General features: G+C 36.8%; 1 protein-coding gene across 1 annotated transcript; it reads right to left on the bottom strand.

Moving 5' to 3' along the window:
• Positions 1 to 222: 222 nt before the first annotated feature.
• Positions 223 to 32816, bottom strand: LOC129242938 (LIM homeobox transcription factor 1-beta). Its single transcript, XM_054879889.1, has 4 exons — positions 32082 to 32816; positions 1572 to 1770; positions 802 to 1463; positions 223 to 731 (listed from the first exon to the last, which is right to left on the bottom strand). The coding sequence occupies exons 1-4, from the start codon at positions 32731 to 32733 to the stop codon at positions 484 to 486; spliced, it is 1761 nt and encodes a 586-aa protein (XP_054735864.1). The 5' UTR covers positions 32734 to 32816; the 3' UTR covers positions 223 to 483.
• Positions 32817 to 60948: the final 28132 nt, after the last annotated feature.

The following is a 60948-nucleotide window of genomic DNA, read 5'->3' as shown; positions in this document are numbered from 1 at the left end:
AAAACAACAAACTTAAAAACTCATACAATCATACATTCTTACCATCTGTGATTCGCCTGCGAAGCATTTATGCACTCGTATATGTATACGCATATGTATGTAAATATTAAATAACTTTCAAGTTTGTTTTTTTATTTATTTAAAACTAACAATAATAAGATCTGTTTTAGATAAAATTTAAATTTTAAATCACAAATGTTGTTACTACAGGTGTATTCAACATGCCAGAATCTGCCTAATTATTTTGGTTTGCTGGATCTTAACTTAAATATATATATGTATGTGTGTAAGTATTGTGCATATAAATAATTAATTGCCTCTTGATTCTTGGGAGGAACTGGCTCTGTCCACACTTGCTTTCTTGGGACGCAGCCCGAAGTCAGTTTGTCAAACAAAGATTTTCTCCTCCCATCAACATTCCCAATTGTATCTTAATGCTAATAAATTCGTATCCTGCGCTCTAGATCGGCCAATCCATTACAATTACTGCTCTACGTTAAAGTAAGAATTCTGCATCAAGTACAGTTTGTCAATCGGATTGACCAGGCTCGTGCTGAGATTGGCGATGATGTCGTGTGGGTTGGAATGTTGATTACCCGAAGAGCCTGTGGACTGCAGCTCCAAGTTATTCAACGACAAGGAATCAGCATCATCGTCTAATTGATCAAAATTGCTACCATCTAAAGACAGATCTGAACTGCAGAAACTGTCATTTGAATTGGGAGGGTAATCTAGGGAGATAAAAGAGAAAAATTAATATTATATTTTCAAACAAACTAAATTTTTTGTATATATATGTACCATCAGGGGAGAAAGGTATATTTGGATTCAGTGGCTGGCTTCCGAAACCACTGTCGCCTAGACTCAAGTAAGCGCTTTCCACTCCCGATATGCCGCATTCCTGTTTTATATCTTTTTCATCCTTATTTGCATCCTTTTCATCGCCGCTGCGAGAGTTCACTGTACTGCCGCCACCGCTTGTGCCACCATTTTTCGCTTTTCGCTGGATCTTCTTCATCTTGGCGCGCTGATTTTGAAACCATACTTGCACCACACGTACGGATAGGCCCGTGTCCTTCGCCAAAGCTTCTCTCACCTTCCGGCAAGGCTTTGGCGATTGGTCAAACGAAGCCTTGAATTGCTTTCGCTGCTGTGACGTCAATATTGTGCGGGGACGTTTCGGACCGCGACGTCCGTCACGGGGTCGCATTAAATCATCGTCGTCCAAGCCCACATAACCGCAATGCTGAGCTGTCGCCAAGTATATTTCCTTTTCGAGATCATGTCGACAACAGAATAGTTGACCGTCACGGAGCAGAAACTGTTCACCTTTCTGCAGAGGCAGTCGGCAGATGTAACAGATGAAACAAGGCAGGTGGAAAATAAATGATGGGATCGGTCGCATGACCATTTCGTGAGGCAGAATTGGGTGACAGCAACCTGTGCATTTGATGCTGAATAATCTAATGTACACCAATGAAAAAACAAAGTTTATAAGTTAAACTGTGGTTTATTTAAGATTATTTATAGTACAAAACCAAAACAATTGAAGAAAAATGCATTTTACTTACCGATCGTAATCGAGTTTGCAGTAAAGCTTTGAATTGCGTACGTAGCAGGTATTGAATAACTGAATGCCACAATAACAACACGACAGACAGTGTTCGTGCCAATTCGATTCGCCGACATTCATGAGATATCGGTCGTGGATCTTTCGTCCGCAACCTTCACAAATTTCGTAATTTTTCTCACACTTCACCTGACCAACATCTGTAAATATAGGAAAAGTAGCGAAAGATGAAACTTCGATTTTATCAGTATGTTGTGGATTATTAAGTTTAAAAGATTGATTTTTTTAGCTTTATGCTTCGCTTTTGCTAAAATCCAGTTAAAGTTTAAACTAAGATCAGAATCTCCCCATTCTAACTTCCTGAGCAAAGTTTATATTTACGAGGTATGGAAGGTAAATGAACAAAGTTGGCCACTTAGAAATATATTCGCTCTGAAACCAGACTGAGAAAAGAAGAGAAGTGCACTAGTTTACTGGGGTGACCGCCCTTGGTCGGGAAAAACCCGGGTCATTCCGGAAAGTACAATCGGCTGCTATGAGAATGGTCTCCTTTGCTGACGATTGTTCAATAATGGCATTATGACTTGTGTTCCAATGTGAACGCTTATCTCGCCAGCCTTTCTCACTTTTTCACGGTGATCCTTTTTACCACCCAAACTACAGCTAAGGGTGAAAGTCGATTAGGCAAAGACAAAGAAATGTTGCTGAAGACATTTAAAGCAATTGACCGTCCGGTTCTGAGTTACGCTGCGCCCGTTTGGTGGCCTGGCACCAGTGATACGCAGTGGGTAAAGGTCCAAACCTGTCAAAATACTGCAATCAGGACAGTCACAGGATGCCTCCTGATGTATTTCATGATCCCGGTCAAGGAGCATGGTCAGCCAGCAATTCCTGATTGGGTGTTACCGTAAGAATCAACCAACCAGGCATTTGATGAGCCTAAGCCCCCTCATAAGGCAGTCATTTTTGCAACTACTGGACCGGACAGTATATGGACAGACGCTAAACGACATTCATCGGGAGATTTTCACCATCCTAAACTCCCAGTACCCGAATGCCGTTAACGCAGTCCAACCACCACCTATTGCAGACAAAGAGCTTCAGCCGCCCTTTAGCTCAATTACGTTCCGGATATTACAATGGGCATACCCGACATTCTGAGGCACACCTCACGATACTAGCCACCTCTCAAACCCACCCACCTAAGACCCCTCTTCCTCTGGACCTAACCCGTCGAAACAGCACGCTTTCTGGGCCTGCCGTTAGAAGAGTTAGGCGATGATGATCGGTGATGACACCGCACTGACAGGGCTACAAAAACAACAACAAGGAAAGCAGTTGCAAGTCGTGGCACTCTTGCTTGAGGTCAGTGGAATAGACTTCCATTGAACATTGTTCAGAAGCATAGATAACAAGAGTGGTACAATAAAAGATTGCGTCTTCCCATGTGCCGTGACGCCAGCACAGAAAGTAAACAAACAAAAAGAAGGGGAAGAATATGCAAAAGTGAGTAGAAAGCAAATAAAATAGAATAAATCGCGCACACATACATTTGCGCGTGCATACATTTGTGTGGGTTTTTATTTTGTGCTCACGACACTCAATTGTCAAATCACCTAAACTAAAGTAGCGGTCTTCGAAAGGCGTCCCCTTCTGCATCCTCTAATCGTGTATAGGTAAGATAGCTTATATATCTCTTTTAAACTACTAACACCTGGGGGATTCCCATAGCCCCACAAAGTTATGTCATAAAGCAAAGCCTTACAAAATTAGCTTGTTGATAAATCAGCTCTTAAAACAATGATTACATAAGAAATTTTTTCATTACACAGCATAGAGACACAACTGTAGTAAACAGAAATCAGCTCGTACACATAGAACCCTAGTTGCCAACTTGGTGTTTTAAGCACTATATTTATTGTTAATGTTTAAAATTTAAAAGCAAAACCCACAATGCATTTTGTTATTGTCTTTGATTATGAAACATTTATTCAAAAGATTGAGGTATGTGCTCGTTCTGGCTAATTTACGACTTCCGTATCCAAAATATGTTTCGTTGTGAATTTTTTACGTGAGTTTTTGAGTAATATTTGCGCAATGCCTGGAAATTAGAACTTGGGTTGACGTCATATCCGCTAGCATTGGTAGCTACATATAGTGCCTTATTTTGTTATATAATTATATCTAATTTATAAATAAATAAATGAAATTATGATGGGTATTGTAGTCGAATGGGCTAGTGCGTGATTACCCTTCGGAAATGCGTTGGTTCGAATATCGGTGCATGAAAATCAAATAATAGAAAAGGTTTTTTCCACATAATAGCGATCGCCCCTCTGCAGAGAATGGCAAGCCTCCGAGTTTATTTCTGTGAGCTGTATGAAAAAGCACTTCATAAAAACTATCTGCCATTCGGAGGCGACTCCCTCCATTTGTGGAATAACATCAAGGCGCATGCCACAAATAGGAGGAGGAGTTTGAGCGTATAGTTCTAGGCAGATATGGCATAATAAATAGGCATAATACACGCCGAGTTCTTAAACATAATTATGATGATGATTCCGATCTAATATTTTTGACAAGCTTTTATTTCGAAACCATGGTTTTTATTTTTAGATTTATGCCTGTAAAGCGAAATACATATGACTTTATTTTGTGCTATATTGGCGGAATAGTTGAACTACTGCACTAGTTTTTACCTATAGAAATAAGTAGGTTAAGTACAGGTTTTCCCTGCAGCCATACATTCAGCAAAGATAACACAAATATCATAAAGTTATCACAAATATTTTATGTATAAACTAATGCATACAAAGATATACATATATACATCAAAACTGAGATAAACATACACCTGGAATTTACATGAGCCATAAAACCAGATCCCTAAGCGAGCTCTAAAAATCCAAATGCACACACCGCTAAAAAACACGTATGGCACTCTTATTAGTGGATTATCAACTACTCATTGGTATCCTATAAATACAGCAATAGCAAATAAATTCGTGGTGTATAAACACATAAATTATAAAAAATTACATTAATAGTAAGCATTTTGAGTTTTTGGTTAACCGGAATCCGTAATATCGTACAACAATAAGAAATACACCTAAAACAAATAAATGTTTAAATAAAAAACTAAGAACGAGAGAATATTTTCGGAGCTGCTTGTTTTAGCTCACTCCTACTTTCACCCAGCGCGCCTGGATGATATGTTCAAACTCCTCGGAACTGCGTAAAAATTATAGCAGTTCACGTACCCTCCTCAACAATAGCATTCATTGACAAGTAGAACAAGTAGGTGAGGCTACATTCGAACCGAACTTTGCATAACATTCTGGTGTTTTAATCAATCAAATTCATAGATGATTTTATCACTCTTACTAAATTTGAATGATTTTGCTTCATTTATAAGAGAAATATCACATTTGTCCGCTTTAGAAATGAATCGTTATACGGGAGGTGGACGTGGCATTGAGCGATTTCACACATTTCCAACACCAAACTGCCTTGAACAAGGAGACATTGTCTATCAAGTTTCAATAAAAAATACATATTAAGAGTTATCGTGAGCAGGGACGATCAGCAGGCATGGCTAAATCGACTCCTCTCATCATTCTGGCCATTTTGGTATATGTGGATGTGTGACGTTAATACAACGGTTATGCGAACAAAATTATAATACCCTCGTGCACAAGTGCGCGCGAGAATATAAATTAATGTATTCCATTTTTTTGTATTGCATATATAGAGATGATATGAAATAAAAAATCTTTTGTTGTTTTTGTTTAATATTTTATTGAGAAAAACTTATATCGTAACCGAATGGGTTGGTGCGTGATTACCATTCGGAAGTGCACAGGTCCGATGCCCCGGGCACATACTCCAATTGACAAAAAAGGTTTTTTCTAATAGCGACAACAGCAGACAGGGGCAAGGCTCAGAGTGTATTTCTGCCATGGAAAAGCTCTTCATAAAAACTATCTTTTATCTAGCTTTTCGGAGGATGCAACCCACAAACAGGAAGAGGAGCTCAGCCAAGGTAAGAGGGTCAGCGCGAAATACATATACTTATACACATATTTATACATATATATATACCATACATTATTATATATAAAGGGTGTTTTTTTAGAGTTTAGGTTTTCACTACTTTTTTCGTAGATGGTCTTTTTGACAGCTGTCACTTGATTTATGCTCAGTTTGGTTTGCCATTTCTTAATGAATAGACTTACACCTGAACAACGTTTGCAAATCGTGCAAATTTATTACGAAAATAATGGTTCGGTTCGCCTGACGCATCACAAGAAAATGTTGTTCAGCGATGAAGCTCACTTTTGGTTGAATGGGTATGTCAATAAGCAAAATTGTCGCATTTGGAGTGAACATAATCCACAAGCCATTGCTGGGACGCCGTTACATCCTCAAAAAGTCACTGTTTGGTGTGCTCTATGGGCAGAGGGAATCATTCGTCCATATTTCTTTAAAAATGAAGCCGGCCAAATTGTTCAGTCAATGGAGAGCGCTATAGAGCCATGATTAATGACTTTTTCGTACCTGATTTGGACGATGTTGATGTGGACGACCTTTGGTTCCAACAAGACGGCGCTACATGCCATACAGCCAACGCAACAATCGATTTATTGAAGGAAACTTTTGGTGAGCGCATTATCTCGCGCTGTGGACCTGTGGCGTGGCCTCCAAAATCGTGCGATATAACACCGCTGGACTATTTCTTGTGGGGCTATGTGAAGTCGCTTGTCTACGCAGATAAGCCCGAAACGATTGACGTCTTGGAAGAGAACATTCGGCGCGTTATTGCTGACATACGGCCCCAATTGCTGCAAAAAGTGGTCGAAAATTGGGCCTCTCGGCTGGAATTTATTCGAGCCAGCCGCGGCGGCCACTTGCCCGAAATCATTTTTAAAACATAATGGCAAACCCTTATCTTTATAATAAAGCTAAATTCTTGGCCATAACATTAAATTATATACGTTTTATTTCATCTTGAAAACCTAACCTCTAAAAAAAAACACCCTTTATTATATACTTATACATACATATATAACATATATTATTGCTTATGTAAAATAAGTCTTGTAATAGAAGTGGTTTTTGGTTTAAGGCAATAAGAACTCTCCGCGTTCCATGGCATTATTTTTATGGCGCACACCACAGCGGCTTTGTTTATTATATTTTACTCATTCAATCTTGTCACTACTCAAACATAACATAATTAAGTTAAATCGCAAAAGTATCCTAGGATGATATGATTCTTGTTGTTATCCAGTTGTTTTTCTTTTGCATGATGACAATTACAAGTACAGCAGACTATAAATCTTCAATCATCAAATAAGTCGTCATTTCTTGGTTTTTTACAGATTTGTTATTATTTGATCAGGTTTGGCACAGACAACTGTGGTCACTACGTTCGATCAAAAAAACCTTAAAAAGAGCGCTGCTGATAAGTCTATGAACAAGTGAAATTGCTTTCAGGAAGAAGTAAATAGAAGTGGAACTCTGTACATATTTTTTTGCATCAAAGTAATACGAAAATATAGGATCTATTACAAAACTTATTGCTTATTCAAAAAGGTCTGGATCTAAGCATAATTAACGGATTATAACTTCAAATATTTCAAAGCGAATCGATACAAGGAGAAGTCACTAGAGAAAAAACAACATTTGCAAGCATTTTTGTGTTTTTGCGATTTGGGAATTTCAATCAGAATGTAAAAAATAGATATATCGGCTGGATGCATTTTCGGAATGCTATTCAAAACTTAGAATGTTATATTCAAAATGTGGAAATGTAAAAACATGTGTACATATGTTTGTATAAATTTTTATATGTGTTTATAACTCTATATAACCATCGAAACGTTTGCTGTCCTTGGCTGCATGGCAAATGATGGAAATTATATCCAATATCTGCCAAAGCGCCTATTAGACACATTAGCTCTTTGATAACAGGTTATCTGTGATATTATGAATAAATAGCAAAAACAAATACTGTCGGTTGACAGCATGACAGTGAGGTACTCGAATTATGATAAATTGCTTATCTATGCATAATTTGACTGACTGGGGACGAACGATAGGCAATGAGTATCATTTCGAAACAGTCAATTCAAATGTGTGTACATATGTATTTACGCGTAAAAGTTGACTGCTGTTCATAAAAATACTTTTTATTTTTTGTTTTTTGTCTATGGTTTATGTTTGTAGTATGCAAAGAGTATAGTTTCCTATAGCCACCCACATACACGCACATACCCTTATTCATGCTAAGACTTAAAATGGCTCTAAGCGATAACTAAAGAATTTGGATTTTATAAATGCTAAAAAAGGTATTCTTCCCCTGCAAAATAGAGCAGATCTTTCGCCTACGATTTGTTGCTAATGTTTTTATCTTTTAATGGCTAACGAATAATAATGGAGTTGGGAAGAGGGCAGCTTGGGAAAGGCTATTTTGATACCGGATACTTTGGAAGTGCGAATTAAAACAATATTTACTAAAATTGCAGCAGATACTTTCCATTTCAATTCAACCGGGCTATTCGGGTCATGTTCTTCGATTTCGATGTAACTGTTGTTGCTAATTTTTTTAATTACTCATAACTTAGTCAAAAATAAGCCGATTTGAATGATTCTGGGTTCAAAATAATTGTAATTACTTACACGAGCAACTTCATGCAGAAACAATTGCAAAAAAGAAGTTGAAAAGGTTTTATTTTGCAAAAAACAAAAAGTGCGAAACAGGGTTTTTACTCAAAAATTCATTACTCAAAAACAACTCATTTTAGCTACTAGGTATTCAGCTCAATTAAAGTTTGAGATGTCCTTTTGATTTGGAAAAAGTTATAAAAAAAAAGATACACTTTTTGAAATATTGAATTTCGAAAAAATTTCAATTTTTTTTCTTTTTTGCTAAATAAAAAATTTTCAACTACTTTTTTGCAATTGTTTCTACATGAAGTCGCTCATATAAGTAATTACAATCATTTTGAACCCAGAATTATTAAAATCGGTTCATTTTTGACTAAGTTATGGGCATTTAAAAAATATTTTTTCTTATATAATTTAAAAAAATCGAGTTTGAGCCGAAAAACAAAATTGCCGATAACTCTTGAAAAAAATGTCTTTCGGGCGAACAAAAAACTACGTGTCTCATTATTTTGACCAGAGAGCAACATATTTCAGTTACATCGAAATCGAAGAACATGACCCGAATAGCCCGGTTGAATTGAAATGGAAAGCATCAGCAATGAAACTCTAAATACGGCGCCCGTAGTTTAGTGTGACATGCAGGCAGCAGATTCTGGGTTCCAGCTCCACTGCGGCCTTAAATTTTTGTTTTAATAACGACCCACTCAGCAGGCAAGGACAAATTACTTAAATTCAGATTTTTTAAGAATCTACGTTGGATTAGAAGTAATTATTTTGCTTATCTTTGAAAAAATGTTTTAAATTAAAAATTCTGCATTACGCTCGTTTACGTACATAATTATTGTTATAATTTAAGAAAGGAGTTGAAAGTAGAAGGATAAAGTAGAATAAGGCTGCGTAAAGGCGTAGGAAGCACATAATCGAACTCATACCGGGGGCTCCAATATTTCCAAAGACATATCTACCATTAAAATAAGAATGAAACAGTTTTGTATATCGTAAAGTAGCCCATTAACTACCAACATAAAATGGGAAAGTGTGGTTGGTGACGCGAATACATAGCCTATCCCTGCGAAATGTCAACCTCACCTTCACGTGGTACCGCCCGTGTAAAACGAACGAGGTTCTGGCATCCGATCATAGGCGGTATAACCTTAACACCTTGCGCAAGGGAAATGCAGAATCGGATGCGGCAGGCAATCTTAAAACAACCTGACTTCAGAAACCGCTATGACCCTTTGTTCCTTCATGGAACCATAGAAATTAATAATGAAGTAGCAGGAAAGAAATTATTTGAAAGCAGTCTTATTCAAAATTAAAAAAAAAAAAAAAACGAATTAATCAGTTATTTCAAACAAAATTATTTTAATTTAAATTTATTCAATGCCATTTTTACGATATCGTCAAAAATTTGCCGTTGCGTGGTGGTTGTGATTTCAACGTTATATGAAATCCATACAGTATTAATTACGAAAGTGCTCTGGTCAAAAATTTTAAGAAATTATATCAGCATAACTTAAAAGCGCGTGGTCCTCTTTAACGCCTTTCCAAACTGCATAATAAGCCAATAAATGATAATCAAATAGCAGAAACAAAATTATTACTAATTGTTAGAAAAGTGTAGAAGAAGAAATAAATTTTTGATAAAATGAGTGTCGCAGTCGGATTTTATTTCAATGAAATCACTAAAAGCGTCAACAACAAGAAGAGTAAAAAATACCGTGGGTCATTCTGTCTCTTGGCTGCAAATACAATGGATGAGATTATTCCACGTTTTGGATCTTTCACCTAAAAAGAGGAAAACCAATAATATACGGAAATGTGAAGCTGCTTTTAATATACCCGTACACCACCACTACACCAGTGACGAAAAAAAACATAAAAATATAATATTATGTGTTTACAATGATATATCCTTCCAGTTCTTCTAGAACACTTTAAGAATCTTTAAAACTCGAAATGATAAAAACGCATTACTTCTTTAAAATAATCAATAAATGCGCATGAATTATTTCATTAAAGTTATTGTTTCAAATAGTTTCTTAGTGCCTTAAGTCATTTATAGGACATTCAGACAACAATGGCAACTCTAGAAAAATTTCATACTTATAATAAGTTTCGGTTAATCAAAACTAATAAAATTCTAAATAAAAAGGTCGCCTTAGACCATTTTGAGGTAATCTGAAGTAGTTTTTTCATTTAATTTCGGCAGCTTCTAAAAGTGTCTGTCCAAATCTGGTACGGAGCGTTTGCGTTTAATGCAAAAGAAGGAAAACTAGCTTTTAAGTTTTTCACTGTAAATTACAATTATTTTCAATATATAACTTCATTCGTTTATGGAACATTGAATTATATTAATTACAATTGTTGTTAGTTCAAGAACTCAGTTTTGTGCGAATTCGGGAGCACGCACTTCGTTCGCCATTTGTAACGCCTTCGTTATAGTATTCCACATTCGACGTGTCTACTGCCCCAAAATGCGAACTTTCAATAATTCTTATTAAGACGCTTAAATTCCTTATATATATAATATTAAAGACATTTTTGTTTTTAGTCACAAAATTGATATTTTTGTTAACCAAAAAGACCAACGTAGTTTTGGCAAACAAAAGTACACTTAAAAGTCATTGAGACTCTAAACAATGTATTTTCCGTTTTCGTTGCTGATTGCTCGAGAGCAATATTGTGTTTAACCTATGCTTAAAATACGTTCCTGTTAATATAATACTAATCAACCATTTAAGCGCCCCGAGCATTCGAGAGAACTAAAGAACCTTAGAAATAAGTATTTCGAAAGGTTCAATCTATCGAAAGATCCAAGGTGTTATGAGTTATTCGCGGTATGTTCGAAATTTTTAATATATAATTATATTAAACCAAACCTGACAATTTTTCGGCGCTTCATAAAATCGAAAAAGGTCTTTCTAATAAATCCACATCCGGGCTTGTGCAGCGAATTCCTCACTTGACATCGGCTCCTTGGTTCTTACTGAGGGTAATAGGAATCTGAAGATGCCCCATGGACAGACATCGATGCATTTTCTGTTATTCTGTTAATGATGGACGTTAATCAAGCCATTGTTAGTAATTTTTTAACAAATCTTTAAACTCTAACCACCCCAGCGACCCGAAATGGTAATAAAAGTGAAGCTATAAATTATAGGTCCATATCAAAGCGGCTATCTGCAGTTTCAAATGAAGTATCAGGAATAAACTGTTTTTTAATCGTGAGCAATTAATTTGTATTCATCTATGTATTATAATCAACCTCTGAATTTTTTTTAATGTTTAATGATTTCATCTATACGGATTTCTCAAAAGCCTTTTACGTGATCTCTCTCATATTCTTTTGATTAAACTTTTCAGTTATGCTTGTTTTGCAGTGGATTAAATCGTACCTGTGAAGTACGGAAAGTTTTGTTGATATTGGTGATAATCTCTTCCAATGCATTTGGGCCGAACTCTGGTGTTCACCAGGCTAAACTATTATTTATTTATTTATTTGAAGAAGTCAAGAAAACATAATTTCGGGATGACTACTTGCGAGCATAATTGGTATTGACTTTATTTAAATAGAAAGGAAGAACGTTACGAAGAATTCTGGGAGGAGTAAGAAAATTGAGGCAGAAAGGGGCAGACAATGTCGCCTTTAATAACATTGAAAACAAACGAGAGAGACAGAATTGATCTTCTATTTTCCAAGGACTTCAGGTTGATCAAAAGCAAACGTGATGTGTAAGATGGGATAGGATCAGAAAATTTTACTGATCTTAGTATAAATATCAAATACGCCTTTTGTACATGTTCGATCCTGTCAATCAAAAATGTATGGTATAGCCTCCAAATAAAGGCGGCATATTCCAATCTGGAACGAACGAATACAGTAAACAATAATTTCAAGGTATAAGGGTCCGTCAAATTTCAGCTATTCCATCGCTTAAAGCCTTAGACAGAAAATGATTTTGATAAGATGAAATTAATATGGCTATTAAATGAGAAACGACTGTCAAAAATTACACCCAAATCCCTAGATTCAATGACAGATTGAAGTACGATATTGGATATGCTATAAGAAGTATGAAGGGCAATAGGGGTTTTGGAAAAATTGACATGACAGCATTTTTTGATATTTAAAGAAAGTTGAGATTTTTGACACCACATAACCAATCTGCTTGAAGCCTGCAAAGACAGTTGTGCTATTTATAATTGATAATATTTTCAAATCGTCAGCACAGAACAGAAAATTACCAAATGAGAAGCATTTGCTAATGTCGTTTATGAATAACATAAAGAGTAGCGGACCTAAAACACTTGGCTGAGACTCACCAGAGCAGGCAACGAAAGTTTCAGAGGAAATACCATCAATTGTGACTACACAACGCCTTCCGCATAAATAGGATTTCAACCATTGCAAGAAAACAGAGTGAAACACAAGTGAAGATAATTTATGTAGTAAAATATTGTGAGAGACTCTGTCGAAAGCTTGGAAAAATCCGTGTAAATGCAGTCGACTTGTTGCCCTGCTGAGAAGGCTCTAATACAATATTCTTAAACACGCCGAGATTAGACACTGTGGACCGTCCAGTGACGAATCCATGCTGATTGCACGAATTAAGCTTTTAGTGGCAAAGGACTTCTTTTCTCTGACAATGGTTTCAAAAAGTTTAGAAATTGTTGACAGTTTGGAAATTGGGTGATAATTCCAGTCAGCGACGAAAATTCCTGAGGACCATCATTTATTTAAGATTATTTTTAAAGGTGAAATAACTGCCAGACATTTCTTGCGTAATATTACAGAAAGCCCATCGATATCAGTCTGTGAGGAGGGTTTTAAGCTTAATATTCCAAGTTCGACATCATCTTCTGAAAGAAAATTCAGAGTTGAAGATTGATTTCTAGACCGATCTAAAAAGTGATAAGAATCTGAATCTCTATCATTCTGAACGAAATTAGATTGGAGAAATTCTGCGAAAGGATTCACAGTCGCTAATGGCGTGTTAGCAGATTACCACCATAATAAATAGCAGATGGAACACTACTACATGATTTCTTAGTCTTAGGGCTAGATTTAATACTGTCTTCATTACTTAGAATATAATTATTGCGAAGAAATTTTTTAAGCAATTGAATTTCATGAGGTTTTAGGACAACTGATCCTTTGATTTTTTTTTCACTTTTCAAATAGCTTATTTTATAAGTTTTTTAACTTTCTAAGTTCTTTTTGTACCACGGAAGTTTGAAAGGTTTTTCTCGAATTAAAGGAACATTTTATAAACAAATTTCGAAAACATGAGATTTAAACGCTGAAAAAGAATCCGAGAAGAAACCATCCCAGTTAGTATTTAACAGTACCTAAGTCATTCAAACAGAAAAATCACACAGAATAGTTAAATGCGATTTTATCAACTGGTTTATTGGAAGCTAATTCATAAAACTCGACCTTAAGAACTAGCGCGACAAGATGTTTATCTACAGGCGAGAATGCCGAATAGCATTGGGATACGGTACTATTGATATTTTCGTTGACAAAAATGAGATCTCGAATTCTGTTTAGCTTGTTCACAAAACAATTTAGTTGTACTAAATGAATGCTGCAAATATTATCAATAAAGTAAACTTTCAGTTCAGAGGTAACATTGTTAGGTATAAGACCATGATTCGAGAAGCTATTTGACCACATAACATTGGGAAGGTTAAAGTCACCAAAAACACATAAATGATCATCTATAAAGCCGTATGTGCAAGCGATGCAATAATATCTGTATGGTTCCATGTGTAGAAGTCCACGCAAGTGGGGAAAGTTACTGATCGCCATTCACTTGGGAGTGGCCAGGACGATTCTTCTACATATGGTTCAAGCAGCTCACAACGTCCGGGATTAGCCCACGTATCCTCTGGTTAGCTTCCGAACAGCCGTTCGGGAGTGAGCTAAAGTGAGAAGGCGAAGCATCCCAGCATAGCTGGTTGTGCGCTGGGTTTGGGACCCGCCACTTAAAAAGCCCCCCCAATGAAAACAGCAACAAAGCCTCGGATGAGAACTCCCAACACTGATGACGACCCCTGGAAACGAAATAAGGAATACGATTTGAGGGCATGCACCTGGAATGTCCGGTCCCTTAATGGGGAAGGTGCCTCTGCCCGGCTGGTTGATGTCCTCGTGAGAGTAAAGGCTGACATCACTGCCATCCAAGAGATGCGATGGACGGGGCAAGGTAAGAAAAACATAGGACCTTGCGACGTCTACTACAGCTGCCATGTAAAGGAGCGCAAATTCGGTGTCGGATTTGTTGTGGGAGAGAGACTTCGTCGCCAAGTACTGTCGTTCACTCCGGTGGACGAGCGTCTCGCAACAATCCGCATCAAATCGCGATTTTTTAACATCTCGCTAATTTGCGCCCACGCCCCGACGGAAGAGAAGGACGATGCGACCAAGGATTCTTTCTATGAGCGCTTGGAACGTTCCTATGAGCGCTGCCCCCGCCACGACATAAAAATCGTGCTTGGCGACTTCAACGCCAGGGTGGGCAAGGAGGGAATTTTTGGTCCCACAGTCGGAAAATTCAGCCTGCACAACGAAACATCCGGTAACGGACAGAGGCTGATCGACTTCGCCGGGGCCCGAAACATGGTAGTCTGTAGCACCAGATTCCAGCATAAGAAGATTCACCAAGCTACCTGGCTGTCTCCAGATCGAAAAACGCGAAACCAGATCGATCATGTTGTGATAGATGGAAGACACGCTTCTAGTGTATTAGATGTACGTACGATCCGAGGACCCAACATCGACTCGGATCATTACCTTGTTGCAGCCAAACTGCGCACACGCCTCTGCGCAGCAAAAAACGTACATCTACCTACGCAAAGAATGTTCGACATCGAAAAGCTGCAATCACAACAGACAGCCAGAAGATTCGCCACTCGACTCTCACTCCTGCTCTCGGAGAGCACTGCCCAACACACCGGCATGCGCGAGCAATGGAGCAACATTTCTCGTTCTCTACGTACCGCCGCCGAAGAAGAAATCGGATTCCGGCGAGCCCGAAAAAACAATTGGTACGACGAGGAATGTCATGCTGCCGCCGAAAGAAAAGATGCCGCCTATAGAGCCACGCTGCGATCGGGCGCAACGCGAGCCATGTGGGATCGCTACAGAGAGCTAAAAAAGGAAGAGAGACGTATTATCCGACAGAAGAAACGAGAGGCCGAAATACGTGAGTGCGAGGAGCTTGAGATGCTGGCCAATAAGAACAACGCCCGAAAATTTTACCAGAAAGTTCGGCGGCTTACAGAAGGTTTTAAGACCGGGGCGTTGTCCTGTAAGAACAAAGACGGCGATCTGGTGACTGACGTACAGAGCAATCTTAAATTATGGAGGGAACACTTCTCGAACCTGTTAAACGGTGACAGCTGCGCATGTCATAGAGAATGTGAAGATCCCGATACCCCAATCGTTGACGACGGAATTGTCGTTCCGTTACCCGACCATGACGAGGTGAGAATAGCAATATCACGGCTAAAGAACAACAAAGCCGCGGGCGCCGACGGACTGCCGGCTGAGCTATTCAAACATGGCGGCGAGGAGCTGGTAAGGTGCATGCATCAGCTCCTATGCAGAATATGGTCGGATGAAAGCATGCCTGCCGATTGGAATTTAAGTGTGCTCTGCCCAATCCATAAGAAGGGCGATCCTGCAATTTGTGCCAATTACCGCGGGATTAGTCTTCTAAATATCGCCTATAAGGTTCTAGCGAGCGTATTGTGTGAAAGGCTGAAACCCACCGTCAACCAACTGATTGGACCTTATCAGTGTGGCTTCAGACCTGGAAAGTCTACCATCGACCAAATATTCTCAATACGCCAAATCTTGGAAAAGACCCATGAAAGGAGAATCGACACACACCATCTTTTCGTCGACTTCAAAGCTGCATTCGACAGTACGGAAAGGAGTTACCTGTATGCCGCTATGTCTGAATTTGGTATCCCCGCAAAACTAATACGGCTATGTAAGATGACGTTGCTCAACACCAGCAGCGCCGTCAGAATTGGGAAGGACCTCTCCGAGCCGTTTGATACCAAACGAGGTTTCAGACAGGGTGACTCGCTGTCGTGTGACTTCTTTAACCTGATATTGGAGAGCATCGTACGAGCCGCAGAACTTAATCGCTCAGGCACAATTTTTTATAAGAGCGTACAATTGCTGGCGTATGCCGATGATATTGACATCATTGGCCTTAACAACCGCGCTGTTAGTTCTGCCTTCTCCAAACTGGATAAAGAGGCAAAGCGAATGGGTTTGGTGGTGAACGAGGACAAAACGAAGTACCTCCTGTCTTCAAACAAACAGTCGGCGCACTCGCGTATCGGCACCCACGTCACTGTTGACAGTTATAATTTTGAGGTTGTAAAAGACTTCGTGTATTTAGGAACCAGCATTAACACCGATAACAATGTCAGCCTTGAAATCCAACGTAGAATCTCTCTTGCCAACAAGTGCTACTTTGGACTAAGTAGGCAATTGAGCAGTAAAGTCCTCTCTCGACGAACAAAATTAACACTCTACAAGACTCTCATCATGCCCGTCCTAACGTATGGCGCAGAAGCTTGGACGATGACAACATCCGATGAAGCGACGCTTGGAGTGTTCGAGAGAAAGATTCTGCGTAAGATTTTTGGACCTTTGCACGTTGGCAACGGCGAATATCGCAGACGATGGAACGATGAGCTGTATGAGCTTTACGACGACATAGGCATAGCGCAGCGAATAAAGATCCAGCGGCTTCGTTGGCTGGGTCATGTCGTCCGAATGGATACAAACGCTCCGGCTTTGAAAGTATTCGATGCGGTACCAGCTGGTGGTAGCAGAGGAAGAGGAAGGCCTCCTCTGCGTTGGAAAGATCAGGTGGAGAAGGACTTGGCTTCACTTGGTGTGTCCAATTGGCGCCGGTTAGCACGAGAAAGAAACGACTGGCGCGCTTTGTTAATCTCGGCCAAAATCGCGTAAGCGGTTATCGCGCCAATTAAGAAGAAGACTTTATATAAATCAACATTACAACTAGGCGGTAATTAAGGGGCTAATATAGGGTTTTCCAAACATAGGTGTTATTTTGATATTCAAAGAAAAATGTTATTTTTTAATATAAATGATCGGATGTTTATTTCATTATAAAGAGGAAGGTATGCCGATAATAGTGGAAAATAACATCAGGCAAATGACCACCACGACCACGCTTACAGGACAACATCCTTTTCTTGAAATTTTCCATAACCGAATTGCAAAGTGGCTGCCCTATGTCCTCGATAGCCTTACGAATTCCATCTTTGAGGTCTTGAATCGACCCTGGGCTATTGGCGTATACTTCTCTTTCCCGTGGCCACAAAGAAAAAAGTCACAAAGTGTTAAATCACAAAATCTCGGTGACCAATTGTGCTCACCCCTTCGAGTGATAACACGGTCCGGAAACTTTTCCCGTAAAAGATCGTTGCTTTTGTGGCACGTAGCGCCGTCTTGTTGAAAATAAACGTTGTCCAGATCAACGCCATCCCATTCCGGTCATAAAAAATCGTTAATCATTTGTCGATAGCGCAATCAATTCACCAATAACACCTGTTATTGGAAAACCCCTTATATACCAAGAATCTGTTGAACCTTTTACGCGTTGATCATTACACAGTTGATCCAACATGGGATTAGCGTAAATGGCAATTTATTGATAAGCGCATTTTCGTATAATGTTAATAAAATTGGATTATAATTGGGGTTTATGTCCAACCCACTTTCTATGCCGATATACATAATTATATACATAGATATACAATTGGCGCGTACCCCCTTTTTGGGTGTTTAGCCGAGCTCCTCTTCCTATTTGTGGTGTGTGTCTTGATGTTGTTCCACAAATGGAGGGACCTACGGTTTCAAGCCGAATCCAAACGGCAGATATTTTTATGAGGAGCTTTTTAATGGCAGAAATACACTCGGAGGTTTGCCATTGCCTGCGGAGGGGCGACCACTATTATAAAAAATTTTAGTCTTTCACCGAGATTCGAACCTACGTTCTCCCTGAATACCGAATGGTAGTCACGCACCAATCCCTTCGGCTACGGCGGCCGCCATGGGGCCAGAATTGATGAGCGTAATTTGAGCTGCTCATAGCCTCCGATGAACTGCAATTAGGGCGCCACCATCCAAGGAGCATCCAGTTCTCAAAGAGTTACGGTCCTTGCGAAAGACATTATATAGATTTGAATCAAAATATTCATTGTCATAAAAATTTGCATTCAACCATGTCTCAACGAAAATTATTACATCAAAATCCATATGGGCGCTACGAGTATACATATACCTACATATGTATGCATCAGACTTAGTACGCATACCTCTCATGCTTTGAAAACATATCTTTAACTCATTAAAATATGGGCAGGAGCTATTTCTTGTGCGGTACGTCTTCTTTGCGGTACGTCTTATTTTTGAAAAAAAACATTAAAGGGGCGTACTTTAACGTCCGCAGGCCAGAGCACAGAATTCATAACTTGATCATAAAGAGACGGCGGGACTCCTTGTTTGAAGTTAATCCTTTTTAAAGAGTTTATATCCACATCCTTTTAACGAGTTTGAAGCAGGCATTCTGATTTTGGCGAATGTTGGATTTTTTGGCAGTGTGTGATATAATATTGCCCTTTGACTGAGTGACTGAGCTTTGGAATGAAGAGAAGTGTATCCATTTTTTCGTAGTGCCTTTTTTGGCTTTCTTACCCACAGTAGCCCACTGTGCATTAGTATGCGATTGAGCCACTGTAGGAGAAAACATAACGGCAGAGCTCTTAGTAGTTATGCTGAAAACAGTGAACACCGGACGGAATCCCTTACCGCAGTCCCTTACCGTGCACAAAAACTCACCCCCGAGAACAACTGCGTTCTTTTAATTACATATTTACACAATACATCGGTTTGTGTGTGTATGTGTTTCGTTGTATCTACACAATGATACCATTGATACTTTTGCTTACACACTTTTTCACACATCCGCGGTATCAGTTACAATTTTTCATTGTTCAATAAACCAAAGCCAAAAACCAACAAATGCAAATAGTTCATTTATCTATTATATAATTAACATTATTCATTAACAGTATTTTTAAGCTATTTTAACAAAAATTATCATTTTTCTAAGCTTATTTTGTAAATGATTTCGAAATGTACTGCTTGGCAACACTGTATAGTGAGAGAGCAATCAGCTGTGTCGGTATTACGGGATTTTTTGAAACATCGTGAAATAAAATCTACGGTACTACGATACGGAAGGAAGGAACTTTTCATTTACATGGGGTTCCCATTAGTTTGATCGGAACAGCTGAGTCGGGATTGCGTTTACGGTGTTCACTGTTTTCAGCATTACACTAGTGCGAGAGTCAGGAACAGCGCACAATGCAGGTTCCGCAGTCGGCGAATTATTGGTATCTTTGGCGACGGCAGCAGCGGCAGCAAAAGTAAGAGAGCTTTTTGCATTAACTATAGCAGCAGAAGACGTTGAGTGAATAAAGTCAGCGGTAAAAGCAGGAGCAGTAACGCTCTCCACCTGACTCTTTGCATTAGGCTGTAGATTTATGCATATACAGTTATTGTTTGTTACTGAATTTTCGCGCAAACACTTCACTTCCGCAACAAGCAGAGAAATTGCAGAGGATAGCTCATCAATGCGAAGCTTACTCTGCAGCGAGTGAATTTCTGATTGAAGAGGTTCACTTTTGCTAATTAAGGGCTCTTTATCATCACGCAGTGCATTGATCACAGCAAACATATGCGCATTATAAGTTCTAAGAGAAGCAATCTCATTTATTATGGGTCTCAACGTTGTTTGTTGTTGTTCCGCAAATCAATTTCCCGTAGGCAATTTATAATTATTAAAATCCTGGTTCACACTCTCATCTAATGTAATTGGAGGATTAGTGAGCGAATAGATTCGCGTCGAATAGACCCGATTTACACGAGGAGACATCTGGAAGGGAAACATTTTGTTCAAGGGCGAAGGACGGTCGGGGAAGAGAGAAGGGATTTTGTCTCCCGTACTCGGCGACACGCTTTGCTCTTCTTATTCGTATTTCTTATCTTAAAGCAATTTTTGACAGTTGCTTCATTCGTTTTCTTCTTTCGTGGAAGAAAGTTCTAAGTTATGTGTTGGTTTTCAATCAAAGGGAAGATAACAACGATGACAAACATCCGAACGCTGCTTGGGAAATGCACGATTATTTTTGCTAGTAAAGTAGGTATAATTTAAAATAGTTATGGGACATGTTTATGTTGATTTCTAATTTTTCCCTGCATTTCTAGATAGTCAAGTTAATTATTTACATATGAAGTATTTTTAATTTAATTTTTTTTATTCAAGTATAAGAATTTATAAATATATTTCAATAAAAAAACAACAAATTATTAGTTATTTAACCAGTTTGCATTTTTCATTCATATATTTAAGAAACTGTTGTCGAACGCTCTTTGCTTTACATGTAAGCGCGTGGCTAGAATACAACCGAACCAGACGATGCTTAAGTATTAAATGTCAAAATGTCGCGGAAACATTTTTGCCCGTGTGTACGCGAATGAAACATCAAAAGAGAATTTCCAGTGTCTCCCTTCCAGATGTCTTCTCGTGTAAATCGGGACATAGCAGCGCAAGAAGAATCTAAAAACAGTTTGTCAGAATTGAGTAAGAATTCAACATATGTAGCTCGGCAATATCAAAGCCTTTCTATATATACACGCCTTGGGCAATATGTTAACGCATTCCAAATGAAAAAAATTCTTTGCACTTAGTACATCTGCACTTTAGGATGCGATCGCTCAGCTTTTTGCCCACATACGCAGGGCATTGTGGTAATACTGATATGAAAGCTCGTTATTGTTATGAAATTACTGTAGGCACTATCTGACAAGTATTCATCTTAATCACTTTAGCAGTATAAACTGTTGGCTATTAAAAAAAAAAATCAGGAGCGATCAAAGACACGTCTGCACGCTTTAATTATAGATTTTATAAAGCCAGTATGATGACTTACATTTCTAAAACAATGCGGAAGATTTACATACTATACATTCTAAAATCCCACTTTTTTAAGTTTATCACGTTTTTTATTCGTCTATTATTCATTACAACCTTTAAAAACTTATTAATAATGGAAGTTGTAAAATACGATAGATTTTAAGCCTACGGTGGTAGATGTAATTCACCAAAAAAATGGTATAGTCCGGACATCGGTAATTTGGTATACCTTAGCTGGTTTAGGTAAGAAACTTTATCATTACAGAAATGCATTCGGAGGTTTTGCAATATGAGTAGCAGCCCCTATTAAAGCAAACATGTGCCGCCATTTGTTGTTGCTGGCTATGATGGGGTAGAGAGAAATAATAACAAAGAATAATTTATTCTATAAAATTGCGAGGAACTGTTCTTTGGTTCCATATAAATAATTCCCTTGCATGAAAATTGCTATATTTCTCCCAAATATCAAAAAGCAAACAAGGAAAGTTGAAAGTTGAAAAATATTTTTAATCCAATTCCTTGAAAATGGGAAACAATCCATATGCAATTTCTGAAATCTAAAATAGTAGACTAGTTGCCAAAACTTTCATCAACTTAAATGTTAGCAAGTCAAATGCAATAAGAGGGATATCGCTGGTATCTCAGGCTTGAGAAATGTTTGTTAGGGTAGCATACGCGGGTGGCATGTGTTTTGGTGCCAGGGAGGGGCGTCACACGCACTCAACTACAAGGTGAATTTGGCGATGGCCTGTCATGTGCATCCACACATGTCAACAGGAATATTTGTGGTTAGGCACAACGCTGCGACAAATGACATGTGCATGAGTTAATGTGTTCGTACTTGTGTACACTTATACATACTTACATAACTGTACATCTACGCTCATGCAATTCAATATGCATATACGAGTACATAAACACGTAGGTGTATTTAAATGAATAAATATATGCACGTATGCATACTAATTCTGCCAAGCCTACACTCGTATGTATGCAAGAGTATTTATTAAGCTGCAGGCGTTTCTCTAGCTCTCTGGCATTGTTGGCAAATTTTGCAAAATTCTAGGAGTTTATGGAAATGGAATTTAGTAAGAAAAATTTGTGTTTATTTCAAAAATTTAAGGTGGCATTTGATATCAACCGAAGGATGTGGGCACCTCCGATGTACTAGCACACGTATGAAGAATTTATTTGCAATGCCTGATTCTCCTACACATGCACATATATGAATTTATGCATATACTTAAGTATGTGTGTAAGTAAGTTTTTTAGTAGCTGCCCAATAGCATGGAAATATAATTGGTGTGTGTGCTTTTCAGGTTCATTGTCGGCATAATTTCGTGGTCAACTTACGTGCGTCGCATTCCACCCAGCAGCGCACACGGCCGCACATGCATACCCACACGTACACATGCACGAGTATATATATGGATGTATATGCATGTGCATTAGCGGGATGTCTTCGGATAGCTACAATTTGTGAGGTATTTAGGGTTTTGCTTTTATTTTTGCACATAAATAATAAAATAAGCGAATGTTTTTAGATTAGGCCAAATGCCGTAGGAGCCAATGGGCATTAAATATAATCGTAGACACGCGTGCACATGTCACGAATTGCTTACATCTATGTTTTATTTATACGGCTAAGTTGAAGTCACTTCAAATGATTAGGTACTATTTTCGACAGATCAACTGCTATTGGAAAAAATACTTGTTCTGTAATTTTTGCTATTATCCAATACTCCATATAAATATATGAAACAAAACACGAAACGTGCGTCAGCAGTTTAAACCAACTGTTTAAAACGATAATAGCTAAAAAAACACCCTTTATATATATTTATATATATATATATATATAAAGGGTGTTTTTTTTAGCACATTTCGCACGTTTCGTGTTTTGTTTCACTGTCAAACATCTTCAGTTTGGTCTATAATTTAACCACGAATCGTCTTACAAACGAACAACGCTTGCAAATCATTGAACTTTATTATAAAAATGCGTCTTCTGTTGAGAAAGTTTAAGATCCACTTTTTTATCGAAAAATTGTGTTCAGCGACGAAGCTCATTTTTGGATCAATGGGTACGTAAATAAGCAGAATTGTCGATTTTGGAGTGAAGATCAGCCAGAACAATTGCAATTGTATCAAGAAAAGGTCACAGTTTGGTGCGGTTTATGGGCTGGAGGTATCATTGGACCGTACTTCTTCAAAGATGCTGCGAATCGTAACGTAACTGTGAATGGTGAGCGCTACCGCGAAATGATATCCAACTTTCCCCCCCCCCAAAATACAAGAGCTTGACTTGCAAGACATGTGGTTTCAGCAAGACGGTGCCACATGCCACACAGCACGTGTAACAATGGACTTGTTGAGAGGCGAGTTCGGTGAACATTTTATTTCATTAAATTATATGGACTGTACTATCGATTTAAATAAAAATTTCATGCATTTCTCTGAATTTTATGTGTGTTTTTTTGGAAAACTTTCCCATAGCTCTTAAAAAATCACCCTTTATATGGCGGGTACACCCGTTTTATGTATCTGGCCAAGCTCCCCCTCCTATTTGTGGCGTGCGTCTTGATCTTGTTCCACATACGTCAATACCCAAGTCAAATTTAGAATTCTCTATTGAAAAATTCTATTTTCTCAAAATTATTATTGAAAAGTATTATTGTCATGTATATTGCAGAATTTATTGGAACTGTTTGGCTGAACTTCTATTCCAAATTACAAAAAAAAAATAAATCTGCTAAATCTATTTTTTGATTGTATAAATTAAAATTTATTTCATGCGATTAAAAAAAATGATAATTACCATAACTTTGCATTTGGTTTATTTCTTTAAATTGGTATAGGTATAATAAAATACATAGTGTCAAAAATAAAAAATAAAAAGTATATAAATACTTATATATACTAGTAGATCAATTAGTAGGGGGGCTCTACAGTTTTCATACTGTTTCCGAATGAAACTGATCGATGGTGATTTATGATTTGTATCCGTGGTGAAAACGAACTCAGATACTTCTATCTTTCATATTCGGCAAATATGGGCGCCAGCTAATTACTACAATAATGCCTACTCGAAATCAAATAAAAAAAGAAAACTCTCTGGAATACGTATTGAAAATGAATTTTTAAAACTGATCCATGCATATCTTTGAATATCCGATAGCTATTTTTGAATCGAATTTATATTAATAAGGTAGTCTTCACTCATCTACGAATTTCGTCTTTTTAACTTGATTATTTATTTTATTTAATCAACAAACAAGAGGCTTACTGACTATTACATAGGTAGATACAAATTAAGAGGCCCAAGAATATTCTACACAATCTTTCTTTTGAGCCCTTCAAAGGACGCCTTATCGGATATTGTCATCGTCCAAACTTCTACGCCATACGATAGAACGGGCATGATGAGAGATTTATAATATTTGCATATTTACATTGTAATATGTGTATATACATATAACTGGCGCCGACACTCTTTCTTTTTTGGGTGTTTGATTGAGGGAATGAAGGTACCTACGGTTTTACGCCGCCTCCGAACGGCAAATGGTTTTTTATGAGGAGGTTTTTCATGGCAGAAATACACTCGCCATTGTTTGCCATTGTCTGCCTGAGAGCGACTGCCATATGAAAAAACCTTTTCCAGCAATTGGTACGGCGGCCTACATTATAATACGGTGCAGATTAATATCAAGCAAAATTTCAAACGAGTAGACTCTGCGTGCGACTTCTTTGCTTATTTTTGAGCTTAAAAAGTAAGTAAATCGCTCAGGTACCACTTTTTCGTACAATTACTGGCATCAGCCCCAAATTCTCGCCACTTGTTCTTTGTTGAGGTAAAGAAGCAAAGTGGGTGCGGTTGGTGGCAAACGAGAACAAAAAAATGTATCTTCTGTCGTCGAGCAAATAAACAGGTAACACAATCACGCACCTCCATATTAGCACACAAGTCGCAGTGGACAAATGTAATTTTGAGCTATTTAAGTATTGGTGATTTCGCTCATTTGATAACCTCAATAAGAATGTCTATCTAAAATCTATTGAAGATTTATTTTTTCTAACAGTGGCTTGGTCTCGTGGCATTGGTTAGACCATGCATTCTGTCTCTGAAAATATTCAATGAAATATATTACTTGCCAGCGGTAGTAGAGAAAGAGAAAGGCCTGGATCTAAACTAGAATACCTACACAAGTTGAGAAAAAATGCCTCAGGTTAACAAAAGAAAAAAAAAGCTCGACCAAAATCACTTAGGCGGATACAGTATCAAAAAAGGAGATAAGAAATAAAAAATAGTCATGAAACGCATTATTTTCGCACAGAAAGTTGGAATTTTTGTTTATTATTTCATTTACCTAGCAAATCACCGCATCTCCCGAATAACTTATGGCATGTTAAATTAAGAGCATACATAAGCACGCACTGAGTCCCCACAGGCTATAAAGCTTAAATAAATCAATTTACAAACGAACTCCTCCCGATGCAGTGTTACAAATTTTTAAATTTCACTTGAAAAAAAAAAGCGCAAATGCAAAACGATGTGAATTCGCCAGATCTGGCTCCCAGCGACTACTGGCTGTTTGCAGACCTAAAAATTGCTCGCCGCTAAGAAATTCCGCTCGAAGGAAGAGGTTATCGCTAAAACTGGGGCCTATTTTGCGAAAAAAGATAAATCGTTCTACAAAAGTAGTATGGAAATGTTAAAGCGGCGCTGGTATGTTTGGGTTGTTCTTGATGGAAATTACGTTGATAAATAAACCAAATTTTGAACAAGAAAATGTTTATTTTGCTAGGCCCGGGCCTTTTCAGCCCATGTGTTAAAACTATAAGGTATCGATAACACAAAATGTATAACGGTTCTGTAAAAAATGTGCCCTAAACCAGTGTGCGGACTATACCACTTTTGTGTGTTAAATTGCACTTCTACCACATCCACGGCAATGAGCTTAAAATCGACCACATTCTTCAATTTCCAATATTCTCAATAAGTAGAACCTAAAATACGTATTTTTAATGTTTTTTAAATGTTCCTATAAATAGTGCGATTTACTTTTTATTCGGATGTTAGGAAATTGAGTCCCTTCTGTGTCTGAGTCATATGCATGATAAAGTCCAATACACAAGTACGGCAATATTAACTGCTTTCGATCCATCTAACACCTAGCGACAAGTGAATAACACAAAAATTTTCCTTGAGTTCACAGTATTATTTGCGTTTTTCAAAGCATCCCAAGCTTAAAGCATACAAAATATGTTACAGCATAAAAAAATCCCCACTTATGCTTGGAAGCACTGACCTGTACGTTAAGCGGCTATAAATTAAGTCGTTTCATCTTCGCTAAATCGTACTGGATTTGACAATTTTTTGCTGCGGAATTCTCTAGCGAGCAGAAAAGTAGTTACATTTACAATGTACCGTATATGAATATTAAAATACATAAAATTACAACTTAATATCAAACATTTATCAAATTATTCGAGAAGAGAAAGATTGAAGAGAAAAAAGAAATGTACAGAAAGTTAGCGAAGTGGAGCTTAGGCGCCTGCCAAGCCAATACAAACTAACTTTCACTAAGAATAGTAACGCACAAATAATGATATTTCAAAATGCAACTTCGGTAGCTCTGAGTTTAAAAATAAATTCCATCCACATCTTTTTGAAAAATCCTGATTGATATGGAAAAATTAAAAGAACTGGTCCGAATTCTATTGACTGGTCCGAATTTAGCGAAAAAATAATTATAATTAATCCCGATGGTCACGTGCGTCACTCACACAACTTCCACCTTGACTCTCTTATGACCAGGGGTTATTTTAGCTGCCGAGGCAAGACCACAATTTGTTTTATTTCGTATAAGATGAACGTAGAAAATTACATAGAGGTCTTGGATAATGTTTTATTGAATTTTGCCAAAGAATTTCAGGGTGAATCTTGGACGCATCAACAAAACTATACTCCAATCTAAAAGTTAAGCGTACAAGTAAGATTTTCACTTAAAAAAATATATGTATAACGGAAAGCATACAAGCTATTAAATACTACTTTATATTGTTTTTCTAAGAATTAATTTAATATTAGTTTTGCCCCACACATATATTTCCTTACACGTCCTTGAAAATTATTAAATATTTACAACAAAAAGCCGAAATATGCCGTTTAAAATGTTTATTACCCTTATGCCAAAAGGTAAAAAGATTTATCCTCTGATTATTTTATTCCAAAAAATATTGTTTATTCAGTGTCCCATATATAGCATTTAGATATTTCGCTTAAGGCAGACTGACACACAAAAACTGACGCTCCGATATTACTTGAATTTCAAGTGCAAAAGCTGTCTTAATCGTAGTCAATGAGTAATTTGAAAACGGCTTTTGGGAGTAAGATTTTGTGCAACATTGTAAGTTACTTGAGTTGCAAGATATCGTCAAAGGATATTGAGCTTATCTTGAAGCCTATAGGGAGATGTGGTCATACCGTTTTGTGCTATATACTATAAGTAAATATACCAGGCGATGTTATTCAGTTTTTTATTGCATTGATTATCACTGTGGCGTTCGACATCATATATACAACAACGTTGGAAGCACATAAGATTTCGCGATTAGTAGTCTAGTGCGTGTTGGTGTTAGGTGTTGACCATAAATGCCAATTGTAATATAAACTTGATTATCCCATCTTAGTATTCTGTGGAACGCCCGGGTTCTTAGTTACATAAACACTTGGCATCACAGATCTGTTCAATAAAACTTTTTCACAAACGTTGAGGTGAAAATGTTTTTTTTCTTTAAATAGCAATACATTGTGGGTTACTTGGATTTAAGATCAAACCATTATTACTTGCCTACTCGTTGACGTGGTCAAAGTCAATGTGTAAGTTATTTATGCATAGGTTCTGTAAGAATCATAGCAACCCATGATTGTAAGAATCGTAGCAAGCCATGATTTGTAAGAATCATAGTTGGCTATGTACATTTTGGTTCAGCCGTTATTCTTAGTTTTAATATGTACAGTTAGTTGAAATAAAGCAACCGAGCAGTTTAAACGTGCGTTTCCTTTGTTCCCGGATGTGTTATATAAAGGTAAAATTACCTTACAGGTTCCATGATGAAAAGGCCCACTCAAATACAATTGAAAATCATCAGCGTATATTTGCATTTTATTGCGCTTCAAACGATCTTCGGCAGATCGTTGATATCAAAACAAACAGTAACGGACCGAAAATCGCGCTTGAGGAACTCCTCTGGATATGGAAAGAAATCTAGATATTGTATTGCTTATGCTGACGGCTTGGCCATCGACCGAAATATGATATACATATAAGCTATACATATTATTTATTTATAAACCACCGATGATAAAAATTGAAATAATTAAAATTTTAGCCACGGTAGTTTGTCCTTTACGGTATCAAAAGCTTGCATATGCATGTTATTTATTTTTTTTTTTTTTCATCAGTAATAAATTCCAAAGCATTGCACTTTTAATAAACTTAAAAAAAATCTACCGCAGTATTTTGGAATCCCCAACAATTTTTAAGGCTTACGTAGCAAAAAATTTTTACAGTCTGCACACTGCTCTGTACATTTAAAATGTACAAGTAATATAACAAATTATTTTCAAAAATTTCTTAGAAACAATTGAAATGAATAAGGAAATATATTTGAATATATTAAGGCACCATTAGTTATAAACTATATCAGGATAATAACCCAAAGTATGAAACTCATATTGTATGAAAATAGTAGCTCTATAATTGAACAAAAAATATTGCCACTCTCCCCAATCACCCGATCTCAGTTCTATAGAAAACTTATGAGACGAGTTGGAGCGGCGTAATCGACAGAGACTAGTTTCTTCTCCCAGCGAACTAAAATAAAGGTTATAGGAAGAATGGACGAAAATCGGCTCAGATTATACGCAAAAAATAATTAAAAACATGCCAAAACGTTTATCCGATGTTGTCAGAAAAAATGGATTTAGTACTTAATATTAATTCTATTAATTTTAAGCATTTTTGTATAATTATTTTGCTACCGTATTGAAAACAGAATATTAATGTTGCATGAATTGTTGACGATTTTGTGTTTCCTTAACTTCTTTTGTTTATGCCGACTATTGCCAATATATTGAATTTATAATATGCCAAACTCCTATTTAATAAAAAAATGATTTTTTTTTTCAAATTTTATTTAAGAATAATTAAAATTTCGGAAAAAAGCGTAAATCTCGCAAGCGGATAATGGGTGCTAATAAAGTGTGTCAAAAGCTTGGTAAGCAGAGTTACTGAGAAGGAGAGGCGAAGAGGATCCCAACTCATTGTCTTTCAAAAAGCTGAAGCAATAGGGGCTGGAACTTATTTGAGTCTCATGGCAGCAATTTCTGTCCAGTAACCGGTTAAGCCCCAACCAATGTTTTCTTATTTATCCGATAGACGATGTGTGGAAGTGATTGAGGGTGAATGTTCGGAACCTTTCATTGCATCTTCAGGTGTGCCAGAAGACAGAATTTTTGGATCTCTACTCTTCGTCGCGGCCGCCGTAGCCGAATGAGAATTGGTGCGTGACTACCATTCGAGAGTGAGTAGGTTCGAATCTCCGTGAAACACCAAAAAGGAGAAAAAAGTTTTTTCTAATAGCGGTCGCCCCTCGACAGGCAATGGCAAACTTCCGAGTGTATTTCTATCATGAAAAATCTCCTCATAAAAGGACTTGAAGGAAGAAAAGGAAAAACTGTAGACCCCTTCATTTGTGGAACAACATCAGCAAACAAATAGGAGGAGGAGCTCGGGCAAACAAGTACCAGAAGTGTAAACACCTCTTCTTTATTCTATTTATTTTACTCTTCGTTGTGTGTACTAATGATATTAGTAACTGATTTGCGTTTGCCAATTTTTCTCTATATGATGACGATTTGAAAATATTTTTTGCAATTAAAAATATTGAGGGTGTTCGTATGTTGAAATCGGAGATTAATGCGCTCGTTCGCAGGTGTAGTAGCTCTGGCATATCTCTTGTTTTAATGTTTTCATGCTACATTCGCCAAAACTTAAAATGTTTTTCAATCATCTTATATTTAGTATTGCTAATAGATACTTTACTTCATTCTGTTCGTGAATTAAAGGATCTAGGTGCGATCTTTGACTCCGATTTTTCATTCAATGGTCACACTATTTTTATTGCATCCACATCTTACTCAATCTTAGGTTTTATACGGCGTAATAGCTCAAAGTTATCGGACCTCTACACTCTCAAATTACGTTTTACCTCTTTTATTAGCTCTAGATTGGAATATGCAATTTAACTGGAGATCTTGCCACCAATTTGCAATTGAGAGAACTGACCGTGTACGGAAGGTTTTCCTTAAAAGCTTTTCGTCGAAATTCTCAAATATCGTTTCCTATAGTTCCCGTTTGATTTTAATTCACTTAAAGTCTCTAGAGAGTTGAAGGTCTATACTCCCACTGTATTTTTTAGTGTAATTAAAGGGGAAATTAATTGTTCATCCCCTTTACGGAGTAACACCTTCATATCCCTAATAGAACTCATATTAAATTGCTTAACACGCATTATACGTGCACTGCTGCAATTAAGAGAATTCAATGAGTTCCATTCCGCTCGACTTTTGCGTGTCAAGGAATGAATTTTAAGAATTTTTAAACTCTTTTTTTTTTAATTATTTATTTAACTATAGGTAGTAATTTAAGCTCATATCAGCTATTAGCTCAAATTAGCTAGTGGTCTGTAAAAACTAGAATTATGTTTTAGACTTGAAATAAACGAAATATCGAGAGAGTGGCTCGAGAAGCTCCTTTTGCAGCCTTCAAAAACCCCATGACCAGAAGAACTGTGACACATTACATGGTGTTAGTTTAGCAGGCCGTCGGTTCTCAAAGAAACTACCACAGTCTCTTTAGTATGAGCAATCAGTTTGATGGTACCCTTTTCGCCGTCTGTTTAGAGAATATAAGAATGTATGACGACCTCTTTAAAAGGTTTAACACTACTGAATAGCAAATGGATCGCGACTACCCTGCTGTAAATATGTTGCAGTGGGCAGAAACCCTTTGAGACGAGAGTACAGTTAAACTTTTCTTTCCAACTGAGTGTTTTAAAAAACTACTGTGCAAGGTACTCGCTGACAATACTAGCTGCCAATGAACATTTTTGCCATATATGTACAAATAAGTCTCTTTCCTGTTATAACTTTAAGAATGGATCCATTTAATAGACTTCGTTAGCTCCTGTTAAATAATTTCGAAATATACATCCCCACTGGGGGCTGAAATGCTTTAAGGGCCATAAATGCGTCCAGCTATACCTCACTTTTTATTGGATATCAGGATGATAAAAATCGCATAACTTCCGTAAATCAAAGCATTGATACACCTTGCGCCAGCTGATTTTTGAGGTTTTTTAAACTCGAAGCAAAAAAAATTAGAAATTGTAATACAAATATTTTTTTCCTCTGTGTATTTAGGCGTTAACTAAACAAACAGATGGAGAAGATGAGAACACAATGCAGTTGCTTTGAGAAAAATGTATTGCTCGGCTACATCCTTCTAATTTAACTAATAAACGCATATTTATTGTTTTCATTGAAATAATTTTCTTTCTCTTACAACTTTTCCAAAGGTGCGAATTTTTACGCGGATTCTTGAAAATATGCATAGGTAAGACGATAAGTTTGAACGTTGCCTTGAATGTTAAGAAATACTCTTTCGGAAACTTGTTGTTGTTATTCTAAAATATTCATAAGTTTTTTGATAAAGAAAAGTACGCCTTATTGTGTGTACCTGTTCGACCGTTACATCCAGAAGACAGCTCAGTCGCCGTCGTCATTGCCGTCGGTGTTAACGATGCCGGTGTTGGGGCTAAAACTGACGCTGACACAGTCATTAAGGATGACGACGACGAAGGTGATGACGAACACGATGTAGATATGGATGTGGGTATCATTAAAATATGTGCGGAGGAGAGTGTGGAGGGACACGCGGGTACGGATGTTGCAAGTGTTGCACTGGAATTGACTTCAGGGGCTACCACCGTTGGTTTTTCGCTTGTGGCTACGGTGAAAACCGTTACAGATTCGGTCGGTGACGCGGATGCCGATGCCGATGCCAACGCCGATACGGATACCGTTGTGGATGTAGACGTTGTCGTGGAAGTAGCTGCGGTTGTGGGTGTGCTGCTGTTGCTTCTATTAATTGGAGCGCATGTTGCATGCGTCGGAGAGGCAGTCAATTGTTTTTGTTGATGTTGATGCTGATGCTGGAACTGGAGTTGCTGCTGTCCACAATTGCTACTATTTAATCCAGGTGCGTTAATTGCTGTCCCGACCGAATTGGGAGCATTATTAAATGTACGCGTGCCTCCATGATTCTGATGGTGAGGATAAAAGCCAGCGCCACGACTTAAATTTGTGGGCATTGGATAGAATTCAAGCATTGTCTTTAAAGAGTTACAACTGTTTCTATTTTCGATTGAGACAACGGGTTGTCTTCTTTGTTGGTTGTTTACGAATCACTTAATCACTTATTGACTGCATTTGCTTTGGGTTTGGTTTAAAAAGTACGCCTTAAAACTCATTTAAACATATTTTACACTTTCAATTCTGACACATCATGGGTTATCGCGTGCGGCTTTCACTTCATCGACACTTAATTCTTTTTTTATATATTTTTGTTGTAATTTGAATATGAATTATACTACATCTATTACTTATGTTTTGTATATGTATGTATGTTAGTATTTCGGTATTTCACTCCATTCACTCTTTTTACATGCACAACCGTCAACGTCCGCTGTCAGTTCACATGTGATTTGGCAGACGATAAAATCATAACATTTCACTGCCAACACCAATGACTCTCTTTCGCCGCCCGTTGGCATTGTCAGCGCTGAGAATTCCGCACCATGCAGCATGCGAATAATGTCAGTGGATCAACCCTTCGAGTGCGTTCCGAATGTTTACAAAGCAACTGCCTGCACTCGCGCAAGCACCAACTATGATTCCACAATAATAACACGTGAACACTGATAAACACTGGAACAACCACCGAATTCTCAAACAGGGTTTCCGCAATTTCTCCACATGAAATTTCATGCACTACCCGTTAAATAAAAACATTAGTGTTTAAAAACACATACACATCCACGGGTTTTTTTATTGCCTCGATTGTGAAGCCTTTGAGATAAAAACTCTTTTTTATAAAATTCAAAGATTGTAAGTTTTGGCTGATCCTTAATATCCTATTCGCAGCTTTTAAATTTAAAACAAAAAATTATTATTGCAAGGCTGATCTACATATGTTATGCACATATACACGTATACAACCCTTTGATAGGCAAAGCATCTTCTCCAATTCTGGTGTGCTTTTTGATGTGGACTTACAAATACATAGAAGGTCCGAACGGCTATTATCACTTGATGTTTCATGTCCACAATGAGGTTCGAATACGAACCAACCGAAGTGTAGCCACGCACAAACGCTACTCGACGCTGGCGGTCGCAGGGGCTTTCTACACTTTAGTATAATTGTTTAAAGATACTCGTATCTAAAAAGAATCATATCATGAATAACTTATTTAAACTTTTTAAAAATCGTTGCTTAACTAAAAAATAGAAATTTCAAAATTTGGCAATACTGATTAACCAATGCGATATCATCAAATATGTAGGGGTTGCTATTTTAATCCCCGCAATGCGCATGTCCCAGTGATTATTACTCAACTACGGACACCGTCTGAACCCTCATTTGAGTACATGTGAAATGTTCCCTCTGCTAATGGCTGTGTGAGTGTGTTTGTGGCCATAAAGGAAATTACTCATGCACGATTAAGTTTTCCTTGTGTGTAAATGGAGAGGAGGTCACATCCCACATGTGCGCTGATTGGCTGAAGCTTCTCTATCTTGCCATGCATTTCAATGATGTCAAAGTGAGAGCAGAGAATCGATTTGCCGAGTTCGTTGGGAAATTTTTTGGCGCTTGTGTAATCGGAACTTCCAAGAGGGGAACATTTCTGTAAAATCGGCATAAATTCAGCTAAAGCATGTTCTTTTTTTAAATGTATTTTTCTTCTTACCGCAACAAACTTCATGGTACTTTTCTGTGCAATGACTGCATTGGCGAGTACTGAGTGGTGAGTGACTGGCGTGACGAATGTTTGTGTGGTCTGCGCCAACGGGTGAGGAAGCCAGGGCAGGCAAAACATTTAGGGGGATGGGCAAAGATGCAAAAAACAGTGAAAAGAAGGCAGACTTCCTCGCTAACTTGGAAACAAAGTGGACGACACTTTCTTTTGAAAAGAAAAAATGGTGGCCTTGTTTTTGTTCGTGCCAACGCTATGTTGTTCTTGTTCAATTTTTATTCGTATTTTTTTTCTTTGTGGTCGCAAAGGCAGAACATAAATAGCACAGAAATATACTGTAGGGAATGGTGGTAATACAGGGTATTACAAAAGTTAGTTGGAGTAAAAATTGTAAAAATACCACTCACATATTATATTTTATGTGAATAGAAGGAATGAAAAATATTTGTTAAATAGAAAAGGTAATTAAAATAGAAATTAGATTAGATAAAATTCCAGTACTATTTTAACATGCTCATCCCCATCTAACCTGCATAGGCGAAATTAATAAAACCTTCGTAGACGATGGTAAACTTTATCAACAGCAATTAGTTTAAGTTATAAACTAAAACAAATTTTGTATAGGACTTTATAGATGCATTCTCACTTTTATGCTTATAAAACCTAGTTTTCACAGAAAAATTGTACTTACATATATATTGGGCTAGTTAACAACACCCTTTCAGTGAACTTTTCGCTTGAACGACTACAATAACAACCACATCGAGTCTACTTAGAAAGCCAAACCAAATATGGCGTTGCTACGAGTACGAAAGTTGGTTTCTTCCATTTTCCTTTGTTCATTTTGTTTGGCTTGGCTTTTGCCTTTATGCTGGTACCAAGTTTCCTTCACCACTACTTTTTCGACTTTTTCTGTTATGGATCAGTTGATGCGTGGAAATATTTATTCTTGTCGTTTGCTTTTGTTTTTACTTTTACTGTTTTTAATACGAGTAATACAAAGTGTGTGCGTGTGTGTGCATATCTACATGAATAAGGAAGGATGGGCATGTGCATGGACCAGCGTTAGGGTTCTAAGAACATTGGCAATGTTAACATTGCAACCATTTAAATTTCTAACCAGACAACCAACCATTCATCTAGGAGCACGATTTCAATTGGTTTCTCAAGTGTTTACTGTGTTGTACTATGAAGATGTACGGTTGGAGTGATATGCTGTTGCTTGGGGACAAAAGCAAAACACTACAAAAGCGCATATTTTATTTGCATACATACATATGTGCATATGCATGTATGTTTGGAAGCGTACAGCAAGTATGGATTTTAAAAATGCATGCTTTAAGTAGAGTAAAAATTTAGCTTAAACTGAAATGAGACCATTCACTAGCTTTTCTTTTAATGGATGTTGGAATAACGCACTATCCTCAAGTAGTTCTCTGATACCAGGATAACCCGCTAACCGAAGTAAATTCCCCTTGAGGTTGCGCCGCTGGCACGAAGAAAACATGGTGGACATCTTATTCCACGTCGTTTCCACAATATCACAATCACGTCATATTTGAACTTATACAGTTATACCTCAAAAATTTACATAGATAAAAATATACTTCGTGGTGCATTCTGTTTATCTAGCATCCCCGTTTCGGAACGCAGCGTTATGTCCTACGACTTTTGGTCGCGTTGTCCCATTTATTTTGTCAATCAAACATGATTTGCTCGCACAATAATCTTACTTAAATTTTTGATTGTGTTTTAGACAAAATATTTTTACAAGCACTATTTCGACAAGAGTGTTGAGAGAAACAAGTTCACTTAACAAACAACAAAAACCACATCATTTGTACTAGACAAGAAGAGAGTAGAAAATAAAACTACTGCGAAATTATTAACAGACTTTGGAGATTCTTTTAAATATGTTTTATTTGTTCTCCCTGTGTGGTATTTCTCTTTTCAATAACTTCAAAGATTATGTTCAGCATTGAATCAAATAACTTTTGCACTATTGCACTTAGATGAATGAAGAATGGCATCCTTCAGTTCTTCCTTTGTAGAGCACTGCTAATTTCCTCCATACTCTGCTCGAATCAAATCACCCCACACGTTCCCCATGATAATGAGAAATGGAGAAATTGCTGGACACTCAAGAAAGGGAGTACATTGTTCAGCAAACCAACTCAAAGTGCGAAGAGCTGAATGGCAAATCGCATTATCTTGCCGGAAAACAAAATTTTCGCCAAAAGCACATTGAGAAATGGCAGCAATTTATTCGAAAGTAAGCGTATGCACCTTCGGGATTCATGCGTGTTGATGGGAAGTACATATTGATCCATTCCAAATGTATTCACAGCGCCCCACATCATAAGTGATTCACTGTCAAAATTTATTTTTGAAAAGCATCTTGGCTTTAAACGCAAAATCTCTGCAATATTTACTAAATCCTCCTGGCACAGTTTAATTTTAATTTCTTTTGATCAGAAAAGATAATCTTAAAAAAATTGGTAAAATTTGAAAAACTTCAACATTTTTGAAAAGCTGTATTATTCATTTTAAACTAACAGATTCTAAAATGATCCGTATAGTAACGAGCGAAGGTTTTTCGACTCATTTTGTGATCAGAGGTAAGTTTTGGAACTGGCTTCGTTCTTTTCAGTTTGGAGAGAACTTAATACTACCCGAAGACTTTAAAACTTGACTTAATTAGCGCGAAAAACACTGAGGTCACATTAAGCCTTGATATCACGTAAGCCCTTTGTACTGTCTCGCGCTCCGCGAATGACTTTTCGCACTTTACGGGTGTTCAAAATTTGTTTTCATCCGCACTTGTAGCTGCGTATTTTTTTTCCTATTAGACGGCCTATTCCCCGAAACGAAAGTTAAACCTTTTTATTTTCCTATCTCTGTAAGGTGAGTACCACGCGAAATTTTCATATAAAATGGCAAAACATCTTCAAATTTCTACATTTCTTAATAACTGTACTATGCTTTTATAATTTTGCAACACTTATATTTGTCTAATATTGTTTTTGTTGAAAATGTTTCATTTTCAAAACACCATTTCTCCAGATCCTCTGCAGCTTAAACATCTGGCAGCAAGATTTCATAAGTCGCTTCGGAAAAATTTGACTGGTACTTGTTATGTACAGGCAGTATTCGTACTTGAGGTTGAGCAGGGTTCAATCAAGCGCAATAATTACATTTTTTCAGAACATACAAAAAATACTTATGTTACGTTTATGTCCTTTAATAATATTTGTAAATAACAATCAAACATTTTTGAACATTCATAAAATTTCTTCAAGTCTTGTTTTTGTAAATACTTACATTTGCTTGGATATGTATGTTTTTATTATAGAGGTGGCAAAAAGCATTCAAAGCCGAAAATTGTGAGATTTGTCTTTGTACTCAACCACTAAAAACTCCCCACATCCCCGTTTCCTAGGGAGAGCGGCCTATTGCCTCTTTATGAAGATCTGCGCTGTTGCTTAGCGCGACGCATTTTGGTGGCTTTTATTTTTGCCATAGCAAAAGCATAATATCGACTACGTTATTAACCATTATTGGCTTCCCAAGCTTAACACTCAACTCTTCCCTTTCGAATTCAAAACGGCAGAAAAAAAAAATACTTTGCGTCTTAAACTAAGTTGTCACAAAACGTGCAGTACGAGCCGTTCTTATGCTTAAGCCTATGCAGATAAGATTTGAAGCATCCATGCCCATTAAGTACTTGAGTGAGGTAGAAGAATATCTGTCCATATCTTCGATTTATCCATTTAGAGATATTCGGGATCAATCCTTATGTCCATCGTGGCAAGTACGCTCGGCCCTTCACGAAGGAGCTGCAGTTCATTGCTTTGACCCAGGCCGGTACAATATATAGCATGATAGATGATACCACACTGCTAAGTAGCTTGCTAAAATATTGATTAGAATATCTCGTATTCATCATAGTCCGGTTAATGCAGTTCCAGCAGTTACATCCTCCGTGGCTTTACCGCTGGCGTATGTTCGATGCTGCTTAAAGCTTTACCTGTGATCAATCATTACTCCAAGATATTTGATGTACAGCTTAGACTCCAGTACGTGGTCACTTACTATGGGATTTTCCGTCTCAACTATTTTCCAGCTACTGGAAAGAACTGCTTCCGTTTTATGTTATGTAAGGCACAAACGACTATTGGACCCTGGAAGTAGTTTTAGGCACAGGACTCTATCGTCCATTATGCTCCAGAGAAGTAGGCCCAGCACTAAGCTTTATGTGGCTCCTCCAGTTACTCTGTACTTTTTAATGCCTTCGTCGCACAGTGATTTAAACAATGGACAAAAATCAAAAAATTAAAAGCAATATTTTAGAAAAACTAAAATGGAAATAAAATCTTCATTATATTGCTCAAATAAAATCGCCATAAGTTTATTTTTATTTTTTGTTTCCTTATCAGTAAAATTATGATAAAGTCTACCTAAATAAAATCCTATTTTGTTTCTTTTAAATTTGATCAACATTTATTATTTTATGGTAGTTCGTTCTGAACGTTTCGCTATTTTATAGTTTGACTCGTTTATTTATTCAGCAAGGTATGTAAATATTTTAATATATGTTTGGTATTTTTCTTAATTTTTTTTTGTAAAGTAGTCATTATTTTTAGAAAACTCTATTTTTGGTAAAAGGTCCCAAAAGGTGCCTTTCCAAATTTGTTGTTATTTGATATTTTAAACTGTTCTGTTTTTAAAGGTATAGGTCTTTTTTTGCGCAAAGTTGTACTTTATTCCGAATTTTTATTTTTTAGGTACTTTGTCAAATATAAAAAATAAAGATTTGGTGGATACATGGATTTCATTGCCCAAAAAACAAAGGAAAAATAAGTTAGTTGAAAAGGTTCTAAACCTAATGAGACTTCAGACTGTCACGAAAGCAACTAAGCGGGAATTTGAAAAATCTGTTGGCATTTTTTGTGGAAAAATAAATATTAAATGGCAAAAAAATTTACGCAGAAAAGAACAGTTTTTAGCCAAAGAAAGCAAATGGCTGAACTCTGAAATATATATGACCTCATCACTAAAAGCTATTTTAAGAAAACCAACTGTTCCAGGTAATACTTTTGCTGAACAAAATACTTCTCGTGGAAGACCATATGTAGCTTTTGGGGAGTCAAGTGAGAAGACTAAAAAGAGGCGAATTGAAGAACTGGTCTCAAAATATACCTTGGAGGAGCTTTCTTTTGCGGTAAAAGAATTATCTAAAAAAAGTAATAGTCAGGTTGAGTTTAAGGAATTCAAAAAACATTCATTGACTTTACAGGAAATTTTAGCGCTTTATCTTCAGTTAGAACTTTCTCAGAGAAAATATACAATAACTTACTTAGATCAATTATTACAATAATAGTGTGCATTCAGAATTTTTACCTAGCATCTATAAACTACGACAATTTCGAGACAGTTTATTACCAAAAGATATTATAGCCACAGAACAAGGATCTGAAATAAATCTACAACAACTTCTTGATTATACATTAAAAAGCATTTTAAAATCAATATTAGACAAAGAATATATAAAAAGTGAAACTTTAACTCTGACATGTAAATAAGGATTCGATGGAAGCTCTGGGCATAGCACCTACAAACAAGTATTTAGCTCCACAGAAATGACTGACGAATATTTATTTTTAGTTGCTATGTCACCCCTTAACTTGTCAGATGAAAAAGGTTATATTTTTTGGAATAATCCTCGCTCTTCGTAAACATTTTTCTGTCGACCAATTAAATTTATTTTTGTTAAAGAAAATTCCGATTTAGTTAAAACAGAAGGCTTGAGACTGCAGCAAGAAATAAACGATTTAAAACCTGTAACTATAAATTTTCAAAACAAAAATTACACTGTAAATTTTAAATTTCAGTTTACAATGCTTGATGGAAGTTGCATTAATGCCTTATCAGAGACTAATTCTACTCAAACTTGCTTCATTTGTGGAGCTACACCAAAACAAATGAATACAAAAGAAGTTCTTAAACAACCAGTTAAAATCGAAAATTTTAATTTTGGGATGTCATCTCTTCATTCGTGGATCCGTAGCTTCGAATGTTTATTACATATTGCTTATAGGCTTCCTTTTAGAAGCTGGCAAGTAAAAGGCACAGAAAAAAAGCGTTATTTGATATTCAAAAGAAAACAATTCAAGACGACTTTAAAAGAAAATTAGGTTTAGTTGTGGATAAACCTAAGCCAGGTTACGGGTCCACTAATGATGGGAATACGACAAGGAGGTTTTTTCAAAATCCCAAAATAAGTTCTGAAATAACGGGCATTGATGAGAATTTGATTTTTAAATTTTCTCAAATATTACGTGTTGTGTCTTCTGGAAAGCAAATTAACGTCGACAATTTTCGAGAACTTTTAAATAATACCAGAGAGTTTTACATTGAATTATATGACTGGTTTTATATGCCATCCAGTGTCCCTAAATTATTAGTTCATGGCGAAGAGATTATTAAACATTTTGATTTACCAATAGGGCAACTGGCAGAAGACGCACTTGAAGCTAGTCATAAGGAGGTACGAAATAGTCGTCTTTATCATACACGAAAAAATTCTAGAATAAACACTAATAAAGATATTATGACATATTTACTAGTAACATCAGACCCCTTTATATCTTCTCTGAGAAAGACTACCACTTCGCATTCTTTTAATTTTTCGGATATTAAAACCTATATTTTAGAGGAAAATGTAAATCAATTTGATTTAGAAAATATTTCAGATAGTGACTAACTAAATAATTATAATTTTCTTTTTCTTCCTTTCCAATGTTAAGTATATTTTTTTGTACTACTGAAAAATATATTTTTTTTTATTATTTAAAGTTTATTATATAAAGTTGGTGAATGCGTTAAAAATATTCCTAGCTAATTAAAGAGGAAACATAATTTTGACTTTTTAAAATGTATAGCAAAAATTATTGTTTTAAATAAATTAATATTATTAAAAGTTCAATGTTTAATATTCTAAAATTTTTCGTTTATACTTCCTGCCTCCTAACTTAGCCCAGAACTTTTTTTTCATGCTACAGTTGTAACTCTATACATGAGCTACACAACTGCTTTTATTAAATTAAAATCGGTAAAGTAATACAGGAGTAGTGATTTTTGTCCGATTAGCCCATGTACCTGAATCACTGTGCGTCGGTTTCACATTGCGAGACTCTGTCGAAGTAGTAGCTTGCGATAGTTTTCCGAATGTATACTGGAATTCCGAAATTCTGCAACGCTTTTGAGATTTTGCGTTTTTTACGTCCCACGTTGTGACTAGTATTCTTTATCTCCATAGAAGAATTTTCGATCGTTTGTGAGCGCTATAACAGTATCTGTGGTGGAACGTGTTTTACGGAAACCATATTGATACAGACTATACCGTGTTACCTCTCCTAACTGACACCTCTATTAACGCGCCCCTTTCTTGTGTGAGCCGATACGTGAGAGCTCGCATTGTCTTGGTGAAGGCGGTTGGTTTTCTTTAATTCTCCAAAAACGTATGGTAAACAAATGGCTTTGCACCACTTAGAATTCGCTGATTTACCTTTCTCTAGTGATACAGTTGCCACATGTTAAGATTTTCTGTTGCTGAAGTTCTTCAGCTTTTCTTTACACCAATTGACACGAGTCTTGTTTTAAGCAATTGCCAAAAAATGCGGCATCCAACGAGAACAAATACATATTCTTGACGACCAAATGTTGATGTAATATTGAATGTATGCCGGCCGCCCTAAAGCCCAAGGATGTTTCTATTTCGCGATATGCCACATGCCGAGCTTGCATTACCAGCATCGATTGTTTCTGACACTAAAATCATTTCCCGATATTTCTCCTGAAAAACCACCAATGAGGGCCCCGTTGGAGTTCGTTGCAGCAGCGTTTCAAAGTGGCTAAGAGTGGTGCTTCTACGTCAAAAAACGAATTAAGTTCATCATCACACGAAAATTTTCAAGGAGTAAATACCATTTTTGGGCGAAATAAGTTGTTCAACTGCCAGAAAAACGAAAAATTAAGATAAGTCCTCCAGTACCGTCTATACTGAGCGATACAAGAACTGATTCGGGATTCTTTCACCCGACATGACATTCAGCGCGTAAAACCTTCACTTCATTCGATGCATCTGAAAAAATGTGCCTGTCACCACCCGAAAGGTCTTCATAGGGCGCATGCGAGGCAGAAATTATTTGTGAACAATAAACAAATTTGTATATTAATAAAGAAAAAATTATAGTAAAATCATTGAAAAAAAACACCCATTATAGCACACTTTCACTTTTCTTCACACATTTGTTAAATAATTGACTTAGCCAAATGGACAAACAGATGGCACGGGATTCCATTTACACATCACGCTCAAGCTACTCTCTCACCTCTCGCTCTCGCCTGCTTTGCTCTGAATAAGTAGTACGTAGAGCGTTGATATATTGATATGTTGACATAAGACTCGGCAGCATTTCTTCGATTTTAGTTCCTGCCAAAGCCAAATAGAGGGAAACATTTGAAGAGTTAAGTGTTTGTTGCACATGCGGACAATAGCTGCAGACGGACAATGCGAGCGCAGCGCAACAGACAGATTTGTCTGCTGAGTACACTAATTTGTTGGCAATTCACCGTATTTACAACACAAACACAAACACAAACGAAATGACACGCCACGAACATTTTAAACATCTGCGAAATTATTATTTTCCATTGCATGAGTAAATCTTTCAACAGGGTACGTTCCAATTGTTTGCCCCTTTTGTAACAGCGGCGACCAAGTGTTCGGCCTGTCGGGGTTCGAAAAATTAGTCTACTCCACATCGCAGCCTGCTGCGTACAGAAATATGAAGCAGCCAATCCATCGGTTTATTTAAACACTTGAAAGTTAGCAAAATACGCAACCACAACACTGGAGCCCAGCGGACAAAGCAGGAGCATGAGGTTTGGTAATGGGAGTATGCTTTCTGCTCCTTTTCTTATTTTGTTTTGACGTGGAGGGAATAGATGTAGAAAGGGATGATTATCATTTCTTCACTGTAGCCGATTAAATGATTCTGAGACCTATTTAAGAACACTTACGCAGAAATTTTCTTTTCTTTTGCATTGTATGCGCACAAGAAGTCTAATGTTGACAGATTTGTTTGCACGAAGGTCCTAGCCTTCCTGGCCTTGCTTTTGCACTCTTTTGCGCGTAAACAGGCACACAGATAAATATGCTTAATAATGCGTTTGAGCGAACGGGCCTCCCGCGGTTGTTGTTTCGGCACTTAAAAAATTTGCAACCTCTGCTTACCCGCACCATCGGTTTTCATTCATTGTGCTTGGGGGTACAAAGAAGGATACTCAATAAAAACGTAAAAAATACGGCCTTTGCTATTTATGCTCACAAGGTGGTCTTGATTTGGTATGTGGACAACGAAATCGAACAAAAAAACGTGAAAATTAATTTTCTATTACCCAACTCCGTTCAGCCGTATCGAGTTTTGTGGTCGTGAATCTCATTTATTTAATGTTTTTTGTTTACCTTTTCACCCCTACGAGCCACAGTGTTTTGTCATCATGCTCAAATGAATATTGAAGTGATCTGAGCCATAAACAATGCTTTGATTCATTCAGTATGCGATGATCAGAAAGTGCGCCTATACGGCATTGCATTGTGTCATTATTTTCGTACAACGCTAAGAATCATTACTTGTTTTTATTCATTACCGATGGCATCGCACCATAGAAGGAACATTACATTCGTGCTTATAAAAATGTGTAACAAATATCTGTACACATATCTATTTAAGTACTAAATACAATTTTTAGTGGAATTAAATTATGGTTAAATTTTGTTTGATGCCATCCGAAATTAGTATGCATGTAAGTACGTATGTCTGTCATCAAACGCTCTTCATACAATTTGACGACCTCTTATCCCAAAAATACAAAATTTACTTTCGTATGAGAATATGACTTGTTTCCAAACCTCTGAAAGCTTACTCATATAATTATTAGCGAATCCAATGCGCTCTTGCCTGTTCACAAGTGCAATAAACTTTCTTGGAGCGACTCTACGATGGTATCCAGCTTCACGTACAACTTTTCTTCCCACAAATAATTTTTTTTAATTTTTGGTTTACGTTTTCAACAATTTTTGATGATGTAATCCGAGGGTTAACCTTTCCATGTTGATTATGCACTTCTCGGGCCGATAGTGTTCTTGGATGCCCAGACCTGGGTTAGATGTTAAAATACCGATTTGCTTGTAATTGTTTACAACGCATTGAGCTAACCCGTCAATTATAATAATAAAGAATGAAAAGTAAGCAAAAACGAGAAATAATCTTAACAAAATAAAGGTTTAATTAAAAGAAACAAAGTGAACGCAGACTTTTTGGTTCCTGTATTTACATGTTGCAGTAACCGCTTACCCTTATGTATGTAAACATGAATCTCGTTATTTTTTTTTTGGTTTTCCTTTTGTAACTTAAGAGAATTAAATAAACAAAATATGTTTTGAAAGGTGAATGCAGACTTTATGGGCTATATGTATGTACTTGTAACTGCCAACTTTAATTTATACAATTATTCGCTATTGAATCACTTTCATATTCCACTTCCACTTAAAATTGCATCACAAAATTTGCATATCGATTTAAAATTTTCCGCATCAAAACAAACCTTTCTTTGTTTTCTCCGCCCATTTTTTGAAACATATTTTTGTGATCGCTCTAGTACTGGTGACTCGAAGATGTACATGTGAGGTCTCGAACGCAGAGGTAGACAGTCGTTTGAAGCATAAATATCCTTTTTTATCTGACGTTAAAAATGTTTACGCTCGTCCCGAAAAAACGACATTTGCGGGAAGTCATGCTTCATGATTACCTTTTAAAGAAAAATGCAGCTGAAACATACCGTGTATTGATCAATATTCACGGTAATCGAATACAACTTGTAAAGAGTGGTTCCTAAGCGTCGAAAATGTTGGAGCCAGCCAGATAAACCAGGTCCATCGACAGCGAAAAAAAATATTCATTCTTCAAAGGTTATTGTGTGCACCGGGTGGGATCAGAAGGGTGTCATTTATGAACTCCTTGAACCATCTGAAACCATCACTGGCGATCGTTACCGACTGCAGCTCATTTTTATGCATTACCCGCCTATACAGCCAGTTATAGAAGGTAATGAGCATAAATATACACACATTCGTTGCTTGTAATTTGCAGATACTATCTTTCGTGGTTATATAAATATTGAAAGAATTGTTTTTGAAAATGTAGTAACAACTAGTTTGGTGTCAGTTCATTGCTAACATTTTGCTCGGTATTCACAGCTGAGGAGAAAATTTATACATAATTTTCAGCGATAGCAAATCCACTTTAGACGCTATTAAGAACCACAAACGAAACACCACTCATGACAGGCGTTCGAAGCATCTCACTATCCAATAAAAACACTAGAAGAATCATCTGAGTTCCTGGCCATTCTGGGATAGCAGGCAATTTATACGTTGACAACAGGGCCAAAGAAGCCGTCCATGGACCATTACAGTTTAATGGCTATATCACTAGTAAAGACATTCGAAAGCTGGCACAAGAACATTTCCATAAATTTTACGCAAGAAATTAGAACACCTTTCAGCACTTTTATAAGAAATACAATCTCTCCGAAGCGATTCCCTTATATCCCTCTAACATACCTCAAAGAATTCACGCGACTCTGGATTGGCCATTCAATATCCACTCACGTTCACTTGCCTAATGGCTCTTCCAAACCTCTCTACCCTCATTGCAACTACAGCGACTACTCAACAATACATATTTTTGACTACTACCGAAAGTGGGCGGAAGTAGGCGATGTTTCCTAACTGCCCTAAAGCCCACCGATTTATTTAATTTTTAATTTTTTAATTTTCACAAACTAGATTAAATATAATATAATATTATATAATACCTATGTATACCCATAAGCTCTGGGTGGGCGCCGTAGCCGACTGAATTGGTGAAAACGTTTTTCTAATAGCGGTCGCCCCTCGGCAGGCAATGGCAAAGCTCCGGGTGTATTTCTGCCATGAAAAAACACTCATAAAAACAATTATGGTCTCTCTATTTGTGCAACAACATCAAGACGCACACCACACACACAGAGGTGTATGCGCCAATTATGTTTAATCCCAACGGGCACCTCTCCTAAGCGCACACTTTTTCAGCCCCTTAGGTGTCCACTTAAGAGAAAAGTTGCTGGTTTATATGATCACAGCCGAAGAACAAAGTGCTTTGTCATTTTGTCGTACAGAACGTAAATTTTGGGGCTTTGGAATTGGTGAAGATTGCGCGGATTGAAGCCTTTCTACGGTAATTTTTCTGAACTGAACATAAATTTCAAAAACGTGTACTTATTCTGACAGCTGATGAAAACAGAAACAGGTACTCGTCCTTATCTTGAATCTAACTCATATTCCAAATTTGTTATCAAATTATGTGCAGCAATTTTTTATTATCCATTCATATGTAGGTATTGTCACTTTATTCACATTTAATTGTTTCAGAGGTTATAGCAAATGGTTGGACATTAATCAGGTAGCGACTTGAAATCTGTTAATAAACAGAATATTGCCGATGGGTTTAATTAAAATGTACGTACTTATTTTGATGAAGCAGACAGTATCTGAGAAAAAAACGAATAATGGCATTTATTTGTTTATAACCGAAGTCAGAGGAGTGAAAAAACTGGTAGCTGAGTTGATTGCAAAAATAAGTTTTCAACAAATTGTAATTGCAATAATGAATCATCTTCACGATTTTGTAAGTGTTAATATATTTTAGTCCATCCGCTTAACGAAACTTAGTTAAGCGGATGGACTAAAATATATTACCACTGAGTGGCAGCCGAGTTGCTGGCAAACTAACGTGCCTCTGGACAACTGAAATTACATGCCTCTGTAATCACGCAGCTTTGGTCAAACTACATAAAATCTCATTTGTTGTAAATAAGTAGCATTTTCAGCATTCTTCGTATTGCTTTTATAAGCGGTGATGCATGCCGAATCGAGAGCTGAAAGAAGGCCCTAGATGATATTATATGAGGCGAATAAGCACATCTTGTACGAATGGCCTTTGCTCCTTCTGAATACGGCGGATCTAGAGACACAATTTTGCCTAACAGCATAACAACATATTCACTAATGTCCAATCTCGATTACAGTTCAATTACCTTACTGATAAACAGTCCTTTAGATTACGAGCCGATATGTCACAACCTTAAACTATCAACGAAACTTCAAAAATATCTGAAGTGGGGTCAAATCCTTCTGCTTCTGGTCATTCAAACTCTGTTATCAAAATTAAGTGCCACATCAAAAACTTTTATTTATTGTTATCATCATCTTCGTGTTGATATTTCATGTCTCAGCGTCATACAATTCTGAGAGACTAATAGAGGGTTGTTTTTGTTCATCGAGACAATCCTTCAACACTCAGTCTCCTACTCAGCCCAAAATAACACTTTTTGAGGAAAGTGATTCTACAAGGCTGACATAATTGCAGATGACGGATGGTAGATTTACCAGGTCAAATGTCATACGGACAAGGTACAATTAGTTCATTTATAACCCTATCGGCTTTACTCAATATTAATAAGTAAAATTTAATATTGCTGTTTGTATTTTCTCATAGTCGGATAATGTGACTTCGGTTAAAGAGAGGTTCGGTTGTTTCATCTCACCTACTAATTTCACTACGGATATCATGCAGGAGAAAATACATATTGTTAGCTCTCTCCATAATCCAAATGAAGATTGCCTTTCTAATTTTTTCACTTTGGAAGATCTTTTGGAGGCCTTTCCTTTCAGCTAGCAAGTTGCTCGAGCTCTATACCCTTAACTCCCTTTTTTCTCTTTTCGGGAAAGGGTCTCTTATCTGCACATCTTCATCTACATCCTCATCCTCATCCTCATGTAAATTGATGGGCATAAAAGTTTAGTAAGCGCGTTGGAAGACTATACAAAATTTAACCTTAGCTTTTTCTACACCTAATACTTTTACGGGTATAAATAAATATCTCACTTAATCCTAAGTTGCGCAAATATTTTAATGGTGCTGCTCTATTAAATGAAAAAAGTCCAAGTCCAAGTCCAAGTTTTAGCAGCAGAATCGGTTTAGATTACGGTCTAGTAGAAGAGTTCGAAACAAAGATCGTTTGCTAAAAGCAATTTATTCAGTTCTAAATTGAGGAGGCCCTAAGAACAGTGTTTGTGAAGGCGGAACAGAATGAAGTACACAAACGGTTCGATGAGGACTGCAAACGCCTAATGTAGTTGTTCGTAGACCTACTAAAAACCATAAAAGATAAAAAAACGCAAATGTATTTTATGATACTAGCATAAATGTGAGAACATAGTGGAAGGGCAATACGGCTTAGAAGGGAATTTCAGAGAGGACCACCTACTAGACTCGTCATCACTCCCATCAGAGACTGTGCAAGATGTCCACACACAGCACTGTGAGCGGCCATAGACAGAGAAGAAGCACTACTAGAAATTTTTCGAGTAATTATAAGAAAATCGGTTCGGCAATTGGAATGATGAGGCAGCATTTAAATTATGCGGTCAATCAATCGCCACAATTGCAGTTACTGGACAACAGTAATCCCGATGTTACAGAAGAACATTACTTAAATTTAACTGGGGCTACAGTGTGACTGTAGGCAAATGTCATGCCAAATATTCGTGAGCAGTTTGAGGATGAAAAGGAATATTATTTTTATCGCTATCATCGTGATGTGAGAGCTTATTTCGATGAAAAGATGGCGAGGGATTGGTCATAAAAGTGCCACAGGCTGGATTCAGTCCTCACACCACTAAATTTCATTTGTGGGGACTTTTCAAATATAAGGTTTATCTGTCAAAATCGGCAACATTAGATCAATTGAAGGTGAAAATTGATGAAATGATTCGCCATGTCTGCAATTCACTGCTTCACGTTACCAACAATATTTGGATCAAAATGAGTATCGACTTGAATATTTGCGCTAACTAAATAAATTCTAGATCTGTTTTGTTTAATTTGTGCTTTTAATCTGTAATCCATCTAAATATGCATTTATTACGGATACTTATATACAGTATAATTATGTGTGTACTATTTTATTTTATATAATGCAATTTATTGGGTCAAAAATATAAAGAAGGTGGTAATTTCTAGGACGCCCATGTGGACTGTTTTCATAACATTTTGGAACTTTTGGTTACCATTGATGTTGATTTTCTCGCGAGTATTGGCCTTCAGATAATGGAGTATTTGAGGTTTCTTAGTGTATATCTCTCAGTACAGGTAAGTCTTCTCACAGGAAAGAGTCAAATCGGGTGAGCAAGGATTTCAGTCGCAATCACCGTTTTTGGAAATGCGCCGCCTAGGCAACATTTCCTTGAGGAATTTCGTCGTCTGCAGCGCCGTATGGCATGTTGCCCCATCCTGGTAAAAGCAATTTTCTTCTTTGAAAGGCTGCAAAATTTCGGTGGACATGGACCGATATCGATCGCCATTGACATTTACGGTACAACCTTCGTCATTCTCAAAACAGAACAACGCGATAATGTTCGTAGTGCACACATCATAGCAACAGTGACCTTAACATCATGCAGCGGTTGCTCATGCACGACTCGGGGATTTTCAGTGCCCCATAACTGAAAATTTTGTTTATTTCCCCCTCCGCGGAGAATGATCACTCATCACTCATAATGAAAGATGATTCCAAAAATCTCGTTAATTTTGCATCTTTCTGTGAAGGAAAGGAAAGGAAGAAAACCTATCTAAAAGAAAAAAACCTTAAGCCAATTGCACTTTATAGGGAAACAAATACAGGTCTTTCTTCATAAAACGATTTTATATGTCTATGGAAGATGATGGGTGATTGCGGTATTTTCGCCGGTACGTAAGACGAGTTAAAATATTCGAAAAGTTATTTTCAAAATAAGATATTCTTTATATTTTAACCACAATAAATTTCTGCTCTATGCAGATGATTTGAAAATGTTCAGCAGAACTACCTGTATCTCGGATATTTCGTTATTACAAAGCGATTTAAACAACCTATTCGAATGGAGTAACAGAAACAAATTGTCACGTAATGTCAGTAAGTGTTTCCATACGACTTTCGCTAAAGCCGTAAATCCGAGGCAGTCGTCTCTACAGCTCATTCATCCTCAGTAAATGAATTTTCGGATTTAGTTGTTCACATTAGTTCGATTATTTCTAAGGTTTATTTCAACTGGGGTTTCATGCGACGTTATGTGCGCGACTTTCAGGATTCTTGAAAGGGCAAATATAATATATAATTATAATTCTCTTGTGAGGTCAAAATTAGAATATGCATTAGTGATTTGGAATCCAATTTACACTGTTTGCTACCAAAGGATCGTAAGAGTTCATTCCAACTTTTCTCGGTGTGCTCTGCATCGTCTTCATTTTAACGAGCCCCGCCCGTTTTGTGGGCTCGTTGTATATTAATACATATATTTAAAATCACTTTAATCAAGGAATATACGCTCAGTGATGTTTATCTATGGCATTCCCTGTGGTATCATTGATTGCCCAGATCTGCTGTAAGAGATAAGATTAATATTCCCCAAAGGATTTTCCATTTTCAAATTATGTAAATTATGCACCATTGCCAGGTACATATCTTAGTGAAGTTAATAGAATTTTTAATAATCTCGATCTTGATTTCGCCCTTTCTAGATCTCTATTTTTATCTAAGCTGGAAACAAATTACTTTAAGTTTTATCTTTAAATATTATATTTAAATAAATGGAATACCCTGTGTATCTATACCCAACTTTCATAAAATTATTGCGTCCTCAAAAAGCATTACATAAGTATCTTCATATTGATTTTTGATTTTTCTCTTGGATTTTGTGCTCATTCAATCATTTCAGTTCAAAACCCACAGATTGCACGCACATCACTCACAATTATTAACCGCAAAATTCATTTGGTCAGAATTTTTACACATGGATTCAAATTGTTCAAACGATTGAATGCAATGAGCTATATGAACGACCATTGAACATTTTCGAACGGATGAGTATTAGAATCTCTGCAGAGGAAAGATACAGTTGCCTGCTGTACATATGGCTGCATGTATGTAAATACTCTTACTTGTATATATGCGCAATTGGCATGTCTGCTTGTATGCGCCGATACATACATACATACATATAATATCGCTGGGCGAGGTGTATTGATCGTGTAAGTAGAGTGTTATGACCACGACGCCATCAAGGGATTCAAAGTGAAAAGTGTCGACAGCCAAAAGCGTCGAATGAAAAATAGCCGAACAGAAAATGGATGATAAATGCGCAAAATGGCAGCATCAGCGGAAATAGCGAGGAATTCTACTTTGTGTGCCTAACACAAAAAATTAAAAGAGCAAAAAGCTAAAAAAAGAAAAACAAATGAAATTGAAAAATGTTTGAAAATAGAAGTTCTGCTGAACCAGAACAAAAAGAATATTTGGAAAAACGCCGTTTGTGGGCAGAGCTTAAAGGCGCTCGCTTACGGATGTTGGTGGCACAATATTTACGAGTGCAATCGCATTGCAAGTGCAGTCTGATTGGAGTATACCCTTTGAGGGTAATGTAAAACGCTGCCAAACATTAAAGGCGAAGATTTTTTATCTAAATATGTAAATAACATTTAGATAAAAAAAGAGAAATACGCTCGAGTCCAAAACTGCAAGTATTAATCTACTTTTTTAAGTATCAAAGCTGGATTGGGTTTTCAAAATTTTTGAATTAAAATCATGTTCAATAACAAGTAAGGAGGTGTAGATTTTGACCGCATCCAGCTTTATGCACCCGCGCACATTTAGACAAATTTAGTCAAATTTAGTTTGGAATCAAATAAACTCATACACAATGAAAGTTAAAGCCTGCGAGATGTGAAGTTCCGACGAAAATTTAGTCTTAACATACAGGGTGTATGCGGTAGGGTGAGGCGTACATATGTGTGGATATAACTTCCCAAAACCATTATTTATCTTTTTTCTCTTTTTCAGATAAGCCATGGGAGACTACAATTTAACTCAAGGAATGGAGAGCCATGCAGTTATCGTCGCTATATGTGCAAATCGACCGATTTAGAAACCTATAATTTTCTTAAGCTGTCCTCAAATAACGTACGCTTGTATATAAGTACCTATGTAGATTCCTTTATGCAGATTCACAAAACCGTTATGTGATCTAAATTACAGCACCCTTGGGCAAAAGTCCGCGCGTATAAAAACGATCTGATAGTGTAAACCCCCTTCATTGTAATGGAGTTGTAAAGCCAGGTGCGGTCAACAATGGTAAAACGGTGGCCAAGAATGTACGGTTTACATGAATTGCTGCGAACTAATGCAGAAAAAAGAAAAATAAGTGCAAATTTTTACAGTGCCATGGCAATTTCCTCCGCCGAAAGCTTTCTTCTACATATCAAACAAAATATGCAGCCTGTATTCAAATACCCATACATATACATAGATAGGAACATATATACATGGGTAAATGGGTAAATGCGAAATAGTTAGTAGCTTTTTTGAACATTGACTTACGATCATTCATATAACACATTTGTACGCATGGGAGTTATATATACAGTAAACGCCATTTATAATAAACAAGCTTCAAATTATCGAACGCATTAATAGGTTCATATATGTATAACTATTGTAGAATATCTAACTCTCAATCAATAATTAAAAAGCGATATTACCCGTACAAAATTTCTCTTCCGAAATCCGAGATTATGAAATATTTATTTGTAAACATGCTTCTCTGTTCTGAATTATTCATTTATATTACAGAAAAAAGTTTGTCTTAGACACTTTGGCCTGTTATGGCTTATTATAAAATGTAATACCGAATTTCGCTGCGGATTTTGTCCACCTGTCTGTTACTAGCAGCAAATTACGCAATTAAATTAAATATTGCTTCCCTTAGCCTTTTCTTCATATCGTTAATAATAATTAAACAAAGAAAAAGCACTAAAATATTCCACCAAACCAATTTCAATGGAGAAAAACCTTTCAGAACAGTCTTGAAATCTGATTGTAAATTTTGCAGTTAATCTGCGATATGTGAAATTAATTTTTGTGGATTTATTGCTAATCACTGCATATGTGAACGTTAAGCCACATATTTCTTGCTTCGAAATATTTAATGAATTACTTTTGAATAAATTTAAAAATACGTTTGCATTATGCGACCTTTTTTTATTAGGTTTATTAACCGATTGACCGACTTGATTAACCGAAATTAATTATAAATAGAAACTTTGTGTGAATTTCAAACGAAAATGCTGTTTTTTAGAATTGGTATTGACTTAGATCATTTTCTAAGTTAACTGAATGTCCTTAAGGCAATAAAGAGCTGTGAGTTTTATTTGAAACAATTACTGTAATGAAATAATTCATGAACATTTATTAATTAATTAAAAAAATTTATATATTTTTATCCTTTCGAATTTTAAAGATTCTTAAAATGTTCCAGGAAATTAATATGAATGCATAGGTATTTTTTTTTTAGAATTATATCTACAAACCTGTTTTATTTAGTTTTACTTGGACGTTTCTCCCTACATTTGTAATAACTATATTATTATCGATTAAACCGAAAACACAGGATTGTGCAGCAAAAAGTATATTTATAATCTGACATTTGCCGAGATTTTATAATCTCGGCTTTCGGGACAGAAATTTTGTATGGGTAATCTCACTTTTTAATTAGGGATTGGGAGCTAAGCTCGAAAAAGTAGATAATCGAGTTATGTATATGTGAACTTATTATTACACCACTTTCGTAATTATGGGCTCATATGTATTCCCGTAGTTTGGATTTGTGCGTTGAAGCGTACGAGCACAAGAAACTCGTCTTATTTAGGGAGCGTGAAAACTCTACAAACTTAAAAATTGTTTGACAATTTTGAAATAAAATAAAGATATTTTTAATCATCAACATTAGTTGTTGATTGGTTTATTTTTAGCAGCCACTATTACGAGTGTTACTATCGTCAACATATATCTGTGAGTAAGTGATTACATTAAGCGGCGTCCACTGTATTTGTACATAGAGATGGCAGCGTGGTGTGCTTAGAATCATATGTGAGCGAACGGGCACTAAATGCTTTGATATATCATAGTCTCATATGTATGTATTTGAATGTATATGTCCATACGTATGTATGTATCTACCCCACATTTGTAAGTAGGTGTACAAATACATGAACGCATATGCGGATATGTCTGTATGTCCGCCCTTGGTTTCGTATCCGCTTAACTGTTGTTTTTATGTGCTGCAGACAAATATTTGCTTTCCTACAATAGTCATAAATACCAAAAGCTACATAGCCCGAATATTTAGACCAGTCGCCCGTCCAGCTTTAACTTTGAACAACTCAGCATTGTTGAACTGAGTTCTGCAAATACGAGTCCGAAATCAGGGATGCCTCCAACTACACTACTACACATACAATTCACCATAGAATTGAATTGAACAAAAAAAATAAAAAACAAAAAATAAAGAATAAAGAATAAAAAAAACGGATAATAGTGAACATTCTGCGGAATATGCACACAGCAATAAAATAAGATAAAATGGGCGACTGGACAAAAGTGTTCCGCTAGTGTCGAATAACATGAAATAGCACAAAATGGGAGAAAGACAAACCCCAAAAGTAAAAGACAAAATAACAAATATGAAAAAATGCTGCGCCATAGCTAAAATAAACGGAATTCACAAGGAGTCGCGCAATGTAACCAACCAACGATGCAGCAGCAACGTGACGGATAAATCCACAATAGGACGAAAGCGAAATACTAAATAAAATACGACAACCAATGGGGCCACTAGCGGGTAATAATGTCGGAGAGGGCTGCAATTTGAAGTAGCTTTATGCTCGACTGCAGCTAATATACATACATACATACATATGTACATATGTTTGTATGTACATATGTATAAAGTTAAGAGGAAAATGTGAAATTCCACTATTCGAAATATAACCACCATGTTTAGATAAAAAAAAGATGGTGTGTATCCATGAATTTGGTGCAGTGCCCAGTGCATGATAATAAATGTACATATATTTATTTGCAGATGTATGTAAAATATTACATTACTTTATGATTATATGCAAAAATTCTAAAGTAATTCGCAATAAAAGACGCCTGAAATACAAAAAATCGCGTCTGAGTGCAAATACGTACTTGTATGTGGGCGTACAGTTGAATCTTTCCCATACTAAATTTATCTACATACATATGTATGTATGCATCAGGCATTCTGCATAGTTTTTGTTACAGAAAAATGATACAGCTATTTTCCGTATTACACCTTCAATTAAGTAGAAAGTATTATATATAAAAAACTGAAATCGGGATCTTTGCGTCGGTACATCACTTCAAAACATTGCTCACGTGTCGATGCTGGATTAGCACGCTGCACAATCAAAATACATATCAACAAACAACGACACACGCTCCAATAGACACACACAAGCGCACTTGAGTGCAGGAAGCGCACACTTGAAGTTGAAAAGTTGAGTATTTGAGTAGTTGAGAGCCACCAGCAAATATCTAAAAGAGTAGGAAGGATGGTCGTTTCGTTGGTTACACGCCACTCGCCGTTCACCGTTCGCCGTTCACAGCTCGCCGATCAGCATTCACCATTTGCCACTTCACTTGTCGATCACACGGCGACTTATACATTCACTTGAAAGCACACACATAAATATAGCTTTAGGCCAATTTTCCGCTCTTGTGGATGCGAATCTCAACTCGGCCGCCCCTTTTTAGCGATGCTAATCTGCACAAAACGCTACAAAACATTTAACAATTAAACTGAGCCACGCGGCGACATACGTCGTTAAAAAGCTGACAAAATGATGCGGTGCAATGCGACAAACAACTGAAGCGTTATCGGCTACTTTTGATCACATGTTAGCATTTGAATGTTTGCACTCAAGGGCGCATAGACAACAGCTAAACAACAAAACAAAGGCGGTGAACGAGATCCTGATATACATATGTACATACACTAATATATATACTCGTACATTCATAGCTACACACATGTACGTTTAATATGCATGCAGGCTGTGTAGATACATATGTGCAGATGGATCGAAATCATTTTTAAAACCTTTGACACTCCCCAACTGGCGTATGGATATTATTTATCTTAAAAATTAGCATCCCAAGATCCGAGTGCATTCATACTTATATATATATGTATATGTATATGCATCTAGTGGAGTGAATATTCTCACCTCAATCGTAATACAAGGGGAGATTCTAATCGTACGAGTGCAATGAAAGTCAAGTGTGCTGAAGATTTCAATACTGATAATCATTGCATTGTTTTGGTGTATTTAGTTGGCTTTCAATCACTCATTGCTTAGGGTTGCATTGGTAGAATAAAGTTCCGATTAAGTTATTAGTACTTTCGGGTTATGACGGTCTTCTTGTTTCCCGATCAGCTCCAGTAGTCTGTATAAGCGATTCGGTACGGAAGTCTAAAACATGTGTATCCAGTTTGAACGGTAGAAAAATGGTTGAACCAACATTTTTAAATTATTGTCATACTTGCAAGTATCCGGGATGCTCTGTCGTTAAGCAAAGTAATTCATTCTAGTGCCTTCTGCAAAAATAAATATTTTTTTGGATTTGCCATTCAAAAGCAGGAGACATATACAATAATTAACGAAAATAAAATTTTCTATTAGGTGGAGTTTTCATTAAAAAAAGTAAATTGAAGAAATGTTTTCTGTGAAAGTTTTGACTTTGTACGTTGCCTTTTTTTATGCAATCTTTGACATTTGTCAAGTAGACAGGTGTACAATTTATTACGATAGAACAACGCGTTAAAATTACTAGAACTTATTATGAAAATGGCCGATCTTTACGAACAAGATATCGCAGTATTCGTGATTTTTTGGTAAGTCGTTCGAATGCATCGACAATTCAAAAGGTTGTTGAAAAAACTGGTCAAGATACTGGTTCTGTCAAGGATACTGGACGTTCTCTTGCGCTTAGGCGCAAAGTGTTGATGAACAACCTTCAACATCGATATCTCGACGTTCTCAACAATTAGACATTAATGAATCACCTGTTGACATTTAAATGGTGTTACTTTTCACATATATGTAGTTGTTAAGAGCCGTGTCTTGAATGAAAAAAATAGTAAAAGCTCAAAGTAAATAGTAAAGAAAGACAAACCTTTTCTACAATTTGTGGCATGTCGTCGAAGAATAAAATATAAAGTCTAAATTTTTTCATGTTTTATTTCAAAACATTGTACCAGTATTTAATAAGTACTGTAACATTTGTGCTGTTACCCAAGGGTAACGAAAAGCCTGATGAACCCGAGTCTTATCGACAGGTTGTCATGTCATCTTTCGCTGAAAATAAAGTTATTTTATCCACATACCAGTTTGGCTTTAGAAAATCCCGCTCAATAATGGATACCTACGCATGGGCCACTCTTTCGACGTGGTTAGAAAGGAACAAAATTCCACCTAAGGCAATTCCTTTCAGGGCAGGCAGTATTTCAAAAATACCTCCATAGATTCGGCCATGACAGTTCCCCAAACTGCCCAATCTACACGGAGAGCGAAGAAGACACTGATCACTTATTGTTCTAATGCCCACGCTATGCTTCCGAAACTTGTAGCATATTAAACTGAGAAAATATTATATATTTTATGCTGAAATCGGGTGCTAACTGGAAGCGAATCTGCGCGCAAGCAAAACATATCCACAATGATTTAAGACTCGCGGAGGTTTGTAGACGTAATAACTTGCTGTCTATAAGCTACCCAGCCCCGTGAGGGAATACCATTTTGGCAGTTCCGCGGGGGAGTGGTCGATTGTGGAGAGGTGTAGCTGTGAGGCTACAAGTCGTGCATATTGCTATGCCGGTGTAGCAGTACTCATGAGAGTTTCCTGTTCACGGTCGTCATCCCAGAAAAAATCCCCAAAATTTCATTGCATTGGACAAACGGTATAGGAGGCAAACAAACGTTAATTTTCATATGTATATATGTATGTACGTGTGTGTTTTCGATTGGCATCAATGCTTACTTGCATTTTATATCCAATTTTACTATTAAAGCCTTAATTTAACGCAAGCCTGTACAAATTTGAAAAGTTGCACTATTTATCAAACTTTGATTGATTTATTTAAAGGTAAATATTTTCCGAAACGAGTCATATTTTTCAAATTCTTATTTCAATGATTATATAATTTGTTATTAATATTACAATGTTCCCAACAGTAAATAGACGTTAGTTATTGCAATAATTGCCTTGCTCCTATTAAAAACGGTTGGGACGAATGCCTACTTATTTTCTAATAAAAACTAAATTATTACGAATTTAATTCAATATATATATTTCACTTTTATATTGCAATATTTGTTTGAAAATATATGTATGTACCTTGGCGTAGTGGCCGAAAACGACCAAGTTATCGCAGCAATGGTTGCAAATTACCTACAATTACTTAGTACTTACATATATCGGGTCGTTTTTGGAGAGGTTGAGAACTAAATTTTCTTAAATATATATAAAATACATTGGGGAATAAGTTCATAGCGTTTTTATATTTTCTTTTATTTTACAACGATTTTTTTGCTGTTTGGCAAATGGTAGGTAATCGTTAGATAGAACTTTTTCTGCTCCACAAAACTACGGTAATAGTATTTATGAGTTATTTAATTTTTTATTAGTTCGATGTAGAACGTCTCAAATCACTTTTGAAGGAGAGCGATTGCCAAACTAGTCGTGAATTGGCGGAAAAAATGAACTGCGATCATAAAACGATTCTCGAGCCTAGGTGCAACACGGTGCAATGTCGCCTTCGAATTGGTTCTTTGCATCTCGCCCGCCTTTGAGCAACACACGGTACCTATACATTAATATGAAGCAAAGAAATAAATGGGTGGCTCCAGGAGATACCGCAAAGCCGAGAGTCAAAGCCGAATCATCACCCAAAAAAGATCAAGATATGTGTTTTGGTGGGACTGGGAGGGCATAGTGCACTGGGAATTGCTCGAAAAGAATGCCACGGCCAACAGGGAGCTCTACATTGCCCAGCTACAACGCGTGAATGAGGCGCTATTCGACTGAAAAGACCTGATCAAACCATACTCCTTCAGGACAACGCCACGCCCCATGTTGTACAATTCGTCGAAGTCGCACTCCAAGAGTTCGAATGGGAAGTCCTTCAGCATTCGCCGTATTCTCCGGACCTTGCATCGATCGATAACCATCTTTCCCGCCACCTGTCAAATTATTGATATAATTGTTGTTTTTTGTTTAAATAAAATTTTCGGTAGGAAAGCCACGAACTTATTCCCCAACCTAATATATAATATCTTAGTATACATAAGAGAATATAATTTCCATTTGATAATTTAACTTGCTTTATTAAGCATTTTAATAATGTAATCGCTACGCCGCATCATTAACATGATTATTTAGTCGTTATCTTTGAGCTATGGCAAATTGCTTCGTTATTTCGGTCACAGTTGGTATGCTAAGATATCGATGGAGGTCGCTATTCCTTATATAGTATGGTGCGTTTAGTATGCACCGCCGGATTTTCTTTAGCAAACATTGGATAGAGGTGATCTACTTTTGGCTAGCAAACCAATCTTGGTATTTGTTTGTAAATAAGTAATCTGTTGCAATGTCATCTGGGTGAGATAATCTGAAATCTATATTGATATATATCAGGAAAAGAAAGATATAACTCACGAAGCTGCCAAGACGAGAAAGAAGAAGAGATGATTTTACAACTTCTAGGCAACCGTTCTGCTCTATACAAACGCAGCAACGCCATTTTATGGAAACAATTTTCCAATTAGTTGGAAGATCTCAGGAATCAATTCTCATTGGTGGTAAGAGAGATCGGGACAAGTTCGACCTGAGTATGTCCCATAGTGGACAACAGCTACAGCCTAACCTAACACTGCTGTTAGAAATGCGCTCGAGTCCCATCTATATTAAGCGATATAAAAAAGCAAATTAGTTAGAATAATTGCCCTTAAACCGAGGCATCTTAGTGCACTCAAGCTGGGACAAAAATTTAATTTTATTTATACAAATGGGTGTATTTGTGTATGTATATATGGATTCCACTCCGTTTTGCATGCGGAAACGCTGTGGTTTGGCGCCAACGCGAGCTACTTTTCAATTCCGTTTGACAAACATCCTTTAGAAAAGTTTCTTTTTATGTAAAACTTTGGTGAAAAAAACACTGTAAGACAATGAATGTGAGTACGCCTGGAAACATGTGTTGAAAAAAGAAAAACAGTAAATATATATATGTAATTTACACAAGTGCTTGTGTGCGCCGCTGTGGCTTACACTCGAGTTTACTTAACACTTCCTTTTCCGATTGCAGGCTCCCAGTAAAATGTTTTATATGGGCGTGAATTGCATTGTACTTATTTTATCTTGTTACTTGGTTTATTTTTGTTTTCATGTTTTACTCTTTTTTGGCCTTACAATTTAACATAAGGAAATGTGAGTCTTTATTAC

The sequence above is a fragment of the Anastrepha obliqua genome, chromosome 3, assembly GCF_027943255.1.
Source record: "Anastrepha obliqua isolate idAnaObli1 chromosome 3, idAnaObli1_1.0, whole genome shotgun sequence".
In the NCBI taxonomy this organism is placed as follows: Eukaryota; Metazoa; Arthropoda; class Insecta; order Diptera; family Tephritidae; genus Anastrepha; species Anastrepha obliqua.
Note: the sequence above shows the minus strand (reverse complement) of the source record. Positions and strands in the feature narration are given on the sequence as shown.

Excerpts from the sequence above, each read along its gene's own strand:
- LOC129242938 (XM_054879889.1), bottom strand. The coding sequence starts at position 32,733 with ATGCTTGAATTCTATCCAATGCCCACAAATTTAAGTCGTGGCGCTGGC. Across the intron at positions 1,771-32,081 it reads TGGATGTAACGGTCGAACAG|ATGTTGGTCAGGTGAAGTGT; the intron begins GTACACACAATA and ends CTATATTTACAG. Across the intron at positions 732-801 it reads TATACCTTTCTCCCCTGATG|ATTACCCTCCCAATTCAAAT; the intron begins GTACATATATAT and ends TTATCTCCCTAG.